The sequence below is a fragment of the Argentina silus genome (genome assembly GCF_951799395.1).
Source record: "Argentina silus genome assembly, chromosome: 22".
Classification (NCBI taxonomy): Eukaryota; Metazoa; Chordata; class Actinopteri; order Argentiniformes; family Argentinidae; genus Argentina; species Argentina silus.
In genome coordinates, this window is record NC_139676.1 from 3,636,531 (window position 1) to 3,707,111 (window position 70,581).

Consider the following 70,581-nt stretch of genomic DNA (forward strand, 5'->3'; position numbering starts at 1 on the left):
ATCTATTTGCTAGCACTTTGCTCAACACTTTAGTCTCCATTTGGAGAAGTGATATAGGACGGTAGGATGACATTTCCAGAGGATCTCTGTCTTTCTTTAGGATCAGAGCAATGTTTGCCATGTATAGTGTATTGGGTAGCACAGAGGTTTCTTTTGAATGTATGAACATTCGTAAAAGTAATGGGGCCAGGCTTGGTAGGTATTTTTTGTAGAATTCAATGATGAACCCGTCAGGGCCAGGGGCTTTGTTATTTGGAAATTGAGAGATAGCTGTTTTAATCTCATCCAATGTTATATCGGAGTCCAATGTCTTTGCTGCTTCTTCGTCGAGTGTGGGGAGTTGGCTGTTGATCAAGAATTGGTTCACTAGGTGGGGGTCCGTTGTTTTACATTTGGATTGATATAGCTCCTCATAGAATTGTGCGAAACATTTGTTTAACTCAACCGGGTCTGTTATAGGTTTACCTTTTCTGTCCCTTATTTTATGGATAGCACGAGTGGCTTGTGTGTGTCTCAGCTGCCTTGCAAGTAAACTATGGGGTTTGTCACCCAACTCAAAGTATTTTTGTTGCGTCCTAGCAAGCAGTGCGGCTACTCTTTGTGACAAGATGGTATTGTGTTCATGTTTTAGGTTGGTGATTGACTCAAGAGTAGCATCATCTGGATGGTTCTTAAACAGATGTTCCTGAGTAGAAAGGTCTCGTTCTATATCTTTCAATCTACTGTTCTCCCTTTTCCTTTTATTAGAGGCAAATGCTATTATGTGACCTCTGATCACCGCCTTTAGGGATTCCCATAATATGGAGTCATTAACATCTCTGGTGTCATTCTCCGAGATAAAGAGGGAGATCTGTTCTTGCAAGATGGACCTTCTTTAGTCTCCTCAGGAAGAAGAGACGCTGGTGAGCCTTCTTAATCAGGGTAGAGGTGTTGAGGGTCCAGGAGAGATCCTCAGAGATGTGGACACCCAGAAACTTGAAGCTGGTGACTCGCTCCACCTCAGTCCCGTTGATGAGGATGGGGGTGTGTGTGCCAGCTTTTGACTTCCTGAAGTCCACAATGAGCTCTTTGGTCTTCCTGGTGTTGAGAGCCAGGTTGTTGTCGGTGCACCACACTGTCAGGTGCTGGACCTCCTCCCTGTAGGCCGACCAGTTGTTGCTGATGAGACCAATCACCGTTGTGTCGTCTGCAAACTTAACAATGGTGTTTGAGCCATGTACAGGTGTGCAGTCGTAGGTGAAGAGGGAGTAAAGGAGGGGGCTCAGCACACAGCATTGTGGAACGCCGGTGTTCAGAGTGAGGGTTGAGGAGGTGTGGTTGTGTAGCCTAACAGACTGCGGCCTGTTGGTTAGGAAGTCCAGAATCCAGTTGCAGAGGGAGGTATTGATGCCCAGTTCACTGAGTTTGGTGATCAGTTTGGAGGGGATGATGGTGTTGAAAGCTGAACTGAAGTCAATGAACAGCATTCTCACATAGGTGTTGCTATTGTCGAGGTGGGACAGGGCGGAGTGAAGTGCCGTTGAGATGGCATCCTCTGTACTCCTGTTCTGCCGGTAGGCGAATTGGAAGGGGTCCAGTGTGGGTGGTAAACAGGTCTTGAGTTGAGCTAAGACCAGCCTCTCGAAGCACTTCATGATGATGGGCGTGAGTGCAACTGGGCGGAAGTCATTTAGGCTCGCTGCAATGGAATGTTTTGGCACCGGCACGATGGAGGTGGTTTTGAAGCACGCGGGGACAGCTGCTTGGGCTAGGGACAGGTTGAATATGTCAGTCCAAACCTCAGTCAGCTGCACAGCACAGGCCCTGAGTACGCGTCCGGGGATGCCTATTATCTTGAATGAATAAATGCTCAGCTTTCAAATCAAACAAATATCAATCACGGTAAAATAGATGAGAAGCCCTGAGTGGAATGAAAGGCACACCTCACATGTATATGGAAGACCGTTCCCGTCACCAAAAATTACATCTGACAAATTACATCAGATAATAAATTAACACACACCTAACAAACATTTACATGCCCATCTTGTTATCTTCAACTTTGCCTTACAAACACAAATACCCATATCATGTAAATCAATGAATCATAATATTACATGTTATTGTAAATGAAATAAAAAGTCTGGTAATCTTTATTCAATAATGCCTCGGCAGAAACTGGGTGAGTATGCATGCAACACACACACACACACACACACACACACACACACACACACACACACACACACACACACACACACACACACACACACAATGTGAGATTGACTAAAGGAGGTCTTTTAGATATGGACGGTTATCATTGAGCTATTCAGGTATATCTTCCCATTAAACCCCATGACTCATCCAGTTTAGCTTCTTTGAATGATTGTTTGGAAGATATTAGATGTTGGATGTCCCAGAACTTTTTACAACTGAATGACAGTAAATCTGAGGTAGTCATGTTTGGCCCTCCCTGCTCCACGGTAGCAACACAGGACAGTCTTGGCTGTCTGTCTGCCAATGTGAAATCTTCAGATGGAAACCTAGGGCTGATTTTTCATACTGACCTCAATTTTGAGAAACAGTTGAGTTATCAGTTGAGAAACATTTCCAAAATACAGCCTTTCTTGTCATTTGCAGATATGAAAAAGAAAAAGTCATCCATGCATTAATCTCATCTCGTTTACATTATTGCAACTCCCTCTATTATAGTTGTGATCAGATTGTGATTGTGATCAGTCCAAGTATGTCCAGAGGTCCAACTGTGATTGTTTGAGCTACTTGAAATCTGGGGTGATACTTGAGAGCTGGAATTATTTGTCTCAGTTTTTGTTTTTAAATCTCTTCTTAAAACTCATTTTATAGACTAGCCTTTCATTGATGCTACCCTTATTCTTTTTAATATGTTGTGTTTTACTGTTTCTACTTATAAATATTTTGTTTTAAAATATATTCTGTATTATCTATTTGTAAAGCACTTTGTAACACTGTTTTGAAAAGGTACTATAAAGTTTACGATTAATATTATTATTATTATTATTATTATTCAGCCAGTAATGAAGGTTGAGGAGGGCCTGATGCAAAATGCACATTGGATTCAAGTGATACAGATTGCCTAAAGGTATCTCATAATTCTGACTTACTGTCTCATAACTCATAGTCAGATGTCATTGTTTTAGTGGCGGGAACGGGCTTCCAAACATGTTCTTGCCCAGGCATCGCAGCGAGAAGCCGCACATCACATAGGTTATCTGATGGTGTCTCCGCGATATGAAACTTGAGTGGCCCATGTTGATGTCCACTGAACCGTGCAAAAAGTTCAGGCCAACTGTCACTCTGGCGCATGACAAACTCAAAGTCCCGGCCCTCGAGTCTGGCGAGGGCCCGAGGTGGGGACGTGAGACGCACGGGATGTATTCCGCCCCAGCCCACCACCGAGGAGCTCGAGATGGCGAAGGATGGCGGGTAGGCGTGTGAGGTCACCCCGATGCGCACAGGGCTGCACGGAGCGGACTGCAGAGCCAGCAGGGCTCGAGCTCCGGTGTCGTCCCTATAGTCTGCCATCTTCTCTTGGATGAACACACACACTTCTCACACACACACAGGGCGCTGTAACGTGAGGGGCTTTCGGCCAGGGCACTCGCTCGCTCCGTTGCTGTCGGAGAGTCAGAGACAACATGGATTCTAGCCGCTACGGAGACCCGGGATGGAATAATTGGTCAGGGAATGGGACTTTTCCCAATTTGGCCTATCTAATGAGCCAGACAAAGTTTCCGAATACAATATAGATAAATACCACAACAATTACATAAAGGTGTTGAGTAACTGTTGTTAGATTTTTAGACGCCTCATCCAAACACTGTAACAACAACCATATTCTAATTATATGGTAATAACCAGGATTACTATATTGATGTTGGTGACAGAGCTTTGGGCTGTCAAAAAGACCTACATTAGCTAAGTGTAGATGTATGTTAAATAGGCCTACTTCTAGATACTGAGGCCTATCTATCGAAAACTGTTTCCAGCTGAAGAATGCCCTTGGGCCAGGAAGGGTTAATAAAGGGTTCCTGGAACCGGATGACACATGCGTGACATGTGGCATTTTATTTGTAAGGTGCACTTTGCGTTGTGTGAATGACATGAACTGGCCGACCAAGGTGCTCTCCACTCTGTTTATAAACACAGAAAGTACAAGAGAGCCCAAAAGCTTGGATAGTGGATCTGTACTTCTGGAAGAGGGAACAGCAACTGTGGAGGACAGAGCTGTGTGTACTAACCCGAATGTACACATGAGGGTGATGTTGAGTTTAAAACGGTTGACCCAATGAGTTGACAGAAGAAATAAGGAATTAAAAGATGACACATAACCTACATGCACACAGCACACCTAGCCCAAACACATTCATGAAGCACATCCAAACAATTTATTAGGAACACCTGTACACCTTCTCATTCTGGAGGTGGTGTAATGGTGTGGGGAATGTTTTCTTGGCACACTTTGGGCCCGTTAATACCAATCAATCATCACTTGAATGCTACAACCTATTTGAGTATTGTTGCTGACCATATGCATCCCTTCATGGCCACAATTTACCCATCTTCTAATGGCTACTTCCAGCATGATAATGCACCATGTCACAAACTGGTTTCATGAACATGACAATGAGTTCAGTGTTCTTCAGTGGCCTTCCCAGTTACCGGATCTGAGTCCAATAGAACACCTTTGGGATGTGGTAGAACGGGAGATTCACAGTTTCAAAGTGCACCTGAAAAATTTGCAGGAATTGCGTGATGCAATCATGTCATCATGGACCAGAATCTCAAAGGAATGTTTCCAACAACTTTTGGAATCAATGCCACAAAGAATTGAGGCTGTTTTGAGAGCAAAGGACCCAGTATTAGTATAGTGTTCCTAATAAAGAGCAAAGGGAGGCCCTACTCAGTATTTGTATAGTGTTCCTAATAGAGAGCAAAGGAAGGCCCTACCCAGTATTAGTATAGTGTTCCTAATAAAGAGCAAAGGGAGGCCCTACTCAGTATTTGTATAGTGTTCCTAATAGAGAGCAAAGGAAGGCCATACCCAGTATTAGCATAGTGTTCCTAATAAAGTGTTAAGTAAGTGTATACCATACATGCAGCACACAATACGAAAACACAGTCAGTTAAATGCAGATACTTTTCCAGTTTTTTTCTTAAAACCTATTTCTAAGACTAATTGTTAGGCTGTTCCTGAGACAGAGTGCTTAAAAGCCGTCTTAGTTCTAACACTAGAAACGACAAGGAGGCCAGTTCCAGATGATCTCAGGGCCCTTGAGGCTTTATAGTTTACAAGGAGATCTTTCAGTTATGCAGGCGCTAGGCCGTTAAGAGATTTAAAAACCAAGAGGATAATCTTCCTATCAGTTTTCGAGCTAACTAGGAGACGGTGTAGTGACTTTAAAACTGATGTAATGTGTTCTATCTTTCTTGTCCTGATTAAAACCTGTGCAGCTGCATTCTGTATAAGCTGCAGAGGACCAGGAAAAAGGGCATTGCAATAGTCTAGTCTGCCTATGATAACAGCATGCACCAGTTTCGCTGCCTATGAAATGAAACCCTTCACTTTTGTTTTTTAAATGATAAAAGGCTGATTTAGTCACATTGCGAACATGGGCTTCAAAATTGAGATCAGCATCAAAGAGGACCCCCTAGGTTTTTTTTTTACTTGATTTTTGCTCTTAAGGTGCAAAGAGTCTAAGTAGATTTGTTCTCTCTGAGCCTTACCTCCTTAAACTAGAATCTCAGTTTTTTCTGTGATAAATTGTAAAAAGTTGTGGGACTATGGTAAATTTAAAGACAATATAAGGGTTAGTAATCCCACACCTAGCGAAGAGATCACAGGAAAACAGATGGTCCTAGAACATTTGGAGAAGGCAGTAAAAGAGGGGTAAGGTCAGAGTGAGGGGTTGGCTAGAGGGGAAGAAAACAAAGGATCAAAGCTGCAGAAACAGGACAGAGTAATTAAAAGATAGGGTAAATTAGTGATAAACAAAGTTGTAAATAGCCAGGACAAAAGGCTTTTGAATCACAATAAGGGTGGGCGAATCACATTTAAACCACAGACCAAGGTATTCAAATGAAGAGAAATGACCAAGATCGGTTTGTTTACAGTTTAGGCGATCAATATGGATACTTGCCAATCCACCTCCTCTCCTGTTTTGCCTTGCTACCTGGGAAGAGCTATAACCTGGAGGAGAAGCCTCGACAAGAGTAATCCCCCCCATCTGATCTAAGCCATGTTTCAGTCAAAAATATATTTAGCCTCATGTTTATGATCTTGTCGTTAAAGAAGGCACCAAATGCCTCATTCCAAAATACCACATTTAGCTGCGGAAAAAAACTCACGAGAGGTTGTAGGTGGGGGATTTATCAGGCGATCAATGGTAGAAAAAAGAACTTTAGCATCATTCTTGTGGATGTCAATAACATGAGAGAGAAATGATTGTCGGGCCTGCTTAATCTCTCTGCTGTAGCAACTAAGACTGTCTTTATCAATATCTAAGTGTATCTGGAGTAGTTGTTTTTCTCCATTCTTGGAGTCTTTGTTTTTAATGGGGCAATAGTATCAATATGTTGCAATACTTTAGAGCTAAAGCTTTCTACTAGAGCATCCCAGGAGGAGGACAGAGCGGGTGAATGGTGAACTAGACATAAGATTTATAAAGGCTTTAGCAGCATTGGCATTTAGGTAACGCTTTCACTTCAAAAAACACAGACAAGTGATCAGAAATGGCAACATCAATAATAGGAGTAACATTAGTGTCAGGATCCTTGGTAATAACCAAGTCGAAGACCTATGATCATGTACCAATGTTGTTGTGTGTTTGTATTTAATTATGGATTAATTATAGAACACTGCTCCCAGAATCCTGTCTGAACATACAAACCACCATCACATTGGTACTGCTAGGAAATGGCGAAAGAGTATAACAACTAACTTTTGCTTTATATAACATCTAAAATCTTATCTTTTATAGTGAGAGAATGATAACTTTGACTATCAATTAAAGTAGAGTTGACATGATAGTAGATGACAGATTCCCATAGGCTATGCTATAATACCCAATACATTGGTATTGGTACATTTACAAAATTGTATTTACATTTGAGTTGTTTTTTATGAGTGTATATGATTATTAAAGGGACTGACTACCAGACTAGTAGTACAACAACACCATCTCTCTACAAACACTATGTCATAATCTGGATGTCCAGTAATAGACAGTCAGATACAATGTGACATGAGAGCAGCAGCAGCAGTAGCAGTAGAAGCAGGGCAGGTCCTGATCACTGGCTCTCTGCTTTGAGCGAGTTGATGTTGGACTCCTGGCAGGCGGCTGATGGAGTTGAGCGGGGCACCATCTTGAGTTGAATGGGCCGCTTGGGCATCAGAAGACCTTGGTTGTCCAACTGAAAGGGGATCTGGTGAGAGTTGACACACAGTTAGAGTAGGAAGGAACAAGTTAAACAGATTTCAGCACAACACTATGAATGTTACCTAGTACTGTGTAATTGTGACCTTCCGGTAAAATTGCACGATAAATTCAAATAAACTCAAACTCCTTTATATCCTCTCTTGGGTCTACATACATTCCAATGGCCCTAGAGTCTTGAGGGAGTTCAGCAGAAAAAACATAGCTTTGTTTAAAATTACATACTTCCATATCATTTAGTAGGTAGCCTATAATGAGGATGAGTGTATTTAAAATGCAATCTGGGAAATGAAATGGGAAGTGCAGCATTGTAGTATGTAGTACTACAAACATGGCCAATGTACCTGCCCTTTTAACATTGTACCTGCAGCACTACTGTGATGTTGTGTACTGTGTCTATGCAACATTTCCATTATACTCTTATTTGGCAATAAAGCCTTTGAACTACATTCCATAGTTTTCAAAAAGTGATGAGCGAAAAGTGAACTCCTGGCAGGTTATTCTCCAATCTCAGCTGGTGTTGTCATTATGTATTAGTCTTACCCTAACCGTAACTCTACAGATCTGGGATCAGATTAGCCAATCCCCCAATCCTAACCTTAACCATGAGTGTTATCAGTGACTTTGAGAAGGAATGCTAGATCAATTACATGTTATGCAGGATAAAGAGTATCATCATGGATTTATTTATCATATCTGTCTCTCTTGATCTGTCTCTCCTAAAGTGAAGTATAAACTCATGAAGCTATCTCTATAAATATTACAAACAGGTACACACTGTCTCTTTGATGTGACTGCAAAAAAATATATAGAAGATGCTACACAAATTTGTTGATCACTTTTAAAAGCAGAAAATTTGAACAATGAAATAACACAGTATATGTGATGGACGGGGATTCAAACTCGGGTCTAACATGTGAAAGCGTCTACCATTGAGCCAAGAAGACATCCTCAAGGTCTGAGGGCGTCACTTTTATGTCTTAGGCTTCCTCATCACATGACCTCACCTCCGCTACATATATAAAAACGCAACAAAGTCATTGGTACAAAAAATAACATTATAATCATTCTATTATTATTTTATCTCACCTCTGTCTCTTTGCAGACAGTGAAGTTAAACTTCTGTAGAATCTCCACCATCGCCAGTTTCATCAGCACCAGAGCGAATCGCATCCCAATACAGTTCCGTGGGCCCGCCCCGAATGGCATGTAGGTGTACGGGTCAATGTTGTCCTTGTTCTCCTTACTGAACCTGCACACAGAGAGGAGGAGGAGGAGGGGGAAAAGAACATAGAAATGACATCAAAGTATTATGATAGTAATACATTGTTGATGAAACCTGCTTGTGTATGGTTGCGTCGTACAAAGGTGTGTTTTAGGGTTGTTGTGGAACACTGCTGTTGTTGTTGCGGTTGGTGTTGTGGTTCAGATGCGGTCCACTACCTCTCTGGTTTGAACTCCTCAGGGTCTTCCCACAGGCTGGGATCGTAGTGCAAGGTCCAGGTGGGTATCATGACAACCATATCCTTGGGGATCGTAATGCCTTTGATCTCTATGGTTCTCTTTGCGACCCTTTCAAGTCGCGGGGCGATGGGGTACAACCTGAGAGACTCGTTGATCACGCTGTCCAGATAGTCCATCTGCATCAGAGCCTCGTACTGGACAGGAGCCTTCACGGGGATGTTACACTCACATTAGCACACTGCAAAATACTTTTAATACTACTACTGTTAATAGTAATAGATAGGAGTGTGCTGTGCACAGAGGTTACACACACACACCAGTACCCTTCAAAATACTGTGTCACCATCATACTTCCTGTATCATATAATTATGAATAGGAGTCTGCAGAGGGGTTACCTTGTTGGGGAACACTGTGTCTATCTCCTCCTGCAACTTGGTCATGATGTGAGGGTTGGTGGCCAGATTGTAGGCCAGGAAGGTCAGGGAGCTACTGGTGGTCTCATAGCCAGCAAAGATGAATATCATTGCCTGGGACAAGATCTCATGATCACTCAATCCTATGAAGAGATGGAGAGAGGGGAAAAAAGACAGGAAGGAGAGAAGGTAAGAGATTGGGGGGGTGGGGTAGGAAGGTGAGAGAAAGGGATGGAGAGAGTCCCATACAAATACAACATGTCCACAGTGTGGTTGTAGGTATGGATGTGTATTTGAGGCAAGTGTATAGTATGTGTGTGTTTGACGCAGGTGTGCGTGTGTTTGAGGAAGGCACCTTTACTCTGATCCTCTCCCTTTGAGTTGTTGCCTTTCTGGGAGTCCATCATCAGCTGCAGGAAATCCACCCGACCCTGGAAGCAGCCAGACGTCAGATCAAATCACATGAGAACCACCAGATCCCATTTTACACTGGATGAAGATCTAAAATTTGGCCAATTCTATCTACACACCTTCAAGGTGCTAGCCTCGCGATTAGATTTGATCTTCTGAAGGGAAGCGTAGAAGAAATCTGTGACCGAGGCAGGGAAGAAGGACATCTCCATCTTCTCCATCACAGGACCCATGAAAGGGAAGAATGCTGGATGGACAGGGAATGACACGGTTACAAACAGGAACCAGGAAATACAAACAGAAACAGGAAATACCACGATAAGTGACTCCAATCCTACCCAATGCACAGAAATAACTCCTAGGCCCTATCCCCAGATACTATGTCCAATCCACTCAGATCTACATGTGTCTAGCATTTTGGGACTAGGGGTTGGTTCTGGGCAGGGCCAGACCATTGGCAGTGTGGTTTCTGTCAGACTAATCCATTTGGGATTGAGTGAGTGGTGAAGCCTGTTCTCCAGTCTGAGTAAATTCGTTTAATCTTGTTCTAATCAAAGTGCTGTTGAGTTGCTTGTTTTACTGTGGCTATACTGCCTTAAGCCTGTTCTCCAGTGTGAGGAAGTTAGCTGAATCTTGTTCTAATCAAAGTGCTGTTGAGTTGTTTGTTTTGTTGTGGCTGACCTGCCTTAAGCTCTGATAAGTAGTTTCTATTGAAAGCCATCTGTTTGAAGTCAATAGCTGTGAAGTGCTGTCAATCTCCAGTGGGAGGGCCTAAACACTATCCTGCCAGGTATTTAACTCCTTCTCACCCTGGACCAGGACTAATACATTTGGGATTGAGTGGTGAAACCTGTCTGGTCGTCATCTGATCCTCAGGTGGGAGGGGTTGCTACCCTGCTAGTCATCAGCAATCACAGAATCTGCATTTAGATTGTGACGATCACAGAGCAACAGCCTCTGCGACAGCCTCCTGACTCCAGACTCCTGACTCCAGACACAGACGAAGGAGTCTATCTGTGGAGTCCATCAAGGAAGGCCTGAGAGGAAGCATACTACTACGTATTTTTATTCTATTTTGATAATTTCGTCATTACCCTTAGTGTATTGAGCCTACCTATATCCTACTTTTCCCACTAACCCTCTCCATCTATACCGGCAAAAAATCACAATGTGCTTTCTCCCCATCCCTGTTATTTCATCCATCAGGAGGACACATCGACGGTACACCTTCACCCACAACCCTTCCAATCTAATCTTCCCACCATGCTCAACTGACCACGACCTCACTGTAAGGGGAAGACTTTGGAAGTGCCAGTCTGCGGTCCGGAAAGCAGAGGCTATCTCAGCCTATGCCTGCTTCATGTCTCTCCACTTCCTTGCTCTCACAGAGATATGGATTACACCGGATAACACAGCGACTCCGGCAGCCCTCTCTGATGCCTACTCCTTTACTCATTCCCCTAGACTCTTTGGTCGAGGAGGAGGAACAAGACTCCTCATCTCGCCTAAGTGGTCACATAATGTCCTTCCCCTGTCACACCTGTCCATTTCCACCTTTGAATTCCATGCTGTTTCTATCACCTCCCCTGTCAAACTTCACATTGTTGTTATCTATCGTCCTCCAGGTCAGCTTGGCCACTTCTTAGATGAGATGGATGTCCTTCTCAGCTTCTTCCCTGAGGACGGCACACCGCTCACAATACTGGGTGACTTCAACATCCAGTCGGAGAAGCTTCACTTGTCTGGAGCACTTGACCTTCTCTCCTTCTTCGGCCTGACCCTGTCCCACTCTCCTCCCACTCATAAGGCGGGCAATCAGCTCGACCTTGTCTTCACAAGATCCTCCCATACCTCAAACCTCACTGTTACCCCTCTTCCGGTTTCTGATCATCATTTCGTATCCTTCTTCCTCCCTCTCAAATACTCACCCTCCCAGTCAGTCTCTACCCACACTGTATCCTCTCGTCGCAACCTGCGCACCCTCTCACTCACCGCTCTTCCTCTGTCTTATCCGCCCTACCCTCTGTTGAAATCTTCTCTCTTCTTTCCACTAATGCAGCTTCCTCCACCCTCCTGTCCTCTCTCTCCTCATCCTTCGACTCTCTCTGTCCACAGATCTCAAGGCCGGCACCATCCACTCCTCGCACTCCCTGGCTGTCTGAAACCCTGCAAGCTTGTAGAATAGGGCTCTGGGCAGCTGAGAGGAAATGGAGAAAATCTGGCCTTCCTGATGATCTAGACCCTTATCTCTCTCTCCTCCTCAACTACACCTCATCTGCATCAGCCGCTAAAGCTTTATACTACCGTTCCAAAATTCAATCCTCTGTCTCTAACCCAAGGAAACTGTTCTCCACATTTTCACTCCTCAACCCTCCTCCTCCCCCTCCTCCCTCCTCTCTGTCTGCCGATGACTTTGTCACCTACTTTGAAAAGGTTGATGACATTAGCAGCTCCTTCCCTCTACCTCTCACCAACAATGCTACCTTTCCTCCCAAACCCACTGTGCAACACCCAGTCTCTGGTTTATCAGATTTCTCCCCCCTCTCCCCTGATGATGTTCTAAAACTGGTCACATCCAAGCGGGCAACTACCTGCCCCCTCGATCCTATCCCCTCCCCCCTTCTCCAGTCCATCTTCAAAGACCTCCTTCCGTTCCTTACCACTTTAATCAATTCCTCTCTATCCACAGGATCTGTCCCAGCTGCCTTCAAGACAGCCAGAGTCAAGCGTCTTCTCAAGAAACCAACTCTTGACCCGTCTGCTGTGGGAAAGCCTGCCCTCTCCAAGACTTCTCCATCACAGTAGAGAACTCTACTATGACCTCCTCTCATACAGCCAAGAACCTTGGGGTGATCCTTGACAACCACTTATCCTGTGTGGCGAACATCACAGCAACAGCACGCTCCTGTAGATTCTTCCTCTACAACATCAGAAGGATACGCCCATTCCTGACCAGAGAAGCAGCACAACCTTTGGTTGCAACTCGCATAAGATTCAAGACCTTGGTGCTCGCCTACCGGGCAGGAAAGGGAACAGCCCCTCCCTACTTGCAAGCAATGGTTAGCCCCCAAACCCCTGCACGATCACTCTGCTCTTCCACCTCGGCCTTAGCACCGCCGCCTCTACGTGGATGCAGCGGCCGCGCCACTCGGTCACGGCTTTTCACTGTCCTGGTGCCCCGCTGGTGGAATGAGCTTCCCACCACTGTCAGGACTGCAGAGACACTACCGATCTTCCGCCGTAGATGAAAACCCACCTCTTCAGGCTACATCTTAACAGTCCTTCCTAAAGACCTCTTCACCCCCACTACCCCCCCTGTACTAACCCTAACCCTTGAGACCTCTTCACCCCTACTTCCCCCCTGCACACGTTCTCTCCTGTTAATAAATAATTAAAAAAAATAAAAATGATAGATATATATATATGCCTTCTGGCATTACGACTGCCAATGGCCCATGTTGTGAGCATTGATTACTTTGTCTTATGATGACTGTTGGATAGATGACTCACTTGTATTTGTTCTAAGTCGCTTTGGATAAAGGCATCTGCTAAATGCCATAAATGTAAAATGTAAATCTAATCAATGAAATCGATAGCTTCATTTATTAAGCACTAAATACATTTGACTCAAAGCTATATGGGGGCAGTTGTACCGATTATGAGGAACAGCGGGTTGAATAAGTCAAACTTGAGCATTTTCTTGATGTTGGTCACAAACGGGTCGGAGGGGTTGTGGAGGGAGTCGATGTCAACACTGAATGCAGTGCTGACGACCACATCCATACTGTACGGTCCAAAGAATCTGGAAAACAACCACACAATCTCTGACCACCAGAACCACAACCACAAAATGAAAGGGGTAGTTCACTAAAAATTATCTCATCTTTAGAGAAAGAGCGGTTGTGGACTCAGAGAGAAATACTCACTCCTTTAGCTCAATGGGCTCATCTTTATCTGACTTCTTCTTCATACTGCTGACCAGGTTACCAGAGTGCTGCTTCATGATCCCGAACATCTGTGGTGGGAAAGATTCATATCATGTTTGAAACATGGATTAATATAAAGTTTATATAGCCTGAGAATATGGATTTATACAGGATACATTATTTATTGATACTGTAGTCTAGGAATAAGTGACTCCAAATATGAAACATTATTCTATATTCTATACAAGGAAATTTGTTTTGGACAATGCAATGGAGTTGTTAGTCATTAATGTACTGTGTTGTTGAAATGTATGAAGTTTACGTTAAATTGAAGTTCAGGCAGGACACTAAGTTAAATGGCGCAGCTGTACGTCAGGTGATGGACAGCTGATCTCCACCACTCCACCATGGTTAAACAGCGTTACACCACTGGCTATGAGAGTTATACTTATGGGTCGTTCCAGCCACCGCCCCAGCCTCCACCCACTCGGTCGCTCTGTATTTAACCTACCTACAGGGGGGGTTGAGGAGTTATGGGCTCCCTGCCTAATATTATTGTATTTTATGTTGTTAAACTTCAGGCTGGGAGCTTTACGGAGCAGAGCCATCCAATTATGCCAAACCTAATGTACTACCATTTAATTAAACTATATGAAACCGACAAACAGAGCGAATAAAAGAAGGAGGGGAGAGATGGAGCTGTACTTCTTTGAGCCGTCCACTGGTGAAGGAGGGAGACAGGATACTGCGGATCCGTCTCCATGTATCGTCCTCGGCGATACTCACTCCGTCAAACAGAGGCCCGTTGAGACGGAAATTCTAGAATAGCAATAATGGTAAAATTATGGTAAAAACCTAATAATGCTATAATAACATGATATTATCAATTTACGAAGCCTTTATGTTTTTTTCCCCATACAACAATGACTTAAAGTTAGCGTATTACCCTCCTGTTAGTGAAAAGGGAGTAGCATTCCTTGATGAGGATGGTTTTGATCATGGCTGTGTCCCTGATACACAGGACAGGCTGACGACCATCATAGATGCTAGAGACCAGCAAAAACAAAAATAGTTGGATAGATAGATAGATAGATAGATAGATAGATAGATAGATAGATAGATAGATAGATAGATACAGATACAGTAGACAGAGAGACAGACACAGACCTATCAGAGAACCATACTCTTAGAAAAAAAGGTGCTATCCCCGTAGGAGAACCCTTTGAAGAAACCTTTTAGGTTCCGTGTAGAACCTATTTAGGTTCCATGTTGAACCCTTTTAGGTTCCTTTTCCACAGAAGGTTATAAATGGAACCCATAAGAGTTCTTCACAGGGTTCTCCAACAGGGGGAACCAAAGAATCCTTTTGGAACCCTTTTTTCTAAAAGCGTAAACTGTAGACCAGGAGAGATACGTATACCCATAGTAACTCAAACCCTAACCCAATAACAAGGATCAGTTCAGCAGACTCACCCCCACAGGTTCCCATACTTCTGGAAGCACTCTGTGTCAAAAACGTGCATACCCTGAGAACCCCAAAAAAAAACAGATGTTCATGAATGCTTGTTGCTGTGAACTTGATCTGTGGCGAGTCTATGAATGAGTCGAACTAGCTTCAACCTAAAAATGACAAGTGTGCAGGATTTAATGGCCACTCACCAGATTACATTTTTTTTCTTTCTTTTTTTCTTTAAAGTTCAAGTTCAAAAGCTTTATTGCCTTTTTTCATAAAAAAAACCCAACAACTGTGGATACATCTACAAGGTAATGGTTTATGGGCTTAATCTTTACAAACCTTCTTATACTCCATCAACGTCCCGAAGAAAGGGATGGGTTTGGGACCAGGGATGCCCATTTTTTTGAATATTCCATATGGCCAGTACCCATACCTGTCCACAACAAATGCTGTCAACAATAATAATCCACAATCTGACTTCTGAAATTGTTACGAGAACTAACAGTTTGCAACAAAAGCAAAACAATCAGGTCGTAGGTATCATTTAAACTGTTAGATAATAGTAATTGATAATAATAAAAAACTGTTAATGAAAACAGAAAACTGATTAAAGAGTTCATACTTGCTGAATATGTTTAAATATCAGACATTACACACACACACACACACACACACACACACACACACACACACACACACACACACACACACACACACACACACACACAAACACACAACTAACTAAAGATATTGTTGATTAAAACTCCTTACACTACGATTAGGGTGATGAGTAAGGCAAGGAGAGTCCATGTCTCGGTGGAGAAGTACTGAAGGTAACCCATCTTTGATCTGGTTCAGTCGCCTCTGAGCACGCTTGGACTTGTCTGCTGAAGGGATTATTTTATCCCGGCCTGAATGTGGTCATGTGACACAAACAGGTGAAACAGTAAGTGAGAGGTGAAGATGATGAAGGCAAGGCTAGTGAATGATTGAAAGGATCCCTGTGCAGTGCCTCGGTGCCTCGGGTGCCTCTGGTTTAAAGTGGGTGAAACAAACCAGCTTTAAATCAAACAAATAACAATCACAGTAAAATAGATGAGAAGCCTTGAGTGGAATGAAATGTAAATGGAAGACCGTTCCCGCCACCAAAAATTACATCTGACAAATTACATCTGATAATAAATGTTTTACATTATATGGGTATTTATGTTTATAAGGCAAGGTTGAAGATAACAAGATGGTCATGTACATAAGGTGTGTACCTTATGTACATGACCATCTTGTTATCTTCAACCTTGCCTTATAAACATAAATTTATATTGCAGAGTCACTGCAGAGTCACTACCAATCTTCCACCGTAGATTGAAGACCCATCTCTTCAGGGTACATCTTAACGGTCCCTCCTAAAGATCTCTTCACACCCACTACCCCCTGTACAAGTTAACCTAACCCTAACCCTAACCCTAACCCTGTTAATAATAAATAAATAAAAAATCCTTCTTCTAGCATTGTGACTGCCTATGGCCCCTGGTCTGAGCATTGATTACTTTTTTCTTATGATGACTGATGTATAGATGATTCACTTACTTTAGACAAATGTACTTGCTGTGCACGCACAGGATAAGTGGTTGTCAAGGATCACCCCAAGACTCTTGGCTGTCTGGGAGGAGGTCACAGTGGAGTTCTCTACTATGATGGAAAAGTCTGGGAGAGGGCAGGCTTTCCCAGGGAGGAAGAGCAGTCTTATTAAGGTTGAGTTTGAGGTGGTGGGCTGACATCCAAGCAGAAATGTCTGCAAGATACGCAGAGACACGCGTCGCCACCTATGAGTCAGAGGGGGGGAAAGAGAGAAAGAGTTGAGAGTCATCTGCGTATCAGTGGTAGGAGAAACCATGTGAGGAAATTACAGAGCCAAGAGATTTGGTATAAAGGGAGAACAGTAAGGGCCTGAGGACGGAGCCCTGGGGGACCCCATGGCTCAGGGTAAGAGCGATCGGCCAAGTAGGATGCAAACCAGGACAGTGCAGAGCCAGAGATGCCCAGTTCAGAGAGGGTGGAGAGAAGGATCTGGTGGTTTACTGTGTCGAAGGCAGCAGACAGGTCCAGAAGAACAGAGGAGAGGGAGAAAGCTTGAGCAGAGTGGAGGGACTCCATGACAGCAAAGAGAGCAGTCTCAGTAGAGTGCCCAGCCTTAAAGCCGGATTGGTGAGGGTCAAGGAGGTTATTCTGATAACTGATCAGGAACTGGTAACTGATGGAGGAAGGAAAATAGAACAAATCTACCCATTGGAATGGGAACAGGAGGCACCTACTAACCTCCTAGTCGGCGTAGTAGGTTAGAAGGTAGGTCAGGACATTTGATTGGTTATTGTCAATTGGTGATTGACAGGTTATTGATTGGTTATTGATTTCCTCTCCTAGATGAGGGGACTTGCGATACGCACGCTGGCAGATGGGGGAAGATGTGTTGGTGCAAATCTGATTTTTGGCTACGGTAGTTCTACCTAGGTCTGAGGGAGTGGCACAAAACACATCATGGTTATCTGACAAGAGCTGAGTCACTTTTGGCATCTGTTGCTGGGTGGGGTTGTCTTTGTTGATATGCACATTAGGCAAGCAGGAGCAGGCGCTGGGCCCTTAGTGTGCACAGGTCACCGGTGAGGTTACAGACAGCGTAGACAGCTACACCTGACAGCTCTGCTGCACCTCAATGTCCTGGTGAGTAGGTTTGAGGAGGAGGATCAGAGTTCATGAGAGTCCATGTTCTACTGTCGAAAAGCTGCGGGCGATATTACAACAGTTTGGCATCAACTCCACATTATCTATCAATAACATCCTTATGTAACCATAACAGAGTCTGCCCTTGAACTTTAGTACACATTCCTCAATGTCTAATGTGGCAAAGGTTGAGAAAGTCCCAACCTAGCAATGCGTCCTGCTTGGAGTTGCATACCACATACACGTCTACAGTAATGATTTCTGAGCCTAGTGTCAAGGAAAAAGGTTCAGGAACAAATAAGAGGAAATATTGTGATCCCATCACGTTCCATTCATCTCTTAACACGCGCTTTTATTTCGAAGCCACGAAAAAGGCGAAAAACCGGAAAGGGCGATTTCTGGAGAGGTGGTGACCGATCGGAGCGGATTGAAAATGGGTTACCTTCCTTTTTTTTCTGCGGAGACATGGACTCTTCTGGCGATACTCATCTCCTTGCTAGTGGTGTAAGAGGTTTTAAACAGCAATATCATTGGACTATTTTATATGTGTGCGTGCGTCAGTGTATCGTATCAGTCCGTGTATCGTATCAATAGGCTGTGGTGACCGTTCTTTGAATTTTGAGGAGTGGATAGATTATAACGTATAAAAAATATGGCAAAACCTCCACCAGAGGATAAAAGTGGAGACACTACCATCCTCCTTCCATCTATCCACTCCTTTCGGATCAGCATAAGTGTCCACGGTCAAGGAGCTGGGGAATGTTTATGGACAGGAGCATACCTTTCCAGGAGTGTGTATCTTATCCTGCTGCTTCATTTCACATGATATTCTTTTTTTCCTCTGGGAGCAGGTATGGATACATGCCATATGGAGTATTTGAGAAACTGGGCATCCCTGGTCCCAAGCCCAGTCTTTTTTGGGGGACTATCTTGAAGCATGACACTGTGAGTAACAGGCAAATATGACCTTTTCTGTGTACAATGTAAACTCGTAAAGTTGTGCATTTTATAGCTTCCCTGCTGTCCATTTGTTTTATCTAAAGACACATCTTTGTTCGCAGGTGTACTATGTGGCTGACTGGAAGTGTTCCAGGGAGTTTGGCAAGATGTGGGGGTTAGTTTGCAAAAAAGGATGCTAGTATGAGATGTGTGTGTGTGTGTGTGTGTGTGTGTGTGTGTGTGTGTGTGTGTGTGTGTGTGTGTGTGTGTGTGTGTGTGTGTGTGTGTGTGTTCGTTCTAACATTGAGTTCTGGTCTTCCTCAGACTGTATGAGTTGAGGCAGCCCATGTTAGCTATCATGGACCCTGGTATGATCAAAACCATCCTGGTCAAGGAGTGCTACTCTCACTTCACCAACCACAGAGTAAGAAGAACCCTACTCTTTATTTAAATTACCCCTACTAGTTATCCATTATTGGGCCCAGAGTTTCCCCTTAATCCATGACAGAGTCAGGAAAAGCTTTGGGCCCTATGCAGTCATTAGAAAATCAGAAAACCAAGATCTGTGTCACGTTGATGATGATTTTACAACACAATGTTTTATTTGCCAATCAATCTTCAATCAACTGTCCCTGTGCACAGGGAGAACAGAGCTCTGGGCACAGGGTCAGCCATAGTAGGCACCCCTGAAGCAGTTAGGGGTTAAGTGCCTTGCTCAAGGGCACAGCGGCAGTGGTAGGCACCTTAGGCACCGATGATGATGATGATGGGCAAGGCCAATGTTAGAGTTGACATCGTGAGATGTTCCTTTCTTTAGAACTTCAGCCTGAGCGGCGAGCTGTACGACGCCATCAACTTCGCCGAGGATGAGGACTGGAGACGCATCCGCACGGTGCTCTCTCCCTCATTCACCAGTGGACGTATCAAAGAGGTACAAACACCTCTATACCTCTTTTATTCATTCTGTTCATTCCTGTCCACCTCTTTTATTCGCTCTGTTCATTCCTTTTGACATCTCACTTGCACAAACAGTATGACCAATCGAAAAAGAAACATTGAAATAAGTTTACAGATAGACTGTTTGTTGATAGAGTGAGTAACCACATAATGTTTCATATGTGAAGTCAAACACATGCAAGTATCCATAATTTCAACAAAACATGATATGAATCATGATATCCAACATATATGTTATAAATCCTTTCCGTAACAGATGTTTGAGATCATGAAGGATCATTCCAGTAAGTTAGCAGACAGCCTGCGGACCAAGGCAGACAATGAAGAGGTTATCGAGCCCAAGAAGTGAGTAGTTATCTCTGATACCAGGCAGGTTCCACTAATACATGTACCTGTCACATGGTGCCACATAGTACATACTGTATATTGTTTTGCATGTATTTAAGCTACTTATACTTTAAATATTGTTATTGACTTAGCACCTTACCTTATTGTTTATTGTTGTTATTTGTGTTTTCACTTCTGTGAGACTTGCAAAGCAAACATTTCCTTGTATAGTTAACAACCCGTGTCATGTGCATATGACCAATAAACTTTGATTTGATTTGATTCAAGGTGTGTTAGGTAGATGCCTATAAAGCCCAGAGTTAGTCTCAGACAGTGATCACAAGTTGTATTCAGGGCTGAGGTTTCTGTATGAGGATGTCTCCATACAACTTCTAAATTCAAATGAATTGATGCTTGGATTTATATAGTGCCTTTCCTCCTTACAAAGGTGCTCAAAGCACTTTTTTCCTGGCCATGTTGTGAATATGGTTGTGGTCAAGGTTGTGTGGTTGTGTTCCAGGTTCTTTGGATCGTACAGTATGGATGTGATCGTCAGTACTTCCTTCAGCATCGACATCGACTCCCTCCACAACCCCAACGACCCGTTTGTCCTCTACGCCAAGGACCTTTTCAAGATAAATATCTTTCTCTTCCTATTCCTTGGTAAATATCTTGTTAACCATCTTTGTTTTTATATTAAATGCATGTAAATGTTGTTGAACCCTGCTTGAACGCTTCCATAACAGTTTTATCCATGAACGGTATCATGGTAAAAAAAAAAAAAAAATCTAAAGACATTAGAGAGGAATCCTGGTGAAAACAAAGGAGTGCTCAAGAATAGAATGAGATGTTATCTCCCCTCACTCAGGCACTTTCCCTGCCCTGAGCCCACTGTTGAAAATATTGGGCTTCAGGATGTTCCCCAAGGAAATTACAGACTTCTTCCACGCTGCGCTCGAGAAGATCAAGTCTGGCCGCCAGGCTGGCACACAGAAGGTGTTGTGACTAAATGTACTGAAATGAAAACATCAAACATCCATATACCATACGGGCCAGCTTCCTGGACACAGACTAAGCCTAACCTAGGTCTTCAATGGAGATTTTTAATATAATAATAATATATGTCATTTAGCTGACGCTTTTATTCAAAGAGACTTACATTGCAGTGAGTGCATACATTTTTCAGTATATATGATCGCAGTGGGAATCGAACCCACAACCTAAGCATTGTTAGCGCCATGCTCTAGCAACTGAGCCACAGAGGACCACCACTGAATTCCACTGAAAGTGTGATTTAGTCCAGGTTGAGGCTTAATCTGTGTCCAGGAAACCTCCTTACATGTTTCACAAGTGTCTCTTTGTCATATAATAAGACTTGTTCTCATGTGATTTGATCTGACATCTGGCTGCTTCCAGAGTCGGGTGGATTTCCTGCAGCTGATGATGGACTCCCAGAAAGGCAGCGGCTCAAAAGGAAAGGAGCAGAGTAAAGGTGCCTGCCTGAAACACACACACACACCCCTCTCCCAGCTGACACACCTGCCTCAACCACACACACATACCTGCTTTAAATGCATGTCTAGCCATCCGTACTAGCTAATGCGGTACATCTGGACAGCTTTTGAGAACTTTGAGAATGGGAAGAAACCAGGTTCGGAAGACGGATAACGATAGGCGGATTTCCTGGTGTGTATTTCCCTCCCCATCTGCCTATAGAAGACGCAAGACAATGAAGTCCCAGGCGGTATGCCGGGAACATATTCAGTGTGTAGGAGGACACACGGCTGGACTGCAAGGCTAGGGAAACGTAGTCTGGCCTATTGTAAAACGTCAACTCATCCCTTTCCTTTCCTCTCTTATCTTTCTCCCCACTAGCCATCTCCTGTTTTCTCTCTAGGGTTGAGTGATCATGAGATCTTGTCTCAGGCAATGATGTTCATCTTTGCTGGCTATGAGACCACCAGTAGCACTCTGTCCCTCCTGGCCTACAATCTGGCAACCAACCCTGACATCATGACCAAGTTGCAGGAGGAGATAGACACAGTGTTCCCCAACAAGGTAACCCCTCTGCAGACTCCTATTCATATTCATCTGATACAGGAAGTGTGACAATGGTGACACATGGAATGCAGATTTGTGTGTAACCTCGGTCAGTGTTTTGTGGACAGTACTTCTGGTGCTGATGTGGTTGCAAACCAATTGCAGACTCCTGGCCAGTACTATTAATTTGTAAACAGGAAGTACATAGATGATACACTATTTCACAGGGTGCTAATGTGAGTGTAACATCCCCGTGAAGGCTCCTGTCCAGTACGAGGCTCTGATGCAGATGGACTATCTGGACAGCGTGATCAACGAGTCTCTCAGGTTGTACCCCGTCGCCCCGCGACTTGAAAGGGTCGCAAAGAAAACCGTAGAGATCAAAGGTATCACGATCCCCAAGGGATCAATCGTCATGATTCCCATTTATGCCCTGCACCGTGACCCCGACCTGTGGCCTGACCCAGAGCAGTTCAAACCAGAGAGGTATACCGCATCACAACCACATGAACCGCACCATAACAACAATATCAATCGCACCTGCAACCATAAGAGCAGTGTTCCACAACAACCATAAAACACACTTCCTGCTAAACAACACACAGGGTCTTCTTCACGACAGGGTATCATGATCAAAACACAGGATTTTTTTAAAGTTGATTTTTTTTCCTCCACTCCTCTCTGTGTGCAGGTTCAGTAAGCAGAACAAGGAGAGCATCGACCCGTACACCTACATGCCGTTTGGGATGGGCCCACGGAACTGTATCGGGATGCGATTAGCTCTGGTGATGGTCAAGTTGGCTTTGGTGGAGGTCCTACAGAAGTTCAGCTTCGCCACCTGTGAGAGGACAGAGGTGAGACCCTCAGCTGGACCCACTATAAACAGGTTTTTCCGGGTTAAACCTTGTGGATACAGCACCATATTCAGGGTTTGGAACATCAGGTTTTTGGGCTCGACTTCTACTAGCCCGGGTGGTATTCTACTAGCGCACGGTCCAAAACATTAAAACAAAAATACACAGTGAGGAAAGAATTTACACCCATAGAGAGTCAAAAGCCAATACTGATTTACCAAGTCTAGTTTGACCTGTTGCTGTAAATAAAGGTATAAGACACCCCCATATATTGTCAAATGGTCTACCCCTACACTTGTGAACTGTGTTGAATACATATTACAGATTTAACCTTTAAAATGTTTTTTTTTCTTTTGTAATTGAAATCAAACTTTATTGAAACATGTCTCTTTCCGCAGATCCCATTCGAGTTTGACCCAGAAGGAATATTGAGCCCCAAACGACCAATCAAACTCCAGCTGCTGTCCCGTTCGAAGCCTGCCTGCCAGCAGTCCAGCAACAACCAGCTCAAAGCAGAGAGCCAGTGATGAGGACCTGCTGCAGGTCTCTGGGTTCTACTGCTACTGATATGCTGCTCTCATGTCACATTGTATCTGTCTGTCTAGTAGTGTCTTACTGCTCTGCATGCAGTTTGCATGTGACTTTCATATGATTTATTGAGTAATTGTACATTTCATATCATAATAATTGTAATGTGCTGATGTAGGCTACTGTATATCATAATTTGTTTCCCCATTGAAATATTGTTTTATGTAGCTACTTCTATGACTTGACACACTAACAAACTTCCCTACCATTTCTGATATACAGTGCCTTCGGAAAGTATTCAGACCCCTTCACTTTTTCCATATTTTGTTATAGACTCAAATTAAAATGGATTAAATCAAAAGAATTTGCCACACACAATACCTCAGAATGACAAAGCGAAAACAGGTTTTTATAAATTTCAGAAAACGTATTAAAATGTAAATACAGAAATACCTCATGTACATAAGTATTCAGACCCTTTGCTATGACACTCTTAAAATTAGCTAAAATGCAAAAATGTCATCAACAAATCACTCAATAAGTTGAATTGAGCACATCTTAATGCAAGGATAACAGTTCATGTCATTTTGGAATTAATATATTGGTTTTTATAGGGCCTCTGATTTGCATATGAATCAATTACACACTGTGTGGATAAGGTTGTCATTACAAACTGAGCAAATGGAGAGGAACAAAACTGCTCAGGAATGCGACCCTGAGGCCTGGGGAGACTTTCAAAAATCTACAAAGTTGAATGGTGGAGAGGAAAAAGCACAGTTGATGGGACATCATCTCAGTCACTCTACAAAATTGGTCTATAACCAAGTGGCCAAAAAGAATCCCTTAATGGAAAATAACAAGGTCTCATATCCATAAATGTGTTTGCAACAATGAATTCAAGTGATACAGCAAAGAAAGTGGCTGGAAATGTTTTTATTTGGTTTTACTATAAAGCATTAAGTTTAGTGCAAATCCAGCAATGCAGTTTCTGCACCATCTCTCGTGTGAAGAATAGTGGTAGCGGCATCAAGTTATGGGTATGTTCGGCAGGGACTGGGGAGTTTGTCACGATCAATAGAAAATTATGAAATTTGTTGAGTTGGCAGTGACATCCTAATCTACAGTGTGTAATTGATTCCTATGCAAATCAGAGACCCTATAAAATCAAAGATTTTAATTCCAAAATGACATGGAACTATTATCCTTGCATTAAGATGGACTCAATTCAACTTACTGAGTGATTTGTTGATGACATTTTTGCATTTTAGCTCATTTTAAGAGTGTCATAGCAAAGGGTCTGAATACTGTACATGAGGTATTTCTGTATTTACATTTGAATAAATTCACTGCAATTTAAAAAAAAATTGCATATATATAAATATTCTGGGATATTGTGTGTGGAGTGTGCAAATTATTTTAATTTAATCCATTTTAACACAGCAAAATGTGGAAAAAGGGGTCTGAATACTTTCCGAAGGCACTGTATATAGTACTGAGTGTTATACAACTGATAAAGAACAAATAATTAGAGAGCATAATAAAATAAGACCCGTAAAATCATATGGCCTTGTGGTGTTTTTGTGACTGTATTACTGCACTCTTCTGAAAAGATAACTGGGACAGGTAACAGATACAGTTTAGATGACAAACACATTTCCAAACAGACAGACAAAGCGTCCCCTCACCTTATTTATGCTTTAATTAAAAAAAGATATCAGAGGATTTATTAGTTAGCTGGCTAGCTTGATTACCTTTATCATATCAGCTCAGCTCTCCTGGAACATATTTGTTCCATAGTCCAGAGAGATCACACACAGCCACCCCTCCCCCAGTTGCCATGGCACATGAAGTCAGATGTTTTGCTGGACAGTGAACAGTGGGTGAGAGGTGACCTCAGGATGTTGAGTAATAGTATCCAGTAAATTTATTTCAGAAAGGCCGGCCAGCCCTGTAAGTACAGTGAAGTAGATAATATCAATGTCAAACTTCTACTAATGATGCATTGGGCTCTGACCAGACCTGACCCCTGAACTCTAACCTCTCCTTTAGAAATGTCTGAAAACAGCCTGTTGCCTCCCTCCCCCCGAGTGTTAGCAGGTCTGATAGAACCTGACTCACTGCCATTTGAGATGGCAATGCAATTCAAACAGGGAGGGTGAGTGAGGGTAATGGAAGTATGTTTAAACAGTGAGCTTAATGGCTCTATAAATACATCTTACATAACAAACACACACAATCTCTCTCTCTCTCATATTTCTCCTTCCCTCGGATTAATAACACCATTAAGTTAAACACACAAGTCACAGTAGATAGATAGTCAGTCCATTTAATAGAGGACATTTGTACAAATCTCTGTGAATACAAAACAGTGGCAGAGAGTGGATTAACCAGCCTGGAGGTAGAATGGGCTCTGTTTGTGTCCTCAAATGAATCCCCTGGTTCAAGAATGCTTCAAAGAAAATAGTTACAAATGTATAAAACTGTCTCTTACACAACTCCAGATGTATCCCTATCCCCTAGAGACAATTCATGTAGATCTCAGAGGAGTGGGAATAGCTCCATCTTGCCTTATAATAGGCTAGGTGGCATTTCCACCATATTGCTTACACCTATGCAGTCTGTTCAGATCTACACAAGTGCCTGGGGTTGATTGGTTGAAGTCTTTCAATGGTAAAATGAGTTGCGAAAGTCCATCTCCCAGGTCCTGTCCCTCGCCTCCTTCCTCCTGCTCTCCTCCTTCCTCATCCCTCCTTCGCGCATCACCCTCGCTCCCTCCCTCTCCTTAGGCGACTGCTTCACTGCCTGCAGGTCCTTTGGCTGAAAGTGGGTGACACGGGCGCGTTTCGGTGGGCCGTAGCCCAGTCCTCGCTGGTCCCTCTTTAGGACGGTGCGTACGGGCTGCTTGGGGCCCCCGCCCTCGGGTCCCAGCCCCCCCTCAGGGTTCCAGCCGCTGCGCAGCATCATCTGGTAGCCTGCGCTGGAGGGGGGCAGGCAGTAGTGGGTGGGCGGGGCGGGGCGGCGCAAGCTGAACTGGTGCAGGGTGGAGGAGAGGTGGGACTCCTGGCTGTCGCTGTAGTGGGAGCCACACACGGCGCACCACTGGGACTGGGCCGGGGCAGAACTGGAAGAGATGGAGGGTTGGGGTTGAGGGGGGAAGTACAGAGGGGAAAGGCACAGGGTTAGTATAGAAGGTTGCGGGGGAGAGGGGTGTGAACGGCAGAGGGGACAGGAAGGTATTGGAGGTATGAAGCGGAAGGGGCGGACGTTGGGAATAGGGATTGGGGAAAGAGGAGGAAGGGAGGGGAGGGGGTTTTGGGAGAGACAAAGGGGAAAAAAGGAGAGAAAACATTTCAATCTCTCAGACAGGGCACAGGGTACCTTCATCAGTTTGCAAACAAAGAATTCACAAGTCGCAATCCAATACATGGTCACTAGTCTGGCAAACGAGTACATTGCTGTCTATGGTCCATCACTTACCTGCGGTCGCGGTCCTGTGTCGGTCTCCCATGGCCCTCCAGCTCCTCTACCACTCCCCGGTGCCCAGCTCTTTGTGCCAGCTCCCTGGCATCCCTGCCCTGTGTGTCCACCACCCCAACCCATGCTGCCCCCCTCTGGAGCAGCAGCCTCACTGCAACCCGCTGGCCCTCCCAGCTGGCACACATTAACGCTGTCCAGAAGAAGTTATCTTGGAAGTTGATATCCACCCCCCTGTCCAGCAGCGCTCTCACCCCGGGAAGGTCTCCCTCCTGGGCACAGCGCAGCAACTTGAATCCATCTAGCTCCGTGGGTGTGTTAGCCACTGGCCTGTTCGCCTGGACGCGCTCTCGTCCTCCTTCCCCTCTTCCCCTTCCTCTCCCTCTGTGGTTCTCTCTCCTCCTCCTCCGCTCACCTCGTCTCTCTCTATCGCCCCTCCGCTCATCCCCCTCTCTCTTCTCCTTCTTCTCTTCATTCCTCTCTTCTACAAGGCTCTGGTAGAAGCGTTTGGCCTCTTCTCCGCTGAGGGCACTGTTGGGCGCTGGTCTCGAAGATTCTCGAGGCATCCAGCGGAGCTCCTCTTCTTTAGCTGGGGTGAAGTAGCCTAGCGCACTCATGGTGGGGAGCGGTGACGAGGACACCACAGCAACAACGACTCTGCCTTGGCTCGAACACAGGGAACTTACCTCGACACCATCAGGAATTGATCTGGATCAGGGAAAGGTTACATTTCACGACAATGGGTGATTCTCAGCACAATGTGTTCGAGTACATTTAGCCAAAACTATTCTTTAAAGAGGCGATTCGAAACTCAAGTTTGTTCGCTTGCAGACATCAACGGGGGTACTCTATTTTATTTATTTAAATGCCATTATATAACCAGTTAGGTCAATTGAGAACCAATTCTCAGTAGTAAATGGCCAGATAACTGTTGTATACTCACCAAACTAAAGCGAATCCCTAACAAAAATCCATGAGCTGTTATAGATGCTTACTTCGATCGTTCCCCTTCTCGAAGCTGTCAGTTTGACTCGAATGCCTTGATAGATGGCAGGCAGACTGATAATTATGAACTACTATGGTATGTTTTTTTGCTAAAATCTGTAAATATGACTGCACAGAGAACGTAAAAGCTTGTTTGGAATTGTAGTGTAGTTGTTGATAGAGCAACGCTCAGTCAACGACGCAAACAGCCGACACACCGAAAATGCATACATCACCACCTACTGGCGGGAGTTGGTGGCGCAGTGAAAGATTTTAGAACATGGCACAAGTCATGTCGTCAGTGCAACTCAAAAACTGGAGTGTCAGATAGTGTTCCCCTCTATTCATTGTTTTAAGAGGTGTTTAAGGTAAAACGTAATTGATTATTGCTGAACTTACATGTCACCTATGGATTCCAAGTGTTTTCATGCATTTTAAAGAATATTATTTATTTAATTCAGAACATTAATTGATGTTATCGCAAGTTGTCAATTTAACACCAAAATGAATCAAATGTTTGATTTGAATGATATAAGACGATTACAGATGCAACGAATAATGTGTCATCTGCAAACATCAGCAATGTTTTACAGATGAATACATGAAAAATATGCATATTTTGAATACATACAGACGATCTAAAGTGTATGGGAATATCGAAATCACTATTATTTACAATATTTACAAAAATGTCATGAACAAGGGTATGACACGATTGACAATCATTACTGAAGTTGAGTAATAGAACATAATATTCAAGGTATCCAGAACCTAATCGCTCTTCTCAGTCATCTCTTTGATTCATTACCTCATTTCATTAATTTTTTAAAGTTATTAACTATTCTCAAATAGTAATAAATATTTTTGTGTGGGTAACTCATTGTGCTGGCTTCATTGTGTAACGGTTGCTTTCATGAAAACATGTTCATGAAAACAAAGTTCTCCTCTTCAGATAGGTGAACTTAAGACTAAATTAATCAAAATTCTGGAGTGGTGCCTCCAGGTAACTACAGATACATTTGAATAATAGACAGAATAATTAATTGAGTAATTAAAATACTAACAGTCTGGATTATTGATAAGGTATAGTCACAACACATAAATATTAAATATATTAAATATTAAATACATAAATGAGAAAATACTTGTAGCCAAGGTTGCAGCAACAATAGGCCTAAACCACCAGAGACATAAACATCACAATATGCACCTAGTTTAAACAATTACTTTTGTATTACACACATTTTACATTTTATAACATACATGCTTCATTAATATGTTTTCATCATAGCTGACGGGTCTATCAATAGTAGTCTAAATTATTGGTATCAGACATTCCCAGTACCGATACAAGTAGAGTTATTTGAGAGAATTAGTTTGGTTTGTTTGTTAACTAGAAAACTAGAAAAGGATGTTCCTGAAGAAACTTTGTGGGCCAGCAAAGTCTTATTTTGGCAAGCTGTACTCGAATTTGCCTGAAATTCTATTCATTTCTATGGCCATTCGCTCTGAATGGGGACATTTAAAAATGTACTGACTCCAGTTAAATAACCTTCAGTTTTGATACGATTTAGACCTTTTAAACTTGAAGCCTTTTTAAGTTGTATGAATTAACATGGTTCCTATGATGTTTTAAAATGCATCTCCTCTTTCATCTTTTAAGCTTGATAAGTCAATCCAAGTTTAAAATGTGTACTGACTGACTACTAAGAACTTCTATACAGATTGCTGATACTATGTAGACTTGTTAAACATTAAGCACACTTACACTGTATCTATCCATCTATTTATCTATCCATCTATCGGACTATCTTGTCCAAACCATCTTGCTTTGTTGATTGATTCCGAATAAATCCTCCAATTATATCAGACCTGTTCTACTTCTAGAATTCAAACTCTCTAAAAACGTGTGTGAGTACACAGCGCCATCTGCTGTGTAAATGGATAAATTGCTTTTTCAGCATCCAGAGCCGTCTTTATAATAAAATCGGGTTATTTTGTAAACACTTGTGTGACTTGTGCAGCGTATGACATTTTATTAGAAATTCAAAGGTTGTCATTTCTAGCTCCATCAGCAAGTCGGAGCTAGAAAAATGATCGATTGGCCAAATTAGAAAAACGTCAATTGTGATTACCTCATAGTAACAAATGGTTTCACTAGCGTGACGTTTATATTTATATATTATCGTATTGACAGACGTGATGCTCATTTATGCAAAGATGCGATATGGATCAAGCTTCTAAAGCAAAACAGGTAGCCTACTTTTACCATCAAACTTGAATTTTGACATTATTTCAGTCATTCGACTCTTGACAATTGTGGTAGAATGGCTATGGTGTACTCCATGTTTCTGCTTACTGCAACTCTCAACTTTACTGTAACTCTCAAAGAAGAAGTGTTTGAAAGAGAAGTGTGCTTGTCAAGCCATCTTCATTGCTCTGTTGTAGATGGCAAGTTGTTCTCTAAGGCAGTGTTTTTCAACCTTTTTTGAGCCACGGCACATTTTTCACATTGGAAGAATCTTGCGGCACACCACCAACCAAAAATGTTACAAAATGACACTCTGTAGCCTGATACAGTATATATAATTACAATATTAGTCTCTAATGGCATCTCCATCCACAAAACGCACATTGGCCAAGAGCTGAGAATGTCCACTAATATCCGTAGACTCATCAAGTTGCAACGCAAATTTCCTACTGATGCGTATCTTTCCCAAAACATGACTTTCGATGTCTGTAGACATGTCATCAATACGCCTGGCAATTGTGTTATCTGAGAGCTGGACTTTAGCTATGTCCTTAACCGCGTCTCTGCCACAGAGTGGGACTTTTTTGATTTAGCTACGAGTTCAGCAACTAGGTAACTAGCTTTGAGGGCTTTCTCATTTACCTTTGTGGTTTTTCTCATAAAAGTTGCCTGTTTCTCTGTGATTTCACGCAGGCGAACAAAATAGTCCATCGGCTTGTTTTGAAGCGACGGGTGTTTCGTTTGGAGATGGCGTTTAAGCTTGCTTGGCACCATGGCGCTGTTGGACAGCTTCTCGCCACACACCAAGCATAATGGAGTCGGGGTCGTCTCATCCCCGGTGAAAGTAAATCCGAACGAAAGATAGCTTTCGCTGTATTGCCTCGAGCTCACCGTCTTTGCTTTCTTTTTACCACCACTCATACTAGGGCCTTCACCTGGGTCAGAATCTTGTCCAGGGCCCAGTTCGGAGTTTGCATTTTTCCATTTTAAAAACTTCTCCATCACTGTCAACCACGACCTGTCGCATGCGTCACTAATTCTCTTGTCTCTATGCAGGAAAGAGGCAATTAGCTACCTGCTGCCACCCGGACGAATATTACATTACTCTGCCAGTCACTATATTACAGCACAGACACTCGACAATGGCATATTATTTGCAGATAATAATTAATAAATGTTAATTAAAAAAAAGTGAAATTGGATAATTTCTCACGGCACACCCAACGATCTCTCACACTAGTGTGCCGCGGCACAGCGGTTGGGAAACGCTGGCCTAGGCTACTGGTAATTTGGATATATTTTTACGCACGGAGTTCGGGGACTTCAAAGTAGGACTACGCACAGTACACGTACGGTACTTGTATGCTACAATACAACAGACTGCTATCCTAATCAAATAAGTCATTATTAATCTGTTGTAATCGCAGAATCTACTCAACTCAAATAATTACGAATCTGTCCCGATATTAGGGCATGCGTTTCTTCATACGCTTCGCGTGTGAGACATCTGCGCAACTACACCTACAGTAGATGAATTCAGATTGCTAGAGTGGGAGTAGAGGCACTGTTCTAATAACCACCATTGCACTTCCCAACATTTCCTACTTGTGAGGGACCTGCACTTAATAAATACCTGCACTTGTGCACAATGATTAGCCTACTTGCAATGATTGTGATATATTGTTTCACTGACTTTAGACAACTGCACCTATTGTGCATACGTGGCTCTAGAAAAGAGCGTTGAATGGCTAAAGTGTAAATGTAAAATGTCAAAATGAGTTATAAATAAGTTATAAACTATAACAACAGCAGCTTGTGTGTAGTCCTACAGTATTAGTCATATTTAAGTGTGTTGGCATAACATAAGGGGAGCGACAGACACACACACACACACACACACACACACACACACACACGTCTACCTATATGCAAACACACATACACAAACAAACACACACGCACACGCACACACACACACACACACACACACACACACACACATGCATGCACACACGCACATTACTCAGACTGGCTAAATGAGAGCTAGACATTGAGACTGTGGAAGTCTAAGCTAGAACAAAGTGAACTTGAATGAGAGTGGGTGGATGATAAACAATGGAAAAAGAATACAAGTCAATGATGTACTTCAGTCATGGTGTTTAGGAGATAATCAGATGGTTTATTTATCTCAGTCCATTTGACAGAAAATGCTATAAGGATCAAAATAAGACTATAAGGAGAATTGGGTTAGGGTTAGGGTTAGGGTTAGGGATGGAGAGAGGGAGGAGGGGGGAGGGAGAGAGAGTTGGGGGCTGAGGGCTGGGGGCTAGGGGGCTGGAGGCTAGGGAGCTAGGGGGCTGGGGGCTAGGGGGCTGGGGGCTAGGGGGCTGGAGGCTAGGGAGCTAGGGGGCTGGGGGCTAGGGAGCTGGAGGGCTGGGGGGCTGGAGGACGGGACTGGGGGGGGTTGATGGGAAGGTAGGAAAAGTGTGTGTGTGGGGGGGGGGGGGGTGGTGGGGAGGGTTTGCAAAAATAAAAAGAAGGACAGCAATCATCCTTAACAGGACTCCTTCTTTTTCTTCTCTCTCTCATTCCTGCCATTCACTTTCTTTCCATCCGGGATGTCGGCCCTGTTCTGTCGCTTGAAGAACTTCATGAATCCTTTCCTTGAATGGATCTGAAACGAGATATGGTATTAAAGTACAAAACCACATAATGACAACAACTTCGGGCTTTATAACATGATGATCAACTGTTTTTGACCCTGTTTTCATTAAAGTAATGTAGATAAGTCCAATGATTTATTGAAGTGCCAGTACTGTACCTTTTTCTCAGCTTTCTCCAGCTCTATGGCCTTCATGGCGAGCTGATCTCTCATCTCCTGTCTCTCCTTTTCATCCTCGCAGTCCTTCAGCTTCTGCAGCTGTCGCAGCTCCTCCCTCTCTCTTTCCAAGGTCTCCACTTCTTTCTCCTTGGTCAGACACTTCTCCACAGCCTTGTTCATCCTCCTCTCCATCTCCCTCATCTCCTTCCTCTCTCTCACAGAGAGGGCCCGGAGACAGCTAGCGGACTTTTCCATTTGAACAGAGTAGAGTTGGGAAGAGTAGAGGGCCTCGCTGAGACTATCTATCTCTCTGGTCTTCTCATTATTGTCCATTCTCCGTTCCTCCTGCTGAGCAGCTAAGAGAGTCTGGAGGTCCACGTGGGCCTTGGACATGTCATCCAGTTGGGTTTGTAGAGACTCCAGCGTTTGTTGGAGGGTGGCCATCTCATTTCTCTCCTCCATCTTCCTCTGCTCTGCCTCTCTGGCCTGCCTCTCCATCTCCTCCCTTTCTGCTCTCCAGTTCTTCTCCTGTGAGGCACAGAGGTTCTGGAGGTCTGTGTGGGCTTTGGCCATTTTGTCCTGTTTTCTTTTAGACCTCTCCATAGCCTGAAGGAGATAGTTGATTTGCTTCTCTTTCTCTTTGACCCTGAATATCTCCCTCACCTCTACGTCTCTCGCCCTGCTCTCCATTTCGCTCCTCTCCTCTACCCATTTCCTCTCTCTCTCCTTGGTAGCTTCGGCCTCCTTCTCAAGGGACTCCACTTTGAGGCCAAGAGAAAGAATGACGTCATCTTTTTGTTTGAAGGTGGAGAGTCCCCACTCGACAACATGCCTCCTCCCCGTCTCTAGACCTTCTCTCTCCTTCTTCCACCTATCCTCCAGGGCCCTGATGGTTCTCTGCTCGTTTAGCTGGTGGTTGTCTAGGAGCTGCCGGAGAGAGTAGAGCTTCTTGTCCTTCTCACTCAGAGCGGCCTGGTACTGTGCAGTCATCTCTCTGCTCTTTCTCTCCATCTGGAGCCTACACATCTGCATATTGTTACCTATAAAGTCTCCCGTAGACATATTTTGGAGGGTCTGTCTTAGGTGAAAAATCGTGTTGTCCTTTGATTTAAGCAGATCAACAATCGTTCCTCTCTCCATCTTTAATTTGTTGTGAATAAAGGCATGCTAATTAATCGGTTGAAAAGTTGAGTGTGAAATCAAAGCAGTCTTGTCTGAATACTATTTTAGAATCATTATGTTTTTATTGCGCATTAAACGTCGGGGCATTGTTGCGTCTGTTGTCACGACAACAATGCCCAGCAAATCCCCACGCAGTGCTAAAAAATGTTCTCGCTTTGCCAATATTCTAAAATGACGTGGTCATTTTTTTGCAAAGTGTAAAATAATGTATATTGACAATAAAGTGGCCATTTAGATCGTTTGAATGCTTCAAATATTGTTTTGCTCCTATATCTAATAGGTTACGTATGTTGCGTACACCTGCACCAGTGAACAGTTTTTAAAATGTAGGGTTAGGGTTAGTGTTATTTATTGTTTCGTCAAAATCTACTGCCTTACAACTTCTTACTTTTAAATGTGGGACCATGAGCAATTTCCAACATGAATCCATTTTATGCGTTACACAGTCAGCATATCACGGTTGGGAATCTGTAGCCTAGGCCAGTGTTCTTTTTACCACCACTCATACTAGGGCCTTCACCTGGGTCAGAATCTTGTCCAGGGCCCAGTTCGGAGTTTGCATTTTTCCATTTTAAAAACTTCTCCATCACTGTCAACCACGACCTGTCGCATGCGTCACTAATTCTCTTGTCTCTATACAGGAAAGAGGCAATTAGCTACCTGCTGCCACCCGGACGAATATTACATTACTCTGCCAGTCACTATATTACAGCACAGACACTCGACAATGGCATATTATTTGCAGATAATAATTAATAAATGTTAATAAAAAAAAAAGTGAAATTGGATAATTTCTCACGGCACACCCAACGATCTCTCATGGCACACTAGTGTGCCGCGGCACAGCGGTTGGGAAACGCTGCTCTAAGGATCTCAATATGTAGCTTTTCCTTTCTCCATCAACGTTCCGCTATACGGCAGTTCCTTTTAAGCTGTTTGTTCTCTTCCGTTTTCCATGGAATATCCTTCTTCACTGTCACCTTAACTTATCCATCATCGAGGGTGTTAGGGTATTGGTAGGGTGAACCCAAGTGCGGATGGATACTCAGGACGACAGAGGTAGCAAAAATAAAGAATCTCTTTAATGAGAGGATTTGCGCAGGGTACAAAGGCATATACTGGAATAAAGGGCAAAAATAAAATCGGAGAAAACCAGTCCCCATAAACTAAACCAGAGTCACCAGAACAGCAACCTCAGGCGTGACAGAGAGAGGCTCTCAGACGATTGTTAAAGTTGTTCACCAAGTTGTCAGGATCAGAACACAGATCAGGCTGGTGAGGAATAGAAGTAACTAACTCTCTGAACTTGTTGATTGCAGGGGTATTTAGGAGTCTTTTCTTAACAATGTTCTATAGGGAGAATTACATTGAAAAAGATACAGTAGTGATCTGACACAGCTAGATCTAGAATAGATGACACAGAAATACCCAACCCTTTAGAAATGCCCAAATCTAAAGTATGGCCTGTTGTTGTGAGTTGGTCCAGCAATGTGCTGAATAAAATCAAGTGAGTGTAATAGATTTAGAAAGTGCATAGCTTTAGAGTCTGAGATATCATCAATGTGTAAGTTGAATTCGCCAACTAGGAGAGCCTTGTCATAGTCAATTGAAATGACAGACAGTAGATCTGCAATTTCTGGTATTGGTATTGGTATATTTACAAAATTGCATTTACATTTGACTCACATTTGTATATGATTATTAAAGGGACTGACTACCAGACTAGTAGTACAACAACAACATCTCTCTACAAACACTGTGTCATAATCTGGATGTACAGTAATAGACAGTCAGATACAATGTGACATGAGAGCAGCAGCAGTAGCAGTACAAGCAGAGCAGGTCCTGATCACTGGCTCTCTGCTTTGAGCGAGTTGATGTTGGACTCCTGGCAGGCGGCCGATGGAGTTGAGCGGGGCACCATCTTGAGTTGAATGGACCGCTTGGGCTTCAGAATACCTAGGTTTTCCAATTGAATGGGGATCTGGTGAGAGTTGACACACAGTTAGAGTAGGAAGGAACAAGTTAAACAGATTTCAACACTATGAATGTTACCTAGTACTGTGTAATTGTGACTTTCCGGTCGATAAATTCAAATAAACTCAAACTCCTTTACATCCTCTCTTGGGTCTACATACATTCCAATGGCCCTATAGTCTTGAGGGAGTTCAGCAGAAAAACGTAGCTTTGTTTAAAATTACATACTTCCACATCATTTAGTAGGTAGCCTATAATGAGGATGCGTGTATTGAAAAATGCAATCTGGGAAATGAAATGGGAAGTACATTATCAAGCAATATGCAAGTACAGCATTGTAGTATGTCATACTCGATTTCCAAACATGGCCATTGTACCTGTCCTTTTAACATTGTACCTGCGGCACTACTGTGATGTTGTGTACTGTGTCTATGCAACATTTCCATTATACTCTTATTTGGCAATAAAGCCTTTGAACTACATTCCATAGTTTTCAAAAAGTGATGAGCGAAAAGTCAGATGCCATGATGATAAACAGATGCGTCAGCCTTTATAGCGAACAGTAAACTCCTGGCAGGTTATTCTCCAATCTCAGCTGGTGTTGTCATTATGGAATAGTCTTACCCTAACCCTAACTCTACAGATCTGGGATCAGATTAGCCAATCCCCCAATCCAAACCTTAACCATTAGTGTTATCAGTGGTCAGATATGAATAGGTAGGAAGGAGAGAGTATGTAGAGAATCTGTAACCAATGAATAGACTCCCAGAGAGGGCATATTGTTGCACTCCTTTGTGGTGGTGTATGTGACTGTTAAATAATAGAACTTTTAAATGAACAAGAGATAAATGAAAGAGAAGTGGCTTTGAGAAGGAATCAATTACATGTTATGCAGGATGAAGAGTTTCATCATGGATTTATTTATCATATCTGTCTCTCTTGATCTGTCTCTCCTAAAGTGAAGCATACACTCATAAAGCTACCTTTATAAATATTACAAACAGGTACACACTGTCTCATTGATGTGATTTACTGCAAGAAATATATAAAAGGTGCTACACAAATTAGTTGATCACTTTTAAAAAAAAGAAAGAAAATTTGAACAGCGAAATAACACAGTTTATGTGATGGACGGGGATTCAAACTCGGGTCTAACATGTGAAAGCGTCTACCATTGAGCCAAGAAGACATCCTCAAGGTCTGAGGGCGTCACTTTTATGTCTTAGGCTTCCTCATCACATGACCTCACCTCCGCTACATATATAAAAACGCAACAAAGTCATTGGTACAAAAAATAACATTATAATCATTCTATTATTATTTTATCTCACCTCTGTCTCTTTGCAGACAGTGAAGTTAAACTTCTGTAGAACCTCCACTATCGCCAGTTTTATCAGCACCAGAGCAAATCGCATCCCAATACAGTTCCGTGGTCCCGCCCCGAATGGCATGTAGGTGTACGGGTCGATGTTGTCCTTGTTCTCCTTACTGAACCTGCACACAGAGAGGAGGAGGAGGAGGAGGAGGAGGAGGGGGAAAAGAACATAGAAATGACATCAAAGAAGGATTGTTGATGAAACCTCTTTGTGTATGGTTGCGTCGTACAAAGGTGTGTTTTAGGGTTGTTGTGGAACACTGCTCTTGTTGTTGCGGTTGGTGTTGTGGTTCAGATGTGGTCCACTACCTCTCTGGTTTGAACTTCTCGGGGTCTTCCCACAGGTCGGGGTCGTAGTGCAAGGTCCAGGTGGGTATCATGACAACCATACCCTTGGGGATCATGATGCCACTGATCTCTACGGCTTTCTTGGCGACCCTTTCAAGTCGCGAGGCGATGGGGTACAACCTGAGAGACTCGTTGATCACGCTGTCCAGATAGTCCATCTGCATCAGAGCCTCGTACTGGACAGGAGCCTTCACGGGGATGTTACACTCACATTAGCACCCTGCGAAATACTGTTACCTATCTACTTCCTGTACCGAAGCAATAGTAATAGATAGGAGTGTGCCATGCACAGGGGTTACACACACACACCAGTACCCTTCAAAATACTGTGTCACCATCATACGTCCTGTATCATATGAATATGAATAGGAGTCTGCAGAGGGGTTACCTTGTTGGGGAACACTGTGTCTATCTCCTCCTGCAACTTGGTCATGATGTGAGGGTTGGTTGCCAGATTGTAGGCCAGGAGGGACAGGGAGCTACTGGTGGTCTCATAGCCAGCAAAGATGAATACCATTGCCTGGGACAAGATCTCATGATCACTCAATCCTATGAAGAGATGGAGAGAGGGGGAAAAAGACAGGGAGGAGAGAGAGAGAGAGAAGGTAAGAGATTGGGGGTGGGGTAGGAAGGTGAGAGAAAGGGATGGAGAGAGTCCCATAGAAATACAGTTACAAATACAAATACATACATACATGTCCACAGTGTGGTTGTAGGCATGGATGTGTATTTGAGGCAAGTGTATAGTATGTGTGTGTTTGACGCAGGTGTGCGTGTGTTTGAGGAAGGCACCTTTACTCTGATCCTCTCCCTTTGAGTTGCTGTCTTTCTGGGAGTCCATCATCAGCTGCAGGAAATCCACCCGACCCTGGAAGCAGCCAGACGTCAGATCAAATCACATGAGAACTACCAAATCCCACTTTACACTGGATGAATATTGATAATTTGGTCAATTCTATCTACACACCTTCATGGTGCTAGTCTCGCGATTAGACTTGATCTTCTGAAGGGAAGCGTAAAAGAAATCTGTGACCGAGGCAGGGAAGAAGGACATCTCCATCTTTTCCATCACAGGACCCATGAAAGGGAATAATGCTGGATGGACAGGGAATGACACGGTTACAAACAGGAACCAGGAAATACAAACAGAAACAGGAAATACCACGATAAGTGACTCCAATCCTACCCAATGCACAGAAATAACTCCTTGGCCCTATGTCTAGATACTGTGTCCAATCCACTCAGATGATATAATATATGGCATTTATCTGATGCTTTTATCCAAAGCGACTTACATTGCAGTGAGTGCATACATTTCAGTATATATGGTCCCAGCAGGAATCAAACCCACAACCTAAGCGTTAGCATCATGCTCTACCAACTGAGCCACAGAGGACCACATATCTACAAGTGTCCAGCATTTAGGGACTAGGGGTTTGTTCTGGTCACGGCCAGACCATTGGCAGTGTGGTTTATGTCAGACTAATCAATGAAATCGATAGCTTCATTTATTAAGCACTAAATACATTTGACTCAAAGTTATATGGGGGCAGTTGTACCGATTATGAGGAGCAGCGGGTTGAGTAAGTCAAACGTGAGCATTTTCTTGATGTTGCTCACAAACGGGTCGGAGGGGTTGTGGATGGAGTCGATGTCAACGCTGAATGCAGTGCTGACAACCACATCCATACTGTACGGTCCAAAGAATCTGGAAAACAACCACACAATCTCTGACCACCAGAACCACAACCACAAAATGAAAGGGGTAGTTCACTAAAAATTAGCTCATCTTTAGAGAAAGAGCGGTTGTGGACTCAGAGAGAAATACTCACTCCTTTATCTCAATGGGCTCATCTTTATCTGACTTCTTCTTCATACTGCTGACCAGGTTACCAGAGTGCTGCTTCATGATCCCGAACATCTGTGGTGGGAAAGATTCATATCATGTTTGAAACATGGATTAATATAAAGTTTATATAGCCTGAGAATATGGATTTATACAGGATACATTATTTATATACTGTAGACTAGGAATAAGTGACTCCAAATATGAAACATTATTCTATACTCAGTCATCTGGGAGGGAAATTTGTTTTGGACAACGCAATGGAGTTGTTAGTCATTTATGTATTTGTGTTGTTGAAGTGTATGAAGTTTACGTTAAATTTAAGTACAGGCAGGACACTAAGTTAAATGGCGCAGCTGTACGTCAGGTGATGGACAGCTGATCTCCACCACTCCACCATGGTTAAACAGCGTTACATCACTGGCTATGAGAGTTATACTTATGGGTCATCCCAGCCACCGCCCCAGCCTCCACCCACTCGGTCGCTCTGTATTTCACCTACCTACAGGGGGGGTTGAGGAGTTATGGGCTCCCTGCCTAATATTATTGTATTTTATGTTGTTAAACTTCAGGCTGGGAGCTTTAATTAAACAATATTAAACCGACGAACAGTGCGAATAAAAGAAGGAGGGGAGAGATGGAGCTGTACTTCTTTGAGCCGTCCACTGGTGAAGGAGGGAGACAGGATACTGCGGATCCGTCTCCATGCATCGTCCTCAGCGTTACCCACTGCGTCATACAGAGGCCCGTTGAGACGTAAATTCTAGAATAGGAATAATGGTAAAATTTTGGTCAAATCCTAATATTAATAATGCTTTAGTAACATGATATTATCAATTTAAGAAGCCTTTATGTTTTTTCCCCCATACAACAATGACTTAAAGTTAGCGTATTACCCTCCTGTTAGTGAAAAGGGAGTAGCATTCCTTGATGAGGATGGTTTTGATCATGGCTGTGTCCCTGATACACAGGACAGGCTGACGACCATCATAGATCCTACAGACCAGCAAAAACAAAAATAGTTGGATAGATAATTAGATAGATAGATAGATAGATAGATAGATTGATATAGATACAGTAGACACACAGACCTATCACAGATCTATACTCTGAAAAAAAGGTGCTGTCCCTGTAGGAGAACCCTTTGAAAAACCTATTAGCTTCCGTGTAGAAGCTATTTAGGTTCCATGTTGAACCCTTTTAGGTTCCTGTTCCACAGAAGGTTATAAATGGAACCCATAAGAGTCCTTCACAGGGTTCTCCAACAGGGGGAACCAAAGAATCCTTTCGGAACCCTTTTTTCTAAGAGCGTAAACCATAGACCAGGAGAGATACATACACCCATAGTTACCAATAACAAGGATCAGTTCAGCAGACTCACCCCCACAGTTTCCCATACTTCTGGAAGCATTCTGTGTCAAAAATGTGCAATCCCTGGGAACCCAAAAAAAACAGCCTATTCATGAATGCTTGTTGCTGTAAACTTGATCTGTGGCAAGTCTATGAATGAGTTGAACTAGCTTCAGCCTAAAGATGACAAGTGTACAGGATTTTAATGGCCATTCACCAGATTACATTTTTTTTCTTTCTTTTTTTCTTTAAAGTTCTACTTCAAAAGCTTTGTTGCCTTTTTTTTCAGGGTAAAAAAAAAGAAAATTCAGCTTCCATGGCTTTCAACACAACACAACAGCACATTCCCTATGCCATATCTTACAAAATGATGTGGATACATCTACAAGGTAATGGTTTATGGGCTTAATCTTTACAAACCTTCTTATACTCCATCAACGTCCCGAAGAAAGGGATGGGTTTGGGACCAGGGATGCCCATTTTTTTGAATATTCCATATGGCCAGTACCCATACCTGGTCACAACAAATGCTGTCAACAATAATAATTAACAATCTGACTTCTGAAATTGTTACGAGAACTAACAGTTTGAAACAAAAGCAAAACGATCAGGTCGTAGGTATGATTTAATACCTATGTTAATAGTAATTGATAATTAGCAATGTTATCATTTGTATGTATCATCACAAAATGTCATGTGTTATGTCCATTGTATATCAACATAATATTCCAACTTATGTATCAATAAAAAACTTTAAATGAAAACAGAAAACTGATTAGAGTTCATACTTGCTGAATATGATTAAATATCAGACATTACACACACACACACACACACACACACACACACACACACACACACAACTAACTAATGATATTGTTGATTAAAACTCCTTACACTACGATTAGGGTGATGAGTAAGGCAAGGAGAGTCCATGTCTCGGTGGAGAAGTACTGAAGGTAACCCATCTTTGATCAGGTTCAGTCGCCTCTGAGCACGCTTGGACTTGTCTGCTGAAGGGATTATTTTATCCCGGCCTGAATGTGGTCAGGTGACACAAACAAGTGAAATAGTAAGCGAGAGGTGAAGATGACGAAGGCAAGGCTAGTGAATGATTGAAAGGATCCCTGTGCAGTGCCTCGGTGCCTCTGGTTTAAAGGGGGTGAAACAAACCAGCTTTAAATCAAACGATTAACTGTCTATTATCTTGAATGAACAAATGCTCAGCTTTCAAATCAAACAAATATCAATCCTGATAAAATAGATGAGAAGCCTTGAGTGGAATGAAAGGCACACCTCACATGTATATGGAAGACAGTTCCCGCCACCAAAAATTACATCTGACAAATTACATCTGATAATAAATTAACACACACCTTATTTACATGCCCATCTTGTTATCTTCAACCTTGCCTTATAAACATAAATACCCATATCATGTAAATCAATTATCCAATGAATCATAATATTACATGTTATTGTAAATGCTGGTGGAACGAGCTTCCCACTGCTGTCATGACTGCAGAGTCACTACCAATCTTCCGCTGTAGATTGAAGACCCATCTCTTCAGGGTACATCTTACCGGTCCCTCCTAAAGATGTCTTCACCCCCACTACCCCCTGTACAAGTTTCTCTCCTGTTAATAATAAAAAAAATCCTTCTTCTAGCATTGTGACTGTCTATGTCCCCTGGTCCGAGCATTGATTACTTTTTATTATGATGACTGATGTATAGATGATTCACTTACTTTATACAAATGTACTTGTCCAAATGTACTTGCTCTGTGCGCACAGGATAAGTGGTTGTCAAGGATCACCCCAAGACTCTTGGCTGTCTGGGAGGAGGTCACAGTGGAGTTCTCTACTATGATGGAAAAGTCTGGGAGAGGGCAGGCTTTCCCAGGGAGGAAGAGCAGTCTTATTAAGGTTGAGTTTGAGGTGGTGGGCTGACATCCAAGCAGAAATGTCTGCAAGATACGCAGAGACACGCGTCGCCATCTATGAGTCAGAGGGGGGGAAAGAGAGAAAGAGTTGAGAGTCATCTGGGTAGCAAATTACAGCCAAGAGATTTGGTATAAAGGGAGAACAGTAAGGGCCTGAGGATGGAGCCCTGGGGGACCCCAGGGCTCAGGGCACGTGAAGAGGACAGCAACCCTCTCCACGTCACCTGGGAAGAGCGATCGGCCAGGTAGGATGCAAACCAGGACGGTGCAGAGCCAGAGATGCCCAGTTCAGAGAGGGTGGAGAGAAGGATCTGGTGGTTTACTGTGTCGAATACAGCAGACAGGTCCAGAAGAACAGAGGAGAGGGAGAAAGCTTGAGGAGAGTGGAGGGACTCCATGACAGCAAAGAGAGCAGTCTCAGTAGAGTGCCCAGCCTTAAAGCCGGATTGGTGAGGGTCAAGGAGGTTATTCTGATAACTGATCAGGAACTGGTAACTGATGTAGGAAGGAAAATAGAACAAATCTACCCATTGGAATGGCACCTACTAACCTAGTCGGCGTAGTAGGTTAGAAGGTAGGTCAGGACTTTTGATTGGTTATTGTCAATTGGTGATTGACAGGTTATTGATTGGTTATTGATTTCCTCTCGTAGATGAGGGGACGTGCGATACACACGCTGGCAGATGGGGGAAGATGTGTTGGTGCAAATCAGATTTTTGGCTACGGTAGTTCTACCTAGGTCTTGGTCATGGTTATCTGACAAGAGCTGAGTCACTTTTGGCATCTGTTGCTGTGTGAGGTTGTCTTTGTTGATATGCACATTAGGCAAGCAGGAGCAGGCGCTGGGCCCTTAGTGTGCACAGGTCACCGGTGAGGTTACAGACAGCGTAGACAGCTACACCTGACAGCTTTGCTGCACCTCAATGTCCTGGTGAGTAGGTTTGAGGAGGTGGATCAGAGTTCATGAGAGTCCATGTTCTACTGTTGAAAAGGAGAAACCATGTGAGGAAATTACCAAGCCAAGAGATTTGGTATAAAGGGAGAACAGTAAGGGCTTGAGGATGGAGCCCTGGGGGACCAGTTAGTATTTTAATTACTCAATTAATTATTCTGTCTATTATTCAAATGTATCTGTAGTTACCTGGAGGCACCACTCCAGAATTTGTATTAATTTATTCTTAAGTTCACCTATCTGAAGAGGAGAACTTGATGTTTTCATGAAAGCAACCGTTACACAATGAAGCCAGCACAATGAGTTACCCACACAAAAATGTTTATTACTATCTGAGAATAGTTAATAACTTTAAAAAATGAATGAAATGAGGTAATGAATCAAAGAGATGACTGAGAAGAGCGATTAGGTTCTGGGGACGTTATATAGTCAAGTTGTCCCCAAATGCACCCAGGATCGACCTTAGCTTTATCCATCTTGTAGGGTTATGTCCAAAAGCACCTACTGTATGATCGACACTTAGGCTCATCCCGTACTATATATCAAACGCCCTGATCCGGTGTGGTGTCAGATCGTGTTACCTTGTCGAATAGTGTTCCCGATCTGACAGAAAGTGTGTTTGAAAGAGTGATTAAATTAAAATGATTGTACAATAACATCATCAATCAATCATCAATTACGTTTTTACACCTTAAAACAATGAATAGAGGGGGAACACTATCTGACACTTGTCCTCCAGTTTTTCAGTTGCACTGACGACATAACTTGTGCCATATTCTAAAATCTTTCACTACGCTACCGACTCCCGCCAGTAGGATGTATGCATTTTCGGTGTGTCGGTCTGTGGACGTTGACGGAGCGTTGCTCTATCAACAACAACACTACAATTGCAAACAAGCTTTTACCCTCTCTGTGCATATATGGTGGAAATGCCACCTAGCCTATTATAAGGCAAGATGGAGCTATTCCCACTCGTCTGAGATCTACATGAATTGTCTCTAGGGGATAGGGATACATCTGGAGTTGTGTAAGAGACAGTTTTATAGATTTGTAACTATTTTCTTTGAAGCATTCTTGAACCAGGGGATTCATTTGAGGACACAAACAGAGCCCATTCTACCTCCAGGCTGGTTAATCCACTCTCTGCCACTGTTTTGTATTCACAGAGATGTGTACAAATGTCCTCTATTAAATGGACTGACTATCTATCTACTGTGACTTGTGTGTTTAACTTAATGGTGTTATTAATCCGAGAGAGGGAGAAATATGAGAGAGAGAGATTGTGTGTGTTTGTTATGTAAGATAGAGCCATTAAGCTCACTGTTTAAACATACTTCCATTACCCTCACTCACCCTCCCTGTTTGAATTGCATTGCTATCTCAAATGGCAGTGAGTCAGGTTCTATCAGACCTGCTAACACTAAGAGGGAGGGAGGCAACAGGCTGTTTTCAGACATTTCTAAAGGAGAGGTTAGAGTTCAGGGGTCAGGTCTGGTCAGAGCCCAATGCATCATTAGTAGAAGTTTGACATTGATATTATCTACTTCACTGTACTTACAGGGCTGGCCGGCCTTTCTGAAATAAATTTACTGGATACTATTACTCAACATCCTGAGGTCACCTCTCACCCACTGTTCACTGTCCAGCAAAACATCTGACTTCTTGTGCCATGGCAACTGGGGGAGGGGTGGCTGTGTGTGATCTCTCTGGACTATGGAACAAATATGTTCCAGGAGAGCTGAGCTGATATGATAAAGGTCATCAAGCTAGCCAGCTAACTAATAACTCCTGATATCTTTTTTTAATGAAAGCATAAATAAGGTGAGGGGACGCTTTGTCTGTCTGTTTGGAAATGTGTTTGTCATCTAAACTGTATCTGTTACCTGTCCCAGTTATCTTTTCAGAAGAGTGCAGTAATACAGTCACAAAAACACCACAAGGCCATATGATTTTAAGGGTCTTATTTTATTATGCTCTCTAATTATTTGTTCTTTATCAGTTGTATAACACTCAGTACTATATACAGTGCCTTCGGAAAGTATTCAGACCCCTTTTCCCACATTTTATTGTGTTAAAATGGATTAAATTAAAATAATTTGCACACTCCACACACAATATCCCAGAATGACAAAGCGAAAACAATTTTTTTTTAAATTGCAGTGAATTTATTAAAATTGAAATACAGAAATACTTTGTGCAGTATTCAGACCCTTTGCTATGACACCCTGAAGCTAAAATGCAAAAATGTCATCAACAAATCACTAAATAAGTTAAATTGAGTCCATCTTAATGCAAGGATAATAGTTCCATGTAATTCTGGAATTAATATCTTTGTTTTTATAGATTAGATAAGATTCAACTTCATTGTCATTGTGCAGAGTACAAGTACAGAGACAACGAAATGCAGTTAGCGTCTAACCAGAAGTTCAAAAAAAGCAGATGTTTAGCAGAAAGTGTGTTTTATGGTTGTTGTGGAACACTGCTCTTATGGTTGCAGGTGCGATTGATATTGTTGTTATGGTGCGGTTCATGTGGTTGTGATGCGGTATACCTCTCTGGTTTGAACTCCTCTGGGTCAGGCCACAGGTCGGGGTCACGGTGCAGGGCATAAATGGGAATCATGACGATTGATCCCTTGGGGATCGTGATACCTTTGATCTCTACGGTTTTCTTTGCGACCCTTTCAAGTCGCGGGGCGATGGGGTACAACCTGAGAGACTCGTTGATCACGCTGTCCAGATAGTCCATCTGCATCAGAGCCTCGTACTGGACAGGAGCCTTCACGGGGATGTTACACTCACAATAGCACCCTGTGAAATAGTGTATCATCTATGTACTTCCTGTTTACAAATTAATAGTACTGGCCAGGAGTCTGCAATTGGGTTGCAACCACATCAGCACCAGAAGTACTGTCCACAAAACACTGTCCGAGGTTACACACAAATCTGCATTCCATGTATCATGCAGATTTGTGTGTAACAAAATCTGTGTGTGTGTGTTTCAGGCAGGCACCTTTACTCTGCTCCTTTCCTTTTGAGCCGCTGCCTTTCTGGGAGTCCATCATCAGCTGCAGGAAATCCATCCGACTCTGGAAGCAGCCAGATGTCAGATCAAATCACATGAGAACAAGTCTTATTATACGACACAGAGACACTTGTGAAACATGTAAGGAGGTTTCCTGGACACAGATTAAGCCTCAACCTGGACTAAATCACACTTTCAGTAGATAATAAGGTAAGGTGCTAAGTCAAAAACAATATTTAAAGTATAAGTAGCTTAAATACATGCAAAACAATATACAGTATGTACTATGTGGCACCATGTGACAGGTACATGTACTAGTGGAACCTGCCTGGTATCAGAGATAACTACTCACTCCTTGGGCTCGATAACCTCTTCATTGTCTGCCTTGGTCCGCAGGCTGTCTGCTAACTCACTGGAATGATCCTTCATGATCTCAAACATCTGTTACGGAAAGGATTTATAACATATATGTTGGATATCATGATTCATATCATGTTTTGTTGAAAATATGGATACTTGCATGTGTTTGACTTCACATATGAAACATTATGTGGTTACTCACTCTATCAACAAACAGTCTATCTGTAAACTTATTTCAATGTTTCTTTTTCCAGTGGTCATACTGTTTGTGCAAGTGAGATGTCAAAAGGACTGAACAGAGCGAATAAAAGAGGTGGACAGGAATGAACAGAATGAATAAAAGAGGTATAGAGGTGTTTGTACCTCTTTGATACGTCCACTGGTGAATGAGGGAGAGAGCACCGTGCGGATGCGTCTCCAGTCCTCATCCTCGGCGAAGTTGATGGCGTCGTACAGCTCGCCGCTCAGGCTGAAGTTCTAAAGAAAGGAACATCTCACGATGTCAACTCTAACATTGGCCTTGCCCATCATCATCATCGGTGCCTAAGGTGCCTACCACTGCCGCTGTGCCCTTGAGCAAGGCACTTAACCCCTAACTGCTTCAGGGGTGCCTACTATGGCTGACCCTGTGCCCAGAGCTCTGTTCTCCCTGTGCACAGGGACAGTTGATTGAAGATTGATTGGCAAATAAAACATTGTGTTGTAAAATCATCATCAACGTGACACAGATCTTGGTTTTCTGATTTTCTAATGACTGCATAGGGCCCAAAGCTTTTCCTGACTCTGTCATGGATTAAGGGGAAACTCTGGGCCCAATAATGGATAACTAGTAGGGGTAATTTAAATAAAGAGTAGGGTTCTTCTTACCCTGTGGTTGGTGAAGTGAGAGTAGCACTCCTTGACCAGGATGGTTTTGATCATACCAGGGTCCATGATAGCTAACATGGGCTGCCTCAACTCACACACACACACACACACACACACACACACACACACACACCTCATACTAGCATCCTTTTTTGCAAACTAACCCCCACATCTTGCCAAACTCCCTGGCACACTTCCAGTCAGCCACATAGTACACCTGCGAACAAAGATGTGTCATTAGATAAAACAAATGGACAGCAGGGAAGCTATAAAATGCACAACTTTACGAGTTTACATTGTACACAGAAAAGGTCATATTTGCCTGTTACTCACAATGTCCCCCAAAAAAGACTGGGCTTGGGACCAGGGATGCCCAGTTTCTCAAATACTCCATATGGCATGTATCCATACCTGCTCCCAGAGGAAAAAAGAATATCATGTGAAATGAAGCAGCAGGATAAGACACACACTCTTGGAAAGGTATGCTCCTGTCCATAAACATTCCCCAGCTTCTTGATCGTAGACACTTATGCTGATCCGAAAGGAGTGGATAGATGGAAGCAGGATGGTAGTGTGTCCACTTTTATGGAGGTTTTGCCATATTTCTTATACGTTATAATCTATCCACTCCTCAAAATTCAAAGAACGGTCACCACAGCCTATTGATACGATACACGGACTGATACGATACACTGACGCACGCACGCACATAAAATAGTCCAATGATATTGCTGTTTAAAACCTCTTACACCACTAGCAAGGAGATGAGTATCGCCAGAAGAGTCCATGTCTCCGCAGAAAAAAAAGGAAGGTAACCCATTTTCAATCCGCTCCGATCGGACACCACCTCTCCAGAAATAGCGTAAACTGGCTATTCTGTATTGCCCAACCCTTCCGGTTTTTCGCATTTTTCGTGGCTTCAAAATAAAAGCGCGTGTTAAGAGATGAATGGAACGTGATGGGATCACAATATTTTCTCTTATTTGTTCCTGAACCTTTTTCCTTGAAACTGGGTTCAGAAATCATTACTGTAGACGTGTATGTGGTATGCAACTCCAAGCAGGACGCATTGCTAGGTTGGGACTTTCTCAACCTTTGCCACATTAGACATTGAGGAAGGTGTACTAAAGTTCAAGGGCACGAATCTGTTATGGTTACATAAGGCTGTTATTGATAGATAATGTGGAGTCGATGCCAATCTGTTGTAATGTCGCCCGGAGTCGATGCCAATCTGTTGTAATGTCGCTTAGTGTGCACAGGTCACCTCACCGGTGACCTGTGCACACTAAGGGCCCAGCGCCTGCTCCTGCTTGCCTAATGTGCATATCAACAAAGACAACCTCACACAGCAACAGATGCCAAAAGTGACTCAGCTCTTGTCAGATAACCATGATGTGTTTTGTGCCACTCCCTCAGACCTAGGTAGAACTACCGTAGCCAAAAATCAGATTTGCACCAACACATCTTCCCCCATCTGCCAGCGTGCGTATCGCAAGTCCCCTCATCTAGGAGAGGAAATCAATAACCAATCAATAACCTGTCAATCACCAATTGACAATAACCAATCAAAAGTCCTGACCTACCTTCTAACCTACTACGCCGACTAGGTTAGTAGGTGCCATTCCAATGGGTAGATTTGTTCTATTTTCCTTCCTACATCAGTTACCAGTTCCTGATCAGTTATCAGAATAACCTCCTTGACCCTCACCAATCCGGCTTTAAGGCTGGGCACTCTACTGAGACTGCTCTCTTTGCTGTCATGGAGTCCCTCCACTCTGCTCAAGCTTTCTCCCTCTCCTCTGTTCTTCTGGACCTGTCTGCTGTATTCGACACAGTAAACCACCAGATCCTTCTCTCCACCCTCTCTGAACTGGGCATCTCTGGCTCTGCACCGTCCTGGTTTGCATCCTACCTGGCCGATCGCTCTTACCAGGTGACGTGGAGAGGGTTGCTGTCCTCTTCACGTGCCCTGAGCCCTGGGGTCCCCCAGGGCTCCGTCCTCAGGCCCTTACTGTTCTCCCTTTATACCAAATCTCTTGGCTAGGTAATTTCCTCACATGGTTTCTCCTACCACTGCTACCCAGATGACTCAACTCTTTCTCTCTTTCCCCCCCTCTGACTCATAGGTGGCGACGCGTGTCTCTGCGTATCTTGCAGACATTTCTGCTTGGATGTCAACCCACCACCTCAAACTCAACCTTAATAAGACTGAGCTGCTCTTCCTCCCTGGGTAAGCCTGCCCTCTCCCAGACTTTTCCATCATAGTAGAGAACTCCACTGTGACCTCCTCCGAGACAGCCAAGAGTCTTGGGGTGATCTTTGACAACCACTTATCCTGTGAATCATCTATACATCAGTCATCATAATAAAAAGTAATCAATGCTCGGACCAGGGGCCATAGACAGTCACAATGCTAGAAGAAGGATTTTTTTTTTCTTTTATTATTAACAGGAGAGAAACTTGTACAGGGGGTAGTGGGGGTGAAGAGATCTTTAGGAGGGACCGGTAAGATGTACCCTGAAGAGATGGGTCTTCAATCTACAGCGGAAGATTGGTAGTGACTCTGCAGTCATGACAGCAGTGGGAAGCTCGTTCCACCAGCATTTACAATAACATGTAATATTATGATTCATTGGATAATTGATTTACATGATATGGGTATTTATGTTTATAAGGCAAGGTTGAAGATAACAAAATGGGCATGTACATAAGGTGTGTGTAAATTTATTATCAGATGTAATTTGTCAGATGTAATTTTTGGTGGCGGGAACGGTCTTCCATATACATGTGAGGTGTGCCTTTCATTCCACTCAAGGCTTCTCATCTATTTTACCGTGATTGTTATTTGTTTGATTTAAAGCTGGTTTGTTTCACCCCCTTTAAACCAGAGGCACCGAGGCACCGAGGCACTGCACAGGGAACCTTTCAATCATTCACTAGCCTTGCCTTCGTCATCTTCACCTCTCGCTTACTATTTCACTTGTTTGTGTCACCTGACCACTTTCAGGCCGGGATAAAATAATCCCTTCAACAGACAAGTCCAAGCATGCTCAGAGGCGACTGAACCAGATCAAAGATGGGTTACCTTCAGTACTTCTCCACCGAGACATGGACTCTCCTTGCCTTATTCATCACCCTAATCGTAGTGTAAGGAGTTTTAATCAACAATATCATTAGTTAGTTGTGTGTTTGTGTGTGTGTGTGTGTGTGTGTGTGTGTGTGTGTGTGTGTGTAATGTCTGATATTTAATCATATTCAGCAAGTATCAACTCTTTAATCAGTTTTCTGTTTTCATTAACAGTTTTTTATTGATACATAAGTTGGAATATTATGTTGATATACAATGGACATAACACATGACATTTTGTGATGATACATACAAATGATAACATTGCTAATTATCAATTACTATTAACATAGGTATTAAATTATACCTACGACCTGATCGTTTTGCTTTTGTTTCAAACTGTTAGTTCTCGTAACATTTTCAGGAGTCAGATTGTTGATTATTATTGTTGACAGCATTTGTTGTGACCAGGTATGGGTACTGGCCATATGGAATATTCAAAAAAATGGGCATCCCTGGTCCCAACCCCATCCCTTTCTTCGGGACGTTGATGGAGTATAAGAAGGTTTGTAAAGATTAAGCCCATAAACCATTACCTTGTAGATGTATCCACATCATTTTGTAAGATATGGCATAGGGAATGTGCTGTTGTGTTGTGTTGAAAGCCATGGAAGCTGAATTTTCTTTATTTTTACCCTGAAAAAAAAGGCAACAAAGCTTTTGAAGTAGAACTTTAAAGAAAAAAAGAAAGAAAAAAAATTTAATCTGGTGAATGGCCATTAAAATCCTGTACACTTGTCATCTTTAGGCTGAAGCTAGTTCAACTCATTCATAGACTCGCCACAGATCAAGTTTACAGCAACAAGCATTCATGAATAGGCTGGTTTTTTTGGGTTCCCAGGGATTGCACATTTTTGACACAGAATGCTTCCAGAAGTATGGGAAACTGTGGGGGTGAGTCTGCTGAACTGATCCTTGTTATTGGTAACTATGGGTGTATGTATCTCTCCTTGTCTATGGTTTACGCTCTTAGAAAAAAGGGTTCCGAAAGGATTCTTTGGTTCCCCCTGTTGGTGAAGCCTATGAAGAACTCTTATGGGTTCCATTTATAACCTTCTGTGGAACAGGAACCTAAAAGGGTTCAACATGGAACCTAAATAGCTTCTACACGGAAGCTAATAGGTTTTTCAAAGGGTTCTCCCACAGGGACAGCACCTTTTTTTCAGAGAGTATAGATCTGTGATAGGTCTGTGTGTCTACTGTATCTATATCAATCTATCTATCTATCTATCTATCTATCTATCTATCTATCTATCTATCTATCTATCTATCTATCTATCTATCGATCCAACTATTTTTGTTTTTGCTGGTCTGTAGGATCTATGATGGTCGTCAGCCTGTCCTGTGTATCACGGACACAGCCATGATCAAAACCATCCTCATCAAGGAATGCTACTCCCTTTTCACTAACAGGAGGGTAATACACTAACTTTAAGTCGTTGTTGTATGGGGAAAAAAAACATAAAGGCTTCTTAAATTGATAATATCATGTTACTAAAGCATTATTAATATTAGGTTTTTACCATAATTTTACCATTATTCCTATTCTAGAATTTACGTCTCAACGGGCCTCTGTATGACGCAGTGGGTAACGCTGAGGACGATGCATGGAGACGGATCCGCAGTATCCTGTCTCCCTCCTTCACCAGTGGACGGCTCAAAGAAGTACAGCTCCATCTCTCCCCTCCTTCTTTTATTCGCTCTGTTCGTCGGTTTAATATTGTTTAATTAAAGCTTCCAGCCTGAAGTTGAAGGACATAAAATACAATAATATTAGGCAGGGAGCCCATAACTCCTCAACCCCCCCTGTAGGTAGGTTAAATACAGAGCGACCGAGGGGGTGGAGGCTGGGGCGGTGGCTGGAACGACCCATAAGTATAACTCTCATAGCCAGTGGTGTAACGCTGTTTAACCATGGTGGAGTGGTGGAGTGGTGGAGATCAGCTGTCCATCACCTGACGTACAGCTGCGCCATTTAACTTAGTGTCCTGGCTCAACCTCAATTTAACGTAAACTTCATACACTTCAACAACACAAATACATTAATGACTAACAACTCCATTGCGTTGTCCAAAACAAATTTCCCTCCTAGATGACTGAGTATAGAATCATGTTTCATATTTGGAGTCACTTATTCCTAGTCTACAGTATATAAATAATGTATCCTGTATAAATCCATATTCTCAGGCTATATAAACTTTATATTCATCCATGTTTCAAACATAATATGAATCTTTCCCACCACAGATGTTCGGGATCATGAAGCAGCACTCTGGTAACCTGGTCAGCAGTATGAAGAAGAAGTCAGATAAAGATGAGCCCATTGAGCTAAAGGAGTGAGTATTTCTCTCTGAGTCCACAACCGCTCTTTCTCTAAAGATGAGATAATTTTTAGTGAACTACCCCTTTCATTTTGTGGTTGTGGTTCTGGTGGTCAGAGATTGTGTGGTTGTTTTCCAGATTCTTTGGACCGTACAGTATGGATGTGGTCGTCAGCACTGCATTCAGTGTTGACATCGACTCCATCCACAACCCCTCCGACCCGTTCGTGACCAACATCAAGAAAATGCTCCTGTTTGACTTTCTCAACCCGCTGTTTATCATAATTGGTAAACTGCCCCCATATAGCTTTGAGTCAAATGTATTTAGTGCTTAATAAATGAAGCTATCGATTTCATTGATTAGTCTGACATAAACCACACTGCCAATGGTCTGGCCCTGACCAGAACAAACCCCTAGTCCCTAAATGCTGGACACTTGTAGATATGTGGTCCTCTGTGGCTCAGTTGGTAGAGCATGGCGCTAACAACGCTTAGGTTGTGGGATTGATTCCTGCTGGGACCATATATACTGAAATGTATGCACTCACTGCAATGTAAGTCGCTTTGGATAAAAGAATTAGATAAATGCGATATATTATATCATCTGAGTGGATTGGACATAGTATCTGGGGATAGGGCCTAGGAGTTATTTCTGTGCATTGGGTAGGATTGGAGTCACTTATCGTGGTATTTCCTGTTTCTGTTTGTATTTCCTGGTTCCTGTTTGTAACCGTGTCATTCCCTGTCCATCCAGCATTATTCCCTTTCATGGGTCCTGTGATGGAAAAGATGGAGATGTCCTTCTTCCCTGCCTCGGTCACAGATTTCTTTTACGCTTCCCTTCAGAAGATCAAGTCTAATCGCGAGACTAGCACCATGAAGGTGTGTAGATAGAATTGACCAAATTTTCGATATTCATCCAGTGTAAAGTAGGATTTGGTTGTTCTCATGTGATTTGATCTGACCTCTGGCTGCTTCCAGAGTCGGGTGGATTTCCTGCAGCTGATGATGGACTCCCAGAAAGGCAACAACTCAAAGGGAGAGGATCAGAGTAAAGGTGCCTGCGTCAAACACACACATACTATACACTTGCCTCAAATACACATCCATACCTACAAACACACTGTGGACATGTATGTATGTATTTGTATTTGTAACTGTATTTCTATGGGACTCTCTCCATCCCTTTCTCTCACCTTCCTACCCCACCCCTCCCAATCTCTTACCTTCTCTCTCTCTCTCTCCTCCCTGTCTTTTTCCCCCTCTCTCCATCTCTTCATAGGATTGAGTGATCATGAGATCTTGTCCCAGGCAATGATATTCATCTTTGCTGGCTATGAGACCACCAGTAGCTCCCTGTCCCTCCTGGCCTACAATCTGGCAACCAACCCTCACATCATGACCAAGTTGCAGGAGGAGATAGACACAGTGTTCCCCAACAAGGTAACCCCTCTGCAGACTCCTATTCATATTCATATGATACAGGAAGTATGATGGTGACACAGTATTTTGAAGGGTACTGGTGTGTGTGTGTAACCCCTGTGCATGGCACACTCCTATCTATTACTATTGCTTTGGTACAGGAAGTAGATAGGTAACAGTATTTTGCAGGGTGCTAATGTGAGTGTAACATCCCCGTGCAGGCTCCTGTCCAGTACGAGGCTCTGATGCAGATGGACTATCTGGACAGCGTGATCAACGAGTCTCTCAGGTTGTACCCCATCGCCTCGCGACTTGAAAGGGTCGCCAAGAAAACCGTAGAGATCAGTGGCATCATGATCCCCAAGGGTATGGTTGTCGCGATACCCACCTGGACCTTGCACTACGACCCCAGCCTGTGGGAAGACCCCGAGAAGTTCAAACCAGAGAGGTAGTGGACCACATCTGAACCACAACACCAACCGCAACAACAAGAGCAGTGTTCCACAACAACCCTAAAACACACCTTTGTACGACGCAACCATACACAAAGAGGTTTCATCAACAATCCTACTTTGATGTCATTTCTATGTTCTTTTCCCCCTCCTCCTCCTCCTCCTCCTCCTCCTCTCTGTGTGCAGGTTCAGTAAGGAGAACAAGGACAACATCGACCCGTACACCTACATGCCATTCGGGGCGGGACCACGGAACTGTATCGGGATGCGATTTGCTCTGGTGCTGATAAAACTGGCGATAGTGGAGGTTCTACAGAAGTTTAACTTCACTGTCTGCAAAGAGACAGAGGTGAGATAAAATAATAATAGAATGATTATAATGTTATTTTTTGTACCAATGACTTTGTTGTGTTTTTATATATGTAGCGGAGGTGAGGTCATGTGATGAGGAAGCCTAAGACATAAAAGTGACGCCCTCAGACCTTGAGGATGTCTTCTTGACGCTTTCACATGTTAGACCCGAGTTTGAATCCCCGTCCATCACATAAACTGTGTTATTTCATTGTTCAAATTTTCTGTTTTTAAAAGTGATCAACAAATTTCTGTAGCACCTTCTATATATTTCTTGCAGTCACATCAAAGAGACAGTGTGTACCTGTTTGTAATATTTATAGAGATAGCTTTATGAGTTTATACTTCACTTTAGGAGAGACAGATCAAGAGAGACAGATATGATAAATAAATCCATGATGAAACTCTTTATCCTGCATAACATGTAATTGATCTAGCATTCCTTCTCAAAGCCACTTCTCTTTCATTTATCTCTTGTTCATTTAAAGGTTCTATTATTTAACAGTCACATACACCACCACAAAGGAGTGCAACAATATGCCCTCTCTGGGAGTCTATTCATTGGTTGCAGATTCTCTACATACTCTCTCCTTCCTACCTATTCATATCTGACCACTGATAACAATAATGGTTAAGGTTAGGATTGGGGGATTGGCTAATCTGATCCCAGATCTGTAGAGTTAGGGTTAGGTTAAGACTATTCCATAATGACAACACCAGCTGAGATTGGAGAATAACCTGCCAGGAGTTCACTGTTCGCTATGAAGGCTGACGCATCTGTTTATCATCATGGCATCTGACTTTTCACTCATCACTTTTTGAAAACTATGGAATGTAGTTCAAAGGCTTTATTGCCAAATAAGAGTATAATGGAAATGTTGCATAGACACAGTACACAACATCACAGTAGTGCTGCAGGTACAATGTTAAAAGGACAGGTACAATGGCCATGTTTGGAAATCGAGTATGACATACTACAATGCTGTACTTGCATATTGCTTGATAATGTACTTCCCATTTCATTTCCCAGATTGCATTTTTCAATACACTCATCCTCATTATAGGCTACCTACTAAATGATGTGGAAGTATGTAATTTTAAACAAAGTTAAGTTTTTCTGCTGAACTCCCTCAAGACTCTAGAGCCATTGGAATGTATGTAGACCCAGGAGAGGATGTAAAGGAGTTTGAGTTTATTTGAATTTATCGACCGGAAAGTCACAATTACACAGTACTAGATAACATTCATAGTGTTGTGCTGAAATCTGTTTAACTTGTTCCTTCCTACTCTAACTGTGTGTCAACTCTCACCAGATCCCCATTCAATTGGAAAACCTAGGTATTCTGAAGCCCAAGCGGTCCATTCAACTCAAGATGGTGCCCCGCTCAACTCCATCAGCCGCCTGCCAGGAGTCCAACATCAACTCGCTCAAAGCAGAGAGCCAGTGATCAGGACCTGCCCTGCTTCTACTGCTACTGCTGCTGCTCTCATGTCACATTGTATCTGACTGTCTATTACTGTACATCCAGATTATGACATAGTGTTTGTAGAGAGATGTTGTTGTTGTACTACTAGTCTGGTAGTCAGTCCCTTTTATAATCATATACAAATGTGAGTCAAATGTAAATGCAATTTTGTAAATATACCAATACCAATACCAGAAATTGCAGATCTACTGTCTGTCATTTCAACTGACTATGACAAGGCTCTCCTAGTCGGCGATTTCAACTTACACAGATGATATCTCAGACTCTAAAGCTACGTACTTTCTAAATCTATTACATTCACTTGATTTTATTCAGCACATTGCTGGACCAACTCACAACAAAGACCATACTTTAGATTTGGACATTTCTAAAGGGTTGGGTATTTTCTGTCTCATCTATTCTAGATCTAGCTGTGTCAGATCACTACTGTATCTTTTTCAATGTAATTCTCCCTATAGAACATTGTTAAGAAAAGACTCCTAAATACCCCTGCAATCAACAAGTTCAGAGAGTTAGTTACTTCTATTCCTCACCAGCCTGATCTGTGTTCTGATCCTGACAACTTGGTGAACAACTTTAACAATCGTCTGAGAGCCACTCTCTGTCACGCCTGAGGTTGCTGTTCTGGTGACTCTGGTTTAGTTTATGGGGACTGGTTTTCTCTGATTTAATTTTTACCCTTTATTCCAGTATATGCCTTTGTACCCTGCGCAAATCCTCTCATTAAAGAGATTCTTTATTTTTGCTACCTCTGTCGTCCTGAGTATCCATCCACACTTGGGTTCACCATACGAATACCCCAACACCCTCGATGATGTATCCCCTCTAAGGATAAGTAAGGTGACAGTGAAGAAGGATATTCCATGGAAAACGGAAGAGAACAAACAGCTTAAAAGGAACTGCCGTATAGCAGAACGTTGATGGAGAAAGGACAAGCTACATATTGAGATCCTTAGAGAACAACTTGCCATCTACAACAGAGCAATGAAGCTGGCTTGACAAGCACACTTCTCTTGACTCATTTCTGAAAACACGAATAAGCCTAACATTCTTTTTTCAAAAGATCCCGGGTTGTCTCTGACTCTCCGACAGCAACGGAGCGAGCGAGTGCCCTGGCCGAAAGCCCCTCACGTTACAGCGCCCTGTGTGTGTGAGAAGTGTGTGTGTTCATCCAAGAGAAGATGGCAGACTATAGGGACGACACCGGAGCTTGAGCCCTGCTGGCTCTGCAGTCCGCTCCGTGCAGCCCTGTGCGCGTCGGGGTGACCTCGCACGCCTACCCGCCATCCTTTATCATCTAGAGCTCCTCGGTGGTGGGCCGGGGCGGAATCCATCCCGTGAGCCTCGCGTCCCCGCCTCGGGCCCTCGCCCCCCTCAACCTTCATTACTGGCTGAATGATAATAATAATAAACTTTATAGCACCTTTTTAAAACCGTGTTACTAAGTGCTTTACAAATAGATAAAACAGATATTCAAATAAATAAAAAACATATTAATAGAAACAGTAAAACACAACAAATTAAAAAAAAAATAAGGGTAGCATCAATTAAAGGCTAGTCTATGAAAAATTGTTTAAAAAAAAAAATATATATATATATACCATATATCCAGACATAATTTACCACCCACTCAGACATGACCCAAAAGACACAAATGCAAAGGGAATTTGTCCAAATGGAGGACTACACAAATAAAGTGCTTTTATTTCTTATTGTAAACCAGGTATGTATGGAAACACCCTCTGATAAAAGGTGACATTATTTTCTTTTGACACATATTCATAATTTGACCTCAAACCCTAATTGTTGGAGTGTGTAGAGCCAAGTCACATTTTAAGATAACTGTCTTAATGGAGGGCTGTATATATGAAGCACAGTGGTCAACACAAGGGGCCGAAACCAACAGTACACAAGGTTTTCACTCATTGAAGGTTGGAAAACAATTATTGTGTCCAAATGTGGGTTACCTTCCAAAATACCCACCCAACAATAAACATGATAAATGAACATAACATATCATTAAGTGAAACCCAATAAGAATAATCTGGATTAATCAATGAACCCACTGAATGACTCAAAGAGATCAATAGTGAAGGATCAGACGGTGGAGCTTCAGAATACAAGATGATGTTTTTATTCACAAGACAGGTGCAAAAGCAGCAGAAAAAGACAGGCATCTGGGAGAAAGTACTCAGTTTGTATAATTTCTCAATTCTCATTTCTTAAATTATGGATAATTCTCCTGTGCATTCAGTTATACCTGGTTCGATGTCAGATTTAGCATTGCACTGATTGGTCTTTTCTTATGGGAGGAATCAAAATCAGCCAATCCAATTAAAACGCCATAACAGGTTTGCATCAAATAATGAGCTCCTTCTTCTCCCTATCTCACCATAAACTCTCTAAATCTCACGAGATACCATTAGGAGTAAAACTCTACTTGAATTAATGCTGGACACCTGCATATGACTTCACACTCACAGACAAATAGCCTGTGTTCTGTTATCAAATGTTCACTACATTGTCACAAGCACAATATGTCAAACAGAGCAATAGTATTCAAATATACCAGTCCGAATCATAACAGCCCTGCTTCTATATTTTAGACCGTGATTTACTTTCAACGGCTGCAGGGACACCAAACTCTTATGTTGACCTATGACCTATTTTTCCCAACCCTTCGCCACCATAGTAACATCAACAACATCAACTGCTAGTGCAGTTGGAACTGTCTAGTATGTCCCTGTCAAAGTCCACCTGTACACCTCATACAGAGTTTTTCTAAGACCTTCTAAGCTCAGAGGTCAGACTCCTCTCCTGTGCGGTGTCTCATCTGATGTCTCTTCCTGTCACCGTCTTGTGAGAAGGTTTTCCCGCAGTGAGAACAGCTGTACGGCCTCTCTCCAGTGTGAATCCTCATGTGGATCTTGAGATGATACTGATTATAAAACCGTTTCTCACAGCAGGAGCATGGGTACGGCCTCTCTCCTGTGTGAGTTCTCTGGTGTCTGATCACCTCAGATGGACGAGAATACGTCTTTCCACATTCAGGGCAAGGGTAGGTAGGTCGCTCTCCGGTGTGTGATTGCATGTGTTTCTTGAGAGTCTCCCTGTAGGCGAAAGACTGTCCACATTCAGAACAGTGGTACACTTTCTCCCCAGTGTGAGTTCTTTGGTGCTTTTCTATCGCCTTTAAACAAGAAAACCCCAGGCCACAGTCAGGGCAGATGTAAGGTCTTTCCCCCGTGTGTATTGTCTGATGTCTCTCTAACTTTCCCTTGTGCAAGAATGTTTTACCACAGTCTGGACAGCGGAGAGGCTGCTCTCCTTCATGTACATCCAGATGAGACTTTAAGCCTGTCAGCGTGAGAAAACTCTCGTCACACCTGGAACAGGGATAACTTACTAACCGTGGCGGTTTCTTTTCTGCATGTTTCAACTGGTGTCTTTTAAGATGTTCAGGTCGACTAAATCTTCCCCCACATTCAGAGCACCGGAATGGTCCCTCTTTAATAGACCTCTCTGTGTGTGTTTGCTGGTGTCTTCTAAGGTGATATACACGGGCAAAACTTTGACTACAGTTGGAGCACTGATGTGGCTTCCCGACCTTATGTCTCAGCTGGTGCGTTTCCAACACATTTAGGAACTTAAATCTTTTCCCACAGTCATTGCAGAGATATGGCTTGTTTCTGAGGTGCAACTCCATGTGTGTTTGTAGTTCTTCCACTCCTGAGAAATCTTCACCACAATCAGGACAGAAGTGAGTGTTCTTTTGTCTGTGTGTCCTCTGGTGTCTTTTCAACTGATCTGAGCGGACAAAACTTTTGTCACAGTCAGAACAGTGATAATGCCTCTCTTTGGTATGTGTTGCCTGGTGTCTATCTAAGTGATACGCCCGGATAAAACTTTTAGCACAAATGGGACATTGGTGAGGAGGCCTCTTGCCAGTATTTTTCTTTTGGAATGTCCCACAGTCAGAGCAGCGGCAAGACTTTCTACACTTGTGTTTTTTCTGCCGGTGTCTTTTAAAATGTTCAGGCCGAGTAAACGTGCTGTCACAGTCAGAGCAGTGAAAAGGTTTCTCATTTGTATGTGTTCGCTGGTGTCTTCTTAAGTGATATGTCCGGATGAAACTTTTATCACAAATGGTGCAATGGTGAGGCCTATCTCCAGTATCAAAGCTCTCTCCAGAGCTGTCAGTAGTATCGACGTGACACTCCTCGTCTTTGACAACCATTAAGTTGGTCTGTGGAGAGCTGACTAAATTCGGGTTGATCATTTCATAATTGTTTTCCACCTCCATTTGGTGGTTTTAATTCTGGAGTTAATGTTCCAGAAGAGGGCTAGGAAAAACACCCACTACCCAGTGACTGTCCTTGAAGCTGATGTTGTTATTCCTGAACTCATGGTCAGAGTTAACACTTCATGGGAAAGTCCTGGAGGCTGAAAGTGGACAGAAGAAGTCTGTAGTTAGCTAGATTACTCAAAACCAAAACGTTAAGTCAGGGATTTGCAATAGTGCCTCTGAAAGGGTAAGCTAAGAGTTCACTATTAAAGCCACTCAGTGGCATTTAGGGTACTTTCAAGTAATAAAATATATCCCTTTTGTGATGGATGAATACCTTCATGAGAGTAAAACAACTGTCTTGCCTAATAATGACATATTACTCCATTGATGTCATATGACACTGTATATGTAAACACATGATAATGCCACTGCTCTCACAGAATGTCAACCTAGCTCAACAGATAAAGTATGTCATGAAATCAAGTGCTATTTTTTTGTTGGTGGCTCTACATGCAGGAATCACTGACAGTGCTTTAGCTACTGCTACAAGTCTTAATTTCCTTAGCTAGTTAATAAACATTTAGTGAGCTGTAGTTTAACCATATATTTTTAACTAACTACAGACTCGTAGTACGTCTAGACAGACTCGTTCTACTGTGTATTTTATTTCCCGTTTGTACGGCTTCTCTCCAGTGTGAATCCTCATGTGGATCTTGAGATGATACTAATTATAAAATCGCTTCTAACAGCAGGAGCAAAGTGAAATAAGAATGAATCCGAACAAAAAGCGATATGTTGAAAGCCCTCCGACCTTATTCAGTCCGAGCTGACGGTCATTGCAGAGTCGTACTTTTGAAGCTCTGGTGGAAACTGGAAACACAGTCACTACATGCTCTTTGCGAACTAGCTAGCTGATAAGTAAACGTTACAATCGCCAGTGTAACTGACAGACACGTATTTACAGAGGTTTTTCAATGCCCTGTCATATAAATAGAAAGTGGCATGCGTAGATTAAAATGCTAACAATTTAGCTTTCATTCACTGATATGCTGCACTGCATGCTTGTATTATTGTAGAGCAGCGTTCCGTCCATTTGTTTTCACGTCACACAAACAGTCCAACCTCTCCTTGCCTTCTGCACTGATCTGTCCAAGAAGATTCTAACTCAGAGGCTTCCATATATATCCTTTGTTTTCTGATAGGACTACACTAAGGACACTCCAACAACCACTTACCTTTATGTTTTACAGAGATGTTTAGATCAAATTAGATGAAAGGACTGTTGTAATTATATATAATAATATATATATGCCATTTAGCCGACGCTTTGATCCATAGCAACTTACATTGCAGTGAGTGCATACATTTCAGTATATATGGTCCCAGCAGGAATCAAACCCACAACACAAGTGTTGTTAGTGCCATGCTCTACCAACTGAGCCACAGAGGACCTACAGCCCTATAAAAAAAGAACTCCTCACTTAAGGGATTGGAACATAACACATTAAATACAAACTCATTCTCCTGTAGAAGAGATCTGAAACAGAGCCTACATGTTTCATTAACAATATGTATTGTTTTTGAGGGAGAGTAGCAGGACTAGATTTTTACATAAAATGTACTCGAAAATGACCAATATTTGGGTGATAATTTGATCTGATGAAGCCGAAATCCAAACCAAAACCCTGGAAATGACGATGTTCACTTTAGTGGGCCTTTAAAGATTGTAAAAGAATGACTACTGTTTCCCAATGTGGGTTATTAACTTTCAAAAGACCATGCAACCTAGCCTGGTAGAACCAACCGGATCGAGCCAAAGTTCACATTCTGTTTCACCTCACATATAGACTGCCCTCCAGAAGTATCGGAAAGGGGAAGCATTTTGTCTTCTATTAGCTCTATACTCCAACAGTTTAGATTTGAAATCAAACAATTACTATGAGGTTAGAGTAGAGATTCTCAGCTAATATAATGTTTTTTCAGATTGGTTTCACCATTTAGAAATTACAACCCTTTTTATACATAGTTGGAAAATTGGCTTGACAGGTGTTTCTGGTTAGTTCGTGTTCCGTCACATCATTTATGCAGGCGTAAGAGAGCTGTCAATGTCTCGTATTGATTCTAGGCTTTGCATTTGCCTTTGGAGTCTGTTACTGGTGTCTGTCAACATGAGGACCAAAGAGACTTCAGTGAAAGTCAAGGAAGCCATTATGAGACAGAAACAATGCCAAAACCTTAGACTTCCAAAATCAATAGTTTGTAACATCATTCAAGAAAGAAAGAAAGCACTGGTGAGCTCAACAATCACAAACAGGCTGGTAGGTTAAGGAACAGTTCTACAGTGGATGACCAAAGAATGCTCATCATAATTAAGAAAAAACCTAAAACAAGGAACACTCTCCAGGAAGTAGGCGTGAATGTGTCATCACCAGCCGAACTACAGACGCCTCACTGCTTCAAACCACAAGTTATCCTCAAAAAGGATGGTCAGGTTAAAGTTTGCTCAAAAGTACCTAAAAAGCCTGCAGAGGTCTGGAAAATTACGAATTTGGAGCCCTGAAATAGGGGAAGCATATTTAAAAATGTAAATACTTTCTAATATCTATAGTTATTGTTCGATTTCAAATCCAAACTGTAGGAGTACTGTAGGAGCGCTAAAAGAAGACAAAATGTACGTCTGGCTTCCAGCAAATAAACGAGCCCTTGGAAAACATAAAAAACAACCGAAACAATCAGCATACTCAAAAAACTATTGGGGTGGTTCAGTCAAAGACCTTTTTCTCAAAGTTAGTGACATGACATTCTTGCTAACTCGTACCAGTGACCTTCTCACAACCTAGGGGTCATTGAAGTGCAGGTGGCCTAGCTAAGCCCACCATCATTAATGAACAACACATCTTTTTGTTGACCAAATGCAACCCTGTCCCATTGTCTTCCAGTCAAAATTACACACAGTGTTGTCTGCATAGAATAACATTTCAGTAAACCCTTTAAACACACACAAAGTTGGGAAAATCCATGACAACATATCTACTCCTGAAGTGAAACCCAGGAAGCACAACCTGGACTGACCAGTGAGGCTCCCTCCACCAGAGGAGAAACATCAAAGTGCAAGTGTACTGTCTGTATGTTCCTTTCAAAGTCCACCTGTACACCTTTCGAGTACAGCAGGAGCATGGGTATGGTCTCTCTCCTGTGTGAGTTCTCTGGTGTCTGTTCACCTCAGATGGGCGAGAATACGTCTTTCCACATTCAGGGCAAGGGTAGGTAGGTCGCTCTCCGGTGTGTGATTGCATGTGTTTCTTGAGAGTCTCCCTGTAGGCGAAAGACTGTCCACATTCAGAACAGTGGTACACTTTCTCCCCAGTGTGAGTTATCTGGTGCTTTTCTATTGCTTTTAAACAAGAAAACCCCAGGCCACAGTCAGGGCAGATGTAAGGTCTTTCCCCTGTGTGTATTGTCTGATGTCTCTCTAACTTTCCCTTGTGCAGGAATGTTTTACCACAGTCTGGTCAGCGGAGAGGCTGCTCTCCTTCATGTACATCCAAATGAGACTTTAAGTCTGTCAGTGTGAGAAAACTCTCGTCACACCTGGAACAGGGATAAGGTTTCTTTTCTGCATGTTTCAGTTGGTGTGTTTTAAGATCACCCAGTAGGATAAAACTTTCCACGCATTCTGTGCACTGGAACGGTCTCTCTTTTGTATGCGTCCGCTGGTGTTTTTAAAGATCTTTCAATCTGGTGAAGCTATTAACACAGACAGAGCAGTTGAAGTGTCTCTCTTTTGGCCTCTTTTCATGTGTTCCCTGGTGCTTTTTAAGGTGACACAAACACGCAAAACTTTTCCCACAAGTGGAGCACTGGTGTGACTTCTCGCCATGGTGTTTCAAGGACTGGTGCTTTTCCAACACATTTAGAAACTTAAATCTTTTCCCACAGTCAGAGCAGAGATATGGCTTGTTTTCTCCATGTGTCCTCTGGTGTTTTTTCAACTGCTGTAAGCGGACAAAGCTTTTTTCACAGTCAGAACAGTGAAAAGGTTTCTCATTTGTATGTGTCTGCTGGTGTCTATTTAAGTAGCATGCCCGAATAAAGCGTTTATCACAAATGGAACAGTGGTGACAAGGCCTCTCACCAGTATTTTGCTGCACATCTAATTTCTGGATTGTCTTACCACAGTCAGAGCAGTTGCAGGATTTACTACACTTGTGTTTTTCCTGCCGGTGTCTTTTAAAATGTTCAAATCGGGTAAAAGTGCCGTCACATCCGGAGCAGTGAAAAGGTCTCTGATTCGTATGTGTCCGCAGGTGTCTTTTAAGGTGGTGCGCCCGGATAAAACCTTTGTTGCAAACGGAGCAGTGGTGAGGCTCCTCCCCTGTATGTATGACCTCGTGATCTCTCAGAGATCTGGCTGAGGCGTAATCTTTACCACACACCGAGCAGCGGTGAGGCTTGTCCTCAGTATTGGAGTGGGAGCCGCCATCAACTGAGTCCTCATCAGTTCTGTCGTCACAAGGCTCCTGGTCATTGACGAGTGTTGACTGAGGCAGTTGAGGACTGTCTGGGTGTGAGTTGTTACTTGTAACTTCTGACCTGTTTTCCTCCTTCACCAATTCCATGCTTGTTGAATGTCTTGCCACAGAGCGTGAGGAGAAGCAGGAGCCTGCCCTAGGCCCTACACAACAGCTGTGTCCTTTATGATTTGAGATCCTCATTTTAACTGATGGTTAAGTCCTCTCCTCCAATCCTAGTTCTGTTGGATAAATGGACAACCAAAAATTCTTATTTTACTCGAGAGAAATGTAGGTGAGTATACGCTAACCTGTGGCGTATAATTGCATACAACCTCCACAAACATCAGTATCTAACCCAGTCCATGACATACAGCAATCCCTGTACAGCTAATATGACCATAATGTCTATTCACAACTTCCTCATACTTAGGCCTATCCTGCAGATTTTCCATTTGGAAATTCAAAAGCAGTAGTTCAGGTGATTATCTTTTTGAGTTCAGCTTTATTGCATCACTTTAAAAACTATAATGTCAAGGTTTAGTTAGACTTTCTTCATTAATAATAATAAAAATAATAACAACAAAAATAATAATAATAATAATAATTATTATAGAAAACAACAGCTTGGTAAACTGTACCTTACAATCACCAAAGTCAAAAGTCAAAAGTCAAAGTCAAAAGTCAAATGAATTCCATTGAAAATCCATGAGATGTTGCTGTCTGTCTCTCTGGGTGGAGAGTTGGGCTGTTGTTGCTGCTGGCCAGTTTATAGCAAATTTAGCAAACGCTTGTAAAAAAAACAGTTTTGCTAGCCAGCTACACAGAGAGAAAGGTCAAACGAGCATCAATAATGGTTGCTGATTGCCTCGAAGTTGTAAAATATCGTTCATTGTAATTTTACCGCACATTTATTTTTGTACCTGTGGTGTTGTTGAGGGCTGCGTTTCTCCGTCCACTAGTTTTTACGTCACCCATGCTATGCAGTCCAATAGCGCCATCTGCTGACTCGGGCGGGTAACGAAGTTCAAGACAGGAACATATTCCTCTGAGCTATATTCTGTCATCATACACTTTAACCACATATAACCTCTCTAACATGTTAAATAATACGTTATACCTAATATATAGAGTATAATATACTAATACTAATGTATAGAATCCCCCTAAGAGAAGTATTATGTTGATAAGATCAAGTTTATTTTGAGCACACCAAAAAAATAAAGTGGACGCGCGCACGCACGCGCGCACGCACGCAGAAAAAGACAGGCAGGGCCAAAGTTTTGACAAGGACCATTTAATCACACACTGCATTATGAAATTCCAAACAAGCGTGAGAGAGTGGGGTGAAAGTACGACCCGGGAAGGACATCAGTTCATCTGTGGCCGAGGGAGGAGAAGAGTGGTCTGTCCCCGCCCTAGACCCCCCCCCCCCCCCCCCCTCTCCTTCTCCTTACTCCTGCCCCTTTGCTGCTCGTTTCTATGTGAAAATAAGATGGTAATAAGATGGTAAGAGCTCCTTTCAGAGGGCGTCACTGGATCATCATTTCCTTTCCAGTCCCATGGCCTGATGGCGGGAGAGAGGTCACTCCTGGACTGAGGGTTTGGCTTGGGAAAGGAACTAGGGGCTGAAATGGAAACTGGGGATTCGGAGTTTGTGTTCAGTCATGCTTTCAGCTTTGACAACGCACATTTAGTCATTCTAACAGACAGACATAAGAATTCCTTTCATTTCCTCTCTCTCTCTCTCTCTCTGTCTTCCTCCCTTCCCCTCTGGCTCTCTTTCTCTCTCTCTCTCTCTCTCTCTCTCTCTCTGTCTTCCTCCCTTCCCCTCTGGCTCTCTTTCTCTCTCTATCTCTCTCTCTCTGTCTTCCTCCCTTCTCCTCTGGCTCTCTTTCTCTCTCTCTCTTTCTCTCTCTCTCTCTCTCTCTCTCTCTCTGTCTTCCTCCCTTCCCCTCTCTCTTTCTCTCTCTCTCTCTCCGGTGACTGGTTGATTACTAAGCGCTTGCTTCAGTGGTGGGACTGTGTTGGATTCACTACATAACTACACAAACTTGGAAAGACTACCACAGTAAAAATTTCATCTGTACAAAATCGATCGATCCTAAAAATATACACATACAGTACAGTACGGTCAGCTCAACTAAGAAGAGGGATGAAAGACAAGCATCTGCAATGCGCACACACACACACACACACACGCACGCACACACACACACACGCGCACACACACATACACACACACACACACACACACACAAAGACACACATATGTGAACACCCTGTAAAATGTAACCAAAGAACAGAACATAACATTAAAACATGAGAGAGGATCTAGGGGTTGGTTCTCAGTGAAAAGCGACACACACATATGGCTTAGGAGGGGTAAGGTGTGCAAAGGCAGTAGAACAGGTTGGGGGGGGTGGGGGGGGGGGGTGGTCTTATACTGTATCCTCTCCTTTCACTAAATGAAAACAAATGAAACCTCTCCTGTTTAGACTCACACTATACCCCCCCCCCACACACCCCCAAAGAAATGAGACTCACACACTGAAGAGACTTAAGTGCTCAAGACGCTCTCCCCCATCCCTCCCTCCCTCCCTCCCTCCCCTTCCGTTTTCCCCCCTCCAACTGTTGTTGTGTTTTTCTTTTCTTTTAAAGCTTTGATCAGCTCGGTGTCTGTGTTTGGGATGTGGTCCGACCAAAAAAACCTTCCCCTCTGTTCCGCAATGCCCCCCCCCCCTCCCCCCCCCCCACCCCTCATTTTAAGTTTGTCTCTCCTGGAGGTGGGAGGCAGAGAGGGGATGGGTGGGTGGGTGGGTGGGTGGGGGGGGGGGGTTCCCCTGTAGTGACATCACGGTTCTAGTGTCTGACGAAGGACTGTCCAAAGGGATGGGGGACGCCTGTGAGTGTGTGTGTGTGTGTGTGTGTGTGTGTGTGCGCACGCGCGCGTGTGTACACAGTGACATCACAGGTGTATGTACTGCATATATTTGATTTGAACACACACACACGTTGGCACGGTGACTGTGGGGGGGAGAAAGGGAGGAGAGAGGCGACGAGTGCCACAGTTTTTCCTCTTCTTTGGGGCACGGAGAGGGGGATAAGGGAGGGGTGTATGTATCTATCATCAGTCCTAACACCAGGCTCCACACACCTCCCTCTCCTCCCTCCTTCTCCTCTTTTCATCCCAAATCCCTCCATCCCTGTGTCCTATCACAGCGGCCCCAATGGGTCCAAAACCCCCCCCTCCTCCTCACCCCCGTCCTCCCACGGGGTGTGTGTGTGTGTGTGTGTGTTTCTGTGTGTGTGTGTGTGTGTTTCTGTATGTGTGTGCGTGCGTGCGTGTGTGTGTGTGTGTGTGTGTGTGTGTCTCAGACGAAAGAGGAGAACCCCGTCACAGGTGTGCGCGACCCTGGGGGGTTGGTGTTGGGGTTGGCGTGTGTGTGTGCGTGCGCGGGCTGGCCGGTGGGCGTGTAGGTCCCCCCCGCGCTGTGCTGGGTGACCACCGTCTGGTAGTAGGGCTCGGCGTCGGCGCTGGCACACTCCTCGTAGGCGTAGGGCGGACTTAACCCCTTCAGGCCCTTGGGCTGCCTCTTCCAGGAGTTGTAGTAGGTGGGGTCGCTCATGTAGTGGTTGACGAACGAGTGTTTGGGCTGCTCGTCTTCGTAGTCGCTGTCCGTGACCTGGGGAGAGACAGAGAGAGGACAGGGGTTCGTAGTGTGTGTGTGTGTGTGTGTGTGTGTGTGTGTGTGTGTGAGTTAGATTTGAAAATGAAAATGAAATCTCAAGATTAGGTTAGAATCTACATACCATAACTGTGTGAAATCTGAATATAATTGAGATAAGACCTGGGTCTGTATTATGGCCAGATTGACAAATATAACCTTCTATTCTGTATCATATTGAATGAATGTAAACATTGATAGAGTTATTTTGAGTTCACTCATTTGTTTTTCAGCATAGTAAGCTGATTTAAATATCAGCGATCAAATCTCATTCTGGATCCCCCCCCAGAGTCAGACGAACAGAGTAAGAACAACCATTAGCAGACAAAGGAACTAAAAGTTCAAAGCTTTGTAACAAAGTACTTTATAATTTATGATTATTTAAGTTTCCTATTGAACATGTTCTTCTGTTATTTTATTAATAAAAATAATATTATCTTTGAAAGAATTTCCATGTTCTGTTAATTAATAGGATATTCTTTTACTTTGCCTTTTTTTTTTTTTTTTTTGGTTGCCGTGGTAATAATCGGAATCATCAAAGTCAAAATGTTGGTATTGTGACAACACTACTGCGTGCGTGAGTGTGTGTGTGTGTGTGTGTGTGGTGTGTGTGTGTGTGTGTGTGTGTGTGTGTGTGGTGTGTCTGTGTGTG

At 43.0% G+C, this 70,581-nt stretch overlaps 7 protein-coding genes across 7 annotated transcripts in view; 2 read left to right on the forward strand and 5 right to left on the reverse strand.

Annotated features, from left to right (window-relative positions):
* Positions 1–3,543, reverse strand: part of LOC310822024 (cytochrome P450 3A30-like) — a gene marked incomplete at its 5' end in the record, with an annotated part of 13,128 nt that extends 9,585 nt beyond the window's left edge. Inside the window, one exon of the mRNA XM_083694313.1 lies at positions 3,309–3,543. Coding sequence (XP_083550439.1) covers positions 3,309–3,543 — 235 coding nt within the window. The remainder of the gene's footprint in view (positions 1–3,308) is intronic.
* Positions 3,544–6,895: 3,352 nt separating this feature from the next.
* Positions 6,896–15,986, reverse strand: LOC310821903 (cytochrome P450 3A27-like). Its single transcript, XM_083694178.1, has 13 exons — positions 15,897–15,986; positions 15,465–15,558; positions 15,143–15,195; positions 14,616–14,715; positions 14,375–14,488; positions 13,670–13,758; positions 13,397–13,545; positions 9,863–9,990; positions 9,688–9,763; positions 9,315–9,475; positions 8,898–9,124; positions 8,544–8,706; positions 6,896–7,443 (listed from the first exon to the last, which is right to left on the reverse strand). The coding sequence occupies exons 1-13, from the start codon at positions 15,965–15,967 to the stop codon at positions 7,309–7,311; spliced, it is 1,560 nt and encodes a 519-aa protein (XP_083550304.1). The 5' UTR covers positions 15,968–15,986; the 3' UTR covers positions 6,896–7,308.
* A 2,256-nt stretch (positions 15,987–18,242) lies between these two features.
* On the forward strand, positions 18,243–23,615 carry LOC310821904 (cytochrome P450 3A27-like). The gene is made up of 13 exons (XM_083694179.1): positions 18,243–18,347; positions 18,695–18,788; positions 18,905–18,957; positions 19,107–19,206; positions 19,600–19,713; positions 19,996–20,084; positions 20,587–20,729; positions 20,935–21,062; positions 21,483–21,558; positions 21,964–22,124; positions 22,366–22,592; positions 22,798–22,960; positions 23,359–23,615. The coding sequence occupies exons 1-13, from the start codon at positions 18,277–18,279 to the stop codon at positions 23,485–23,487; spliced, it is 1,548 nt and encodes a 515-aa protein (XP_083550305.1). The 5' UTR covers positions 18,243–18,276; the 3' UTR covers positions 23,488–23,615.
* Positions 23,616–25,794: 2,179 nt separating this feature from the next.
* On the reverse strand, positions 25,795–28,109 carry gpank1 (G patch domain and ankyrin repeats 1). The gene is made up of 3 exons (XM_083694180.1): positions 27,906–28,109; positions 26,966–27,670; positions 25,795–26,609 (listed from the first exon to the last, which is right to left on the reverse strand). Exons 2-3 carry the CDS (start codon positions 27,577–27,579, stop codon positions 26,153–26,155), a joined length of 1,071 nt encoding a protein of 356 aa, XP_083550306.1. The 5' UTR covers positions 27,580–27,670; positions 27,906–28,109; the 3' UTR covers positions 25,795–26,152.
* A 7,940-nt stretch (positions 28,110–36,049) lies between these two features.
* LOC310821961 (cytochrome P450 3A27-like) lies at positions 36,050–47,073 on the reverse strand (the record flags this gene model as incomplete). The annotated part of the gene is made up of 5 exons (XM_083694251.1): positions 36,050–36,184; positions 37,509–37,671; positions 37,862–38,088; positions 38,289–38,449; positions 47,004–47,073. The coding sequence occupies 5 exons, from the start codon at positions 47,071–47,073 to the stop codon at positions 36,050–36,052; spliced, it is 756 nt and encodes a 251-aa protein (XP_083550377.1).
* Positions 47,074–51,318: 4,245 nt separating this feature from the next.
* Positions 51,319–57,363, forward strand: LOC310822025 (cytochrome P450 3A30-like; the record flags this gene model as incomplete). Its single annotated transcript, XM_083694314.1, has 13 exons — positions 51,319–51,389; positions 51,781–51,874; positions 52,211–52,263; positions 52,687–52,786; positions 52,921–53,034; positions 53,617–53,705; positions 53,830–53,978; positions 54,445–54,572; positions 54,672–54,741; positions 54,973–55,133; positions 55,334–55,560; positions 55,751–55,913; positions 57,229–57,363. 13 exons carry the CDS (start codon positions 51,319–51,321, stop codon positions 57,361–57,363), a joined length of 1,554 nt encoding a protein of 517 aa, XP_083550440.1.
* An 11,480-nt stretch (positions 57,364–68,843) lies between these two features.
* LOC310822026 (protein sidekick-1-like) overlaps positions 68,844–70,581 on the reverse strand; it is a gene marked incomplete at its 5' end in the record, with an annotated part of 23,780 nt that continues 22,042 nt past the window's right edge. Inside the window, one exon of the mRNA XM_083694315.1 lies at positions 68,844–69,887. Within this exon, the coding sequence (XP_083550441.1) occupies positions 69,576–69,887 (312 nt within the window). The 3' untranslated portion in view covers positions 68,844–69,575. The remainder of the gene's footprint in view (positions 69,888–70,581) is intronic.

Bases quoted from the DNA above. Each gene is read 5' to 3' on its own strand.
- gpank1 (XM_083694180.1), bottom strand. From the start codon at position 27,579: ATGAGTGCGCTAGGCTACTTCACCCCAGCTAAAGAAGAGGAGCTCCGC. The intron at 26,610-26,965 runs GTAAGTGATGGA...CATCTCTTCCAG, and splicing joins ACACAGGACCGCGACCGCAG to TTCTGCCCCGGCCCAGTCCC.
- LOC310821904 (XM_083694179.1), top strand. From the start codon at position 18,277: ATGGGTTACCTTCCTTTTTTTTCTGCGGAGACATGGACTCTTCTGGCG. The intron at 18,348-18,694 runs GTAAGAGGTTTT...CTCTGGGAGCAG, and splicing joins CTCATCTCCTTGCTAGTGGT to GTATGGATACATGCCATATG. The intron at 21,063-21,482 runs GTGTTGTGACTA...GGCTGCTTCCAG, and splicing joins GCCAGGCTGGCACACAGAAG to AGTCGGGTGGATTTCCTGCA.
- LOC310821903 (XM_083694178.1), bottom strand. From the start codon at position 15,967: ATGGGTTACCTTCAGTACTTCTCCACCGAGACATGGACTCTCCTTGCC. The intron at 14,716-15,142 runs GTGAGTCTGCTG...GCTGGTCTCTAG, and splicing joins AAGTATGGGAACCTGTGGGG to CATCTATGATGGTCGTCAGC. The intron at 9,476-9,687 runs GTGCCTTCCTCA...ATCTCTTCATAG, and splicing joins GGGAGAGGATCAGAGTAAAG to GATTGAGTGATCATGAGATC.